Genomic DNA, 53,333 nt, shown 5'->3' on the forward strand with positions numbered 1-53,333 from the left:
CGGCACGTTATTTGTTAGAAAAGGGAAAACAATTACTTCCCTTTCACTTTTTTAGACTGAGTGAGATGAGGTGAATGTCTTACAATAATGTGTTTTTTTTATTTTTCCGATAATCTTTCAAGACAGTAAAATACCGCTTCAATCTTAAAATTGTCTATTGCAGATCTAGAAGTTGATTTAAGAGGGTGGTAAATTAGTATTAATAGCAAAATATATATATTTTAACTGTATTATATATTTATATATAGTAGCTACAAAATGGTATAGCTGACATCAATTTTTTTTAAGGAGATCTACATTTTTTTTTAATAAACTACACTCTCATATTTTTTATATTCAAAAGTACTTACGTGTTTTTAATTTTAAAATATAATTTCAGTAGAGTTAATTAGAAACCCCTTTCCTTACTAACTATGACGCCATAGTTACCTATATACAATTCAAGAATTCTTTATTCCTTGGTTTGGAAAGTTGAAAGTTTTGAAAATTTTCAGTTTTCATTTAGCTTCTTTCAAATGTTTTCTCTATATAAGTATAAACAAAAATTAATTTGTTGAAATATTAAACTTAAGTTGTTTATGAGCTCAGCTGCCTAGCCAATGAATATTTCAATATAATATAGCCATTTTCAATATAGTCATTAGTATAGGGCTGAGAATTTAATAATTTAAAAATGTTCGTAATTTTATTAAAATAATTTTAATTTTAAACACTAGCAAAAATGTTGAGACTATATGTCTTAGTATTTTATAATTACTATAAGAAAAAAGTGTGAGGAACTATGTTGTTTAAATTTTCAAATTTTTCTCTAGTTACAAAAATAAATTTAAAAAAATGCGGTTAAGTATTGTTATTTGTTGGTATCGAGTGGATCACTGCAATAGATTTGTTAGATTTGAGTTTTACGAAAAACAATATTCTAAATGGAGAATTTAATCAAGCAGTAATACAATTGGTTAAATTATATTTTGCCAAAAAACGGTGAAAACATTGCATTTAAAAATGTCATTGTATGTATAAAATATGATGATATACATAGAAGTTTTATGTTCTCAATAGAATATATTTTTTATAATTGTAAAAAATAATGAATGGTTATTCATAGTTTAAACATGTAATTTAGTCCAAATTTTAACTTAAAAGGTATATAAAAAAATAATATATATATACGCTTTAATTTTCAATATTAGAGACGATTTTTAGTTTTAGTTGGTACTTAAGGAAGTTAAAAGTATTATTAATACTTTAATAGTTTTTTTTTATATTCAAATTAAGTTTAAATTTCTAAAATATTTATTAAAACCATAAAAATTTACAAGCTACAACTATTTTTAGCAAACAATTTATAAAATATTCAATTCATTTTTTTATAGATTAAATTTTAATATGTAATACAATATTTATCATGAGTTTTTAAAATAGAACTTGATAGATTTTAATAGAAACAGTTTTTTTTTATAGGCATTTAAAATTAAAATTTGAACTAAATTATCCATTATATTGTTCATATTTAAACAATGAATAATGATTTTCATTATTTTATTAAAATTTAAAAATATTCATGGAGACTTAAAACTTTTACATAGGTAAATTATAAATTTTATTTTACGCCATGACTTTTCAAAACATGTAAATTAATTTCAAGTTAAATATTACTATTATTTATAAAATAAACATATTCACATTGTTTTACGGTAAAGCGTTATTGACTTAAAAGTTAAGTACAACAATATAATAATAATCTTTATGATTATTTATATTAATCAAATGTTTGATTTTGATATAAGCGTATAACTTGAAAACGGATAGACTGAGCTCATTTTTCTTTTTTAAATCTTCGTAATTGTTCGAACAAAGTTTTTATAGAAAGAAAAATGGAAAAAGTTATCCTGAAAATTGAATAATTCAGGAAAAGCTGAAAGTGCTTTTTTCGATGAGATTTTTATATGAATACGTTGACCGTATATGCATGTATGATGTTTGCCGATTCAGCTAATATGGTATAAATAATTATACTTATTATTTTTATATTAATTAAATATTTATAATGAAACAAATGCAATATTTTCGACAAAATCATATTTAATTCAATTAATAAGATTATTATGAAACAGTGTCTTTTCAAGCAGCCAATGAATAATATTCTCTCAAATTTTCTTAAGTTCATTTCTGTATATATTAATATAATAATTATTATGAACACAAATTCATAACCGTAGTATTAACAATGATACTTATAGTAATAAAAATTATCATATTGCCTGTGCTATAGATAATTTAAAGAACAACTACTGTGAAATTTAACGTAATAAAAGTCTTTGTTTTTGGTTTTAAATCAACGTGTCTATAATAATAATGACATTATCGCGTGGCTTTCAAAAGGGCCAAATCCGGAAGTTGATAATTAATATATATATATATATATAACTCAGTTAAATACAATGGTATACATATTGTGACACTTGATTTGAAAATTAGGTGAACAATTCTGTTGGAGAAGGTGATATTTTACAGTTATAAAAGATAAAACGATATTATAACAATGAAATGTATAAGATAATATTAAAATTAATCAACGTGCTTAAAATGTTTGGACTGTAAATAGTTCAAAAATTGTCGACACGTTTTGTTTGTACACTACACGTTCCAAGTTCAATGCACACAGCCGATCTTAAAAATATATTAAATAAAGTGCAAAAATGCTAACGGAACCGATACGGACGCACAAGCACTGCGTCTTTTTATTATTGTCAAAAATGCATTTAGGACTATACGAAATATGAATACTTAAGATGGGTGTAATTTTCTCTCCCGAAAACAATAAATTTTAGTTGTTTTTCGATAAATCTAAGCCCTTCTTTTTATTAAGAGCATTATAAATTATAATGTCATATTGCGTGTCCGGAGAACGCACTATGCCATATATATTATATATATGTATAGTTACGAGTCAATAGCTAGCTATATCACGTATAATACTGCTGTTATCGTTATCGCATTGCTTTTGAAAAGACGACATATTTGGAAAGCGTCACAAACACCTTGTCCGCGAGTATCAGAGTTGAGTTCATAAATCAGGGAGGTAGAGGGACAAAAAAATCAAATTTAATCGGATAACACACACTATTAGCCGCGGTATCAAAATCGGCGCTTGCGTCTTTTTGCCACGTGCAGATGTGTGCACAGAGGTATTAAAATGGTGTACAAAACATAATCCATATTATGTATTTAATATAATTGGTGTCAGTTTGTGCGAGTGTGTGTGTGTGTGTGTGTGTGTGTGTGTGTGTGTGTGTGTGTGACAACTTTGACAACGATACAGCTGTCGCGGCAACAAAAGTATTTTCCCCGTGAAATAGAAGCCGCAATGATGTTGTTTGTTTCTCCCTTATATACAGTGCACGAGTACACCACCGCCCCGCCACCGCTGGTAGATACGTTTGTATAAACTGAAAACAACACACGGCTTGGCCATGCAATACGAGACAAAAACATAGACATAAGTAATGTATTATGTATTGCAACAACTGCTGTGAAATAAATGCATGCAGTCCACCTGAGTCCTATGGGCGCGACCGTGAATTTAAACCGTTCTGGGTGTTAAAATCAGAAGGGCGATATCCACTTTAGTGGCGTAACTAGAATTTAAAAAATCGGTAGGCTTTTAATTTTTATGAATTTGTTATAAATATTATATTTTTATGTAGTAACAAAATATTCATTAGATTAAAAATAAATATATAAAATTTAAAATATTATAGGTATATAATTTATAAGATGTGTCATTAGCGTAGATAATGCCATTAAACATTACATTTGCATATGTTATAATATGAAATATTTTTAAAATTGATTTTTCTTAGCGTTTGTTTCCAAAAATTTATCAATCATTTACTCGAAAATTAATATTTTTAGTTGTGTCTTATTTGATTGAAAGTATAATACCAAACCATTAACTATTAAGTATCTATACACACTAGTTAATTTCAAAATTTTATCCATAGGCACTTACTAGCCTTTACTATTATAAAATGATTAGAATAGCGAAAATAACTAACTCGGGTTATTATAGATAATTACATAAAAGACAACAAAAATATAATCATGATATTAAAATAAAATGTAGTAATTATTCGTCAAAATAAAATAATTAAAAAAATTGCCGTTACATTTCAAATGTAATATGCTCCTTTGTTTACTCGTGGTCTTTTGACTACTTTGTTCCCTATATTGTTACGCCATTGGTGATTTCTATATATTTGCAGTATGATATTTATTATACTTTTTCGATTTATCGACACTCTCAATACGATTAAGCATGTGCGCGTATACCTAGCATCGTGTATCAGAATCTAGATTTTTTTTTTACTTATCAATTTGGATGTTAATTATAAAAGCATTATTCTCTGTAATGTAGAACATTATTATGGATTTATGATAATATATTGTAACAATAAAGTGATTTATACATTTTCTCTACCTTATGACTCATTTATTTATTTGTATATGCATAATATATTATGTATTGTATTTACACTAGATATTAAATGTTAAATTATGTGTGTACATCGTACATAATATTAATACAAAGTATTTCTAAAACAATAAATAATGGTTTGTGGTTCCTAATTAAAAACAATAAGCTCACATACTCTCACTCATCTATAATTCGTGGCGGATTGATGTATAGCAATTTAAACTACCTATACAAGAAAGTAGAATAGGTGTATAGTGTCCGTACGATGTAGACAATTAAAACACGACGAGCACCGAAGATAACAGGAAAATAAAGAAAATGTGCAAAACGTGCCTGGTGATGTTTTATTAAACATAAGTACCTAGGTGGTAAATAATTTGAGCAACGCGGACTTTCGTTCTTTTATAGAGGATATGAAGAAACGACCGAGTGGAGTGGACCACCAATTTTTGTGGCGGCGATGTGCGTAGAACATTGTCAAGAGTCTACGAACCGCGGCATTCGGGATTAAAACTTAAGAACGTCTAAAAATCTTAACAATATTTTTTGGAGTGCCCTCGTACAACACTCCAAGCCCCTCCCCCCCTCCCAATATAATACTTATAGTGCTGCCGCATGCTCGATTGTCGCGTCGTCTCGTGTTCCACACCGTCGTGGTACCTATACGTTTTAATAATAATAATAATGATAATATACGCTGCTATATTATACTCTGCAGCAAGTTATAGGCGTGTACAATATTATTATTACGACGACACGACGACCGGTCGGTCGAGAACGTTTTCGGGCGTGAGGCGCGCAGGAAGGCGGCCTGGAAACGTTTTTCCGGCGGAGCGGGGACGCGGTTTCCTCTTGAAATAATAATAGTACGAACGCGTACGATATTGCGGCACGGCGGCGGCGGCGGCGGTTCGGCGACATCGCCCCCACTAGAGCCTCGCACGCACGCACTCACGCACGCACGCACGCTCGCACGCCGCACGCACATAATGGAATAATACGCACAGCCGCTGCAGCTGGCGTCGCGGCTGTCGGTGCGCCGTGCATCCGCCGCCCGAGTTTGTTGAACTTCCGCGGGTGCGCGCGACCTCTTGCCGGGCGGCGCACGCACACGCGTAAAAACAACACTACACCAAACAGCCACCGCAGATACCTACGACGCGCGCGTACGTGTGTGTGTGGTGCAATAAAACCATAATCATTATTATTATTATTATTATTATTAATACTGTATTATTATATATTGTTGTTATTGTCGTTGCGTTGTATTGTACGCTGTTGTGGATGCGCGACCAATACGACATTGCCCATGATAATAATTACAACGATGATAATAATAATAATAATAATAATAATAATAATAATATAATATTAGGTATTGAAATAATAATAATATCTGTACGCATTAATGCATTATTATTATTATTATTATTATTATAACGCACTGGTTCTGCGGGACGTCCGGTTGTCTCGCGTGTTATGCCCTACTGTCACCTCCTGCACGACTCTGACGATTGTGCGACGGCGATAGTAATATTATATTATTGTAAAGTAAAAATATCATCTTGTTCGGTGATATTGAGTCGAGTCCAGCTGATCATCTCATGATGTCTTTGAATTGAATCCGTACAGAGAAAATGTCTTGATTACCTGAAGTAAAGCCGGTGACGACTTTGAACTTTGCACATCATACTATTATGATTTATGACTAATACGAAACGATAACGGATACTCGTCAACGGCCCGGTGGTAGGGCCGTATTAGCCATTACCCGGCACTATAGGCACTGTGCCTAGGGCCAACGAACATTTTTGACCCTACGAAAATGAAATGAGTGTTAGAGATAAATTCAAAATTCAAACATTTTATGTTATAATTGACAAATTTATTGTAAAAATGGAAAAACGAAAAAATGTTTATTTAAGATAAGACAAAAGATTTTAAGAGATTAAAAGATGATGAAATAAAAATAAGGGCTAATAATTTAGTTGGCACCTATAAAACCAATTTGGAATCTACATTTGTTGATGAGTTTTAATCTTTAAGAGCTTTCGAGAAACTAGAATGTTTGTCAATAAAATGCTAAAGAAACAAATAAATACCAAAATGGTAACAAGTTTTCCAAATTTAAACATTGTTTTTAGAATATATTTATCAATTTTCGGAACTTTGTGCAAAGTTAAAAGATCGTTTTCAATTTTAAAAAAAGGCTAAAAATTGGCAGCGATCGACAGTTGGGCAAAATAAATTGTCTTCGATATCAATTCTTGCAATTGAAAACAAATTGCTTCAAGAAATCTAAACGAAGAACATATTAAGTCATTTATAAACAAAAAATTTCGCAAAAAAGTTTAGTAACTATAAAAGTATAAAATTATATTTAGCACAAAATTGTAATTTTTTTTTTTTTGTCACAGTTATACAATCTTTTGTTTAATGTTTATACTTAAATACGAGTATCTAATAAAGAGATACGTAAAATTTTATAAAATAAGTTGTTTGTTTTTGAAAATTTGATTTTATATATTTTGGAACAAAATGAATTATTTTTATGATTCGTTAAAATTATTATGATATAAAAGTTTAAATTTGATTTTTATGTTAAAAATACTTTTGTTTTAAAAAGCTTAAAAATCTCTCAAAGAGAAGGTTTATTAACCATCTGTGCCTAGGGCCTACGATAATGTTATCCGGGCCTGCCCGGTGGTAGGTATATATATACTCGTTCAAAATCGACCAGTCGTGCCGAAAACTTCGTGAACATACCATTAGTTAATAGTTAATATTTACATAATTATCAAATTATTACAAGTAAAAAATAGAGTATATGTTTAGATATTCACCCATAAAATAATTATTTCTCCTCAAACAATTTTTAATGTATTGTTATATATAAATAATAAGACAAGTATGGATTTGAAATTTTCAAATTATTATTTTCAATAACTATATTATGATAATATTTTCAACATATTCTAACTCTTTTTGGATAATGTATTGGTATGACAAATTTTCAATTTTTTTTTAGTATTTTTTTTATAACTGTCGATAAAAAATATTCTCTAGGTAAAAATTACCTTTAATTATTATTATTTTTAATATTTTTTAATAAATTGACTCTTTATTCTTATTATTATAGTTAAAAAAAGAGGCTCGACTCGAATACCCTAAGAATATTGGTCGGACTCAACTCCGATAACCCAAAAGCGATTCAATACTTAGGACTCAATTCAATGTTATCCATATTGTTATCGTTACGACACGATGTCAGCGTGTACAATGATAATTATGTTACATAAACAGCGAAGACGTCGCTCGCTCGACGTTCAACAATGTGATATTATATCATTGTAAATCACGGTCGCACCGAGGGTAGGTACGGCCGAGGCGCAAACTCGGCATGGGTTTACCTCTCATATCGGTCGCCGGTCTGTGGTTTGCGCGGTGGGTTTACAAAACAGACCTTGGGATTGGTGGTAGGCCGCGGCGGCGGTCCGCGCGCTTAGGGTTCGACGAACCTCGAAACTTCGCTCGTCGTTCTTCTCGCGTGCACTTCTCTGCGCCTGATACAATAATAATATGGAATGGTATACGTGTGCTGTGCGCACATCATGTGTGTACGGTTTACATTGTGTATGTGTACAGCACAAGTATATACAATATACGCCAATGCGCGATACACGTGCACCGCACCGCACACGTGTCGCGGTTGCCGCCGCCGACGACGACGACGACGACTATGCCGCCCGTCCGCTGGCGCTGGGCCGGTATGAGGGTCAGCAGCAGCCCTTCATGCGGGCACACTAAAAGCACCGTGTGCAGGACCCTTTGCGCGGAGGGCGCGTACGCCCACGCATTTTTATACGAGTATATAATGATATCCACGCGAGTTTACGTTACCCGGCGGCCGGTGCGTGCGTGCGCTGCCGCTGCTTCCGCGATGATCACGGCGAGAGGCGAGCGAAGGCAGAGCTATGCCGGAACGACGGCGGCGATTGTGGGCGGTCGGGCGGCGGCGGGACGGGGCGCGGAGAGTGAAAGGGAGAGGTCACGACCTTCTTGGGGTCGCACTCGGCGCGCATGCGCCGCCCGTAAACAAACAGCGGGGTGGATTTTCGTTTTCACTTTTCACGTCGTCATCGCGCCACGTCGCGTTTTGTTTTACATGCTAATGATATGGATCCTCATTGCACGCACCGCGCACTATAATATGATTTTATTATATTATATTGTGTAATATCGTGCTGTTAATGTTATGTACAGGTATGCGATCGAGATGGGTACCCATATAAAATTCAAACTATATAGTATTGCCGCTCAACGATCGGCGATCGCTACTTCTCGAAAACGACAAAACGTACGTGAACTTGAAATTTCGAATAGTGGTTTTTACCGATGCTCTGCGTGTGCAATAAGAATGCGTTTTTAAAGGTCGTCCAACGGATATCGAATATTTTTTTGTTATTTCCCTGTTTGGATATCCATTGTGATTGGGTATTAATCAAGACCTATATTTTAAATTCGATCAAAATCAGCTAGATGAATGGAGTTCAAAATAAACGTAGTTTACATTCGACGGAGTTTAAGAAAGAGTAAATTTACTATAAGAAATCAAAGTACTTAAACGGACGACTCTTATATAGAAATCCACAGTTTTCGACTGATTTCCGTCAATATAGATTTAGCAAGAAGCATAGTGTCTAGTGTGCTTTATTATTCACTTTTTAATTTTCGAACCATAAATAATGGGAATAATTCACTCACGAAAAATTGTAATTTTTTATTTATATACATTATACCCATTATTTTTTCCGTAGCTACAGAAAATAAAATAATTTTAAATCCATATTTTATATGTATTTGATCAAAACAACCCAAATAACTGCGTGTTAATCATTTGTGTGTGATTTGCATTGAACGGAGTTTAAAACACAGGAAATCTACTGGCATTATTCAATTAGTCACGGACAACACCGTACGAGTTCTACTTATATTATGTTTATTATTGGTACAAGTTTATCGTTGTAATTCTAATAATTATGGAAATTTATTAAAAGATTGCCATTCTATTAATGTATAGGTATTCTATTTAGATCGGGGTTTAGCATGATTTCCGTTTCGGGTTAATAACCCTTTTACCGGTAATTATTTGAACGTTTATGTCCTTATAATAGGTTTCGTTTTCAAATTCAACAACACTATATAGTTACGACCATACAACATCAATCGCATAAGGTCGTCGAAAGACCGGACTGCATAGCAGTTGGCGCAGCTGCGTGGTCGGACTACAGGCGGTTTTCTATTTCATCTTATTACCTCCGTAGGTACGTAATATTATACCATGTATACCTATATCGTCGTATTGTGTGCCTACGCACGCTACGAAATAGCCGAGCCTCACTCGTTGTACACGTTACATAGTGCATGGATTATACTATTATATTAAGCATTTCGATGTATACAATGTGCGTAAATATATACATATGTATTATATATAAATATATGTTATATAAGTCGTAGGCTCGCCCGTATGCACGTAGGGTACGATATCATCTATGACCGCCGCCGTTAATAGCGCCGAAAGAAAGAAGAGAAAAAAACCAGATGTGATGTTTTACATTTTTTTACGTTCCCGAACGAGGTTTTTGACCTCGTCAGAATTATCGCCAAGAAGAGGTTATCTTTAGGCACACACACGCACACACATACATAACATACATTTCCCCAACATCCCGGCGCACTGTTTACGCCGCTGCGTGTTATTTACATAACACAGCACAGGTACCTAATACGTGTGTTATATAATAATAATAATAATAATAATATATAAATAGGTATATCGTATTATTATATTGTTATTTGTTTGTCATTCACACCAGTCGTGACGTGTATGCATACCGTCGTCACAATTATTCGTCAAAAACAGTTTTGAAAAAAAAAACCCATATTGAGATCGTTGTCCATAAATTGCATTTCCATATTGTTTTATAACCTATGACAACGTCGTAGTTTTTGAAACGCTCGAAATTCGCTCGAATCGCACACAATAGGTATATCCTTACCTGCGTAGGTACAATAGTGTAACACTATAACGTATATATATATATATATATACATATTACACGCGGACACTTAGCATTGTATACCACGACCCCGCCACTCATCTTTTTGCTTACATAAATATTTTTAAAATTATGTTTATCGTGATATATATATTTCTACACTCTATGTTTGTATTTTTTAGCTGAATAGTGTTGTATGACGCATTATATATATATATATATATATATATATACATGCCCGCAGACATTCGCCCTCGAACACCGCGTGTGAGAATAAAAATTTTAAGACAATAATTACATTACGTTTTTTTAAGCGTAACTGCGTAAGTACCTGCAGTGAAATTCTAACACTGGATTATGGGGCCTAGTAAATTTACCTATTATAAAATTAAAAAAAAAGAATTTTATATAGTGAGTTATGAGTATTTTAGTTTTAATATTTTACATAGCTATAACTCAGTTTAAAATTAAAATATCTATAAAAGCCTATGTAATGGCCTAGATTAAATTCTTACGTTTAAGTATGATAATAGGTAAATTTACTCTAATATTAAAGCTAACAACATAAAATGGATTTTGCTGAACGGAAATGCACTATATAGTATGTATATAAGACGGAAATAACACATGCGGGTGCAACATTCTCTTAAGGTGAAAAACTACAATTAATTCTGATTACCTATAGCCCACGCCTAATAGCATATTAGATAATCTATAACTCTATAAAACGTATTTATTGGATGGAGGCTTTCTGAAAACGTCGATCCTTTAGACTGAAACTTAACCGCCACTGGTTTGGTAAGTACGGTACATTTCTCGGCTTATTTTTCTCCGGCTGCCAATAATAAAATATATATATATATATATAAACTAATAAAATGCGTTGCGTTCACTTTCTTTCCGTAAAAACAACATTTACGCTTCCCTATAGTCGACCATTGTAGGGTTTTCGACTTATTGACTCAGGAATAGATGGTCTTATTGTTATTTTATTGTTACATGGGGGTAGTGACCTCGCGGGATTACCCTCTAAGCCATTTTCCTTGACTCACATCAAATATTCTCCACGCTGTTATTATATATGTAGTAAGTATTACATAACGATAAATTGTATTTTTGCTGCTGAGACAATAATTGCATTATATAATATTATTAATTATTGTATATTATATTTTCGAGACATTCGAAGCGAACATCGTATACATAATATATATATATATATATATATATATATATATGTATTTATTGTATTGAAGACAATTTACTATTTTTTTCGTCCGAAATTACTGGTGCATAAATTTTAATTTTGATCACAAATATATAATTTTAGGTGGCTGCGCATACACAGCAGCAAATATTAGAACATTTTGTTCACTTGAATTATCTGATCATCACATTGACTTCGGTAAAAACAAACGATATATTAAAAAGTTTAGTAGGAATAACAATTTTCTAATAATTATTTAATAGAAAAAAAAAACATTTATCGAATTCGGTATCAATAAATATAACCTAAATGAGTTTATAACATAGTAAACTCTTTATGAAAATTTAAAATTATTATTCACTGTTTGTCGTAACATTTACAAAATATATTGTCCTAGTTATTTGTGTTTATTTTCGTTTTTTTTTTTTTTTTACTTTGGTGACAGTGCCTATGGTGTCCTACCCAGTCAGTATCTACTGACAAGTAGACAAACGCGTACGGGTATGATATGGTATATAGCATCCATGTAAACACATAAATTTCGAGACGAAACACCGTTCGCTTTTATAAATATCGTTTTTATACCACTTCTTCGACTTCGCTGATTCCGAGAATAATTTATATTGTATTCGTGTAATAATGTATGCAATATGCAGGTTTCCTACATTCTTAACTATTTAAATACCAATACAACGCGTTTATCATGCATAACTATATAGTATTATATAGGAACTATATAAGCTTAGTCGCTTGGATGGTGGTTAATTTATTATGGTTATGAATTTAGCCGCTTAAATTGACAATGCTTCGTATTGCATAAGATTTATAAACTAAGGATGATTTATCAACAATGGCTTGTATTTAAGAGTAGTCACTGTTTAAATATCGATTTTAAAATGTTTAATATTATAACAGCTTAATGGATATAGTAACAACAACTCTCGTATGTTTTATAACCAATTTTAACTTGTAAGTATTGGCATACAAAGGAATGAAAATTCACAAAAAATTAAATATGTATACTTATATTTTACGATTATGGATAATATAATTTTCAACAATGTCTAAATAACTTAAACAAACTAAATTTCCAATATGTTATGTGTATTATTGTAGGTACCTATATTAAGTATAAGTAGGTAAATGCGTTATTGTTTAAACCTCTTGTACTCGTACTTTATAACAAAATTGAATATTTTTTTTTTTTTTACTGTTACATTTGATATATATTTTATGGAATACCTATATTATTATTGTACAGTAAAGCAATTGAGTTTTAAATGCTTCATAAGTTTATAAAATATTAACATACGTCTAAATCTGTGCAGTAGTACTATTAATTTACGAATTCATAATTGTATTACATTATACAGTAGGTAAAATAATACATGTAAGTCGAACAGTTAAACACGTTTAATGGCTCTCAAAAAACTGTCGAGCCCTCAAAATAAAACATATTTGGTGAATGTCGTGTTTTTTGTTTTCAAGTTTCATATAAATACATTGGAAAAATTATTACCTTAAAAAAGTCAATTATTTTAAGTTCCAACTCTTATATACATGTATAAAAATTTTTATATAATATTTTTAAACCATTCGACATTTTTAAAATATATTAGGTGTATCATTATAATTTATAAGTGAATATACAAATATTATTATACTTGATAAACGAAAAGTCATCAATTTATTATTCTACAGTACATATTATTTGACCCATTTTTTACTATAGCGTACAATCATTATTTTATAAGAAACTTGGAAATAAAAGATGATATAGATAATAGGTATTTAATTTATTATTAACATTTGTTTTAACAATTGACCCTTTATTAATACGTTTAACCACATATTACGTCATAATATCATTGAATTTGAACATAAATCCAACTTTAGGTTGATTTTATGAATGATTTTTTAAATTATAACAAACAATATACTGTTCTATCCCTTTTGAAATTCATTATAATTTATATGCAATATAGTGAAGTTAAAAAAATACCTACTTTACTTATATGTGTTATATTTACTTTTTTTTAATTACCTACAACATTTACATTAATGACTAACAATTCAAAAATCAATAAATTCGTATATCTGTAGGCTAATTATTCTTATATACTTTAGATAATAATAACAAACAGAATAATTTCATAATATACCTACTTACAATCGACCGTTTTTTTTTTAAACATTTTTCAAGATTTTTTTATTACTTAAATTTTAAGGAGTGTCTAATACAAACATTTTTTTTTTTCAAATAAGAATAATAAATGCATAAAAGAAACATAAGATTGTGCATACTTAGTAAATCATCTAGTTTATATATGCTTACTGTAGCGTAATACGATATTTTATTAATTTGCATTCTGAATAGAAGTATAATATTGAAGCAAGTTTTAGTAACTTAATTTTTTAAATTCTAACAATTTAATTACACTTTATTTATGTTTAATTTAATTAATATTATTACAGAGGATTACTTCTATAAACATAAGTGACCATAATAATAATATCCATCACTGAGAAGTTTCTGTTAAGTAGTAAATATTCCTAATAAAAAGATAATAATTATTATAATAATATATAATTTTTTATAAACACATATTGCACATTTTGCAATATAAACATATTTTTTTCTAATAAATAATTTTGTAGTTTTTAAAGAGCTGTAAGTAGGTATATAATTATTTTAAGTTTATCATGGCTTATCTACTCTTTTTAAGTGATTATTTTAATTTTAAATAAATGCTATTCATAGTCAGTAAATATTTTTACTTATAAGATTTCAGAATAATTTTATCTATTAGGAATATGTATAATGTATACCTTATGGCATCTATCACTTATTTTGTATTTAGACTCAAAAAAGTTAAACAAACAACAAACTATGTTAACATTGTTAACTATATGTTAACATCAAATACTAAATTTGCTTGTAAATAAATTAAATAAATATGTTTAATATAGTGTAACTGTTGTAAATATACAATTTGTACAAGTAACATAATAATTTGAGCAACAAGAAAGTACCTACATTAATTAGTCTATATACATAACTTACTATATACATAGGTATATCAATAAATTTCAATAATTTAACTTCCAACATAAATAACGATGTCAGAATTAATCATTGCGTAATTAATAAACCATTATAATTTTGTTTTGATTATATAGTGTACATAAAATGGTTGTAAGTCAATTATTATGATATGTTAACCTAAGAATAATTAAAACTAAAATGATGAGTACATCTTATTAATAATTAATAAATCAATACAATATATAAAAGAGATATTGAAGATCAAAATGATTCAATTATCATTGTAATAATTTTCGTTGTTCGATAATCACGGTTAAAAAATCTACAGTGTAAATTAAATAAAATCACATTGGTACAGACACAATTTTCTTACAAAATTGTAGTTGTATATAATTATAATATTATCTATCATTATTTAAATTAATTGGTTACTGTTTTTGGTATATATAATTACTAACTACTGTCTACTACCTATACTAAAGTTTAAGTACATACGATAAACCATAACTAAAATCATGAATAAGATTATTCTAAAGTAGGATTAGTTTGATTCAAATAGTTCTCCCTAATTTAAACCCTTCAATTGACAAAACATAATATACGAGTATCTTATAATGTGTTCTACTATAATATTTTTCGATATGCACGTATTTTATATACTTACTTACAATAGTTCGTGTCTTTGACTTAACATTTTTTTTCTATCTGATTACCGTCTAATAAGTATAAGTACTTAAAAGGAAAATATAATAGAAGGAAGCTTCAGCAATCAAATCTAATAGCAGTTATACCGAAATAATATTTTAAGCTCATCAATCATCATCGTATTCATTTCTTCCGTACGAATTACCTTTAATATACAATAATAAATAATAATTAACAAACAAACAAATAAAACTATACATTTATAAAAAACCTGGGTGTATATGCATTTTACTTTAGGCTCTTGAAAAAACTTATGTAAGGAATCTGCTACATTATTATTTACTAATATATTATTATTTTTATCAGCTAACTGCTGAAGGATATATGTTAAAGAGATAACTATAAGTAAATAACTAGGTACCATACTTTTTTTGCGATACGATACATATCAAATAATTTACTATAATATATTAAAGTGATAAAAGAAGTTCTGATCATTCTATTTTAGAAAATGTAATTCATATTCAGTTATTCATACACATAATGTACGTAGGTTTGAAGTTTGAACAGTTAACTTTTTATAAAATGTACAACGGAAGCATATCATTAATATTCATTCTTCATTTCTTCATTTAGGTTTTTAAATATTAAATCTATTTAAAAAGACAAAGAAAAATTAAACACACCTGGTATTTTTTTTATAAATACCTGGTATAAAATAAAATATCTCAAGAAGATTAATATTAGGTCAACACGAGTGGTTCTTTTCAAATGAATATTTCAGGATGTATATATTTATATTTTTAAAAATCTTCTTAACATGGTATTTAGAAACATTATTCATAAGTTATAGGTTTAATATTATATCTACATTTTATTTATTTATTAGAATTTGAAATAATTTCAACTTTTATTTTCTATTGCAAACCTGTAGCATAATTTGAAATTGAAAATTTCAAATAATTATCCAATTATCAATTGGAAAATGTTTATGCTTATATTATGTGTGTGTAGTTAACCTACTTACCCACTAAATTAAAATTACATATGACGAATTTTAAATTGTAGAGCTTAATTAATAAGTAATTTTATGTTGAATTTTGGAATTTCGTAAGTTCATCCATTTAAAACTATAGCTTAAATTAATTTAAGAGAATAACTTTAGATATGCGATATGCGTCATGTGTAACACTTATCAATATGATAATTATAATATGTAATTATGAGAAAAGATTAAACTTGTAAATTTTAATATAACCAATAAGCATGAAAATACGAAAATTTAACAAATAATTATTTACTAGTCTAAACTTGTTACAAACACATGCTATAATTTTTTACAGCAATCCAACTTTTTCAATTATGGTGGACCACCAGTTTTGTAAAAATAAAATTTAAGGCCCACTAACATATAGTAACAAATACAAACACATAAACACAAATATACGTATAACAAATATATTATATTACCTAAATGTATATATTTATATAATATGCTCATATGTCTATAATTAGAAAAATATACTGTACAAGGAAAATTAAAAATAATTCTTATAAAAAAAAAAATAAAAATAGTTTATAGTATTCAACTCAAAAACAATTTGTCAAAATGAAAAAATATTCAATGTGATTTCTGATATTGTTTCCCACAGGAAAATCAATATCAGAATTAAAACTGGAAAATGTTAACCTCCAATCACTCTTGACATTCAAATTATTTCTATAATTTTTTTTTGAAAAAAGCTTATTCAAATTGATAGATTTTTTAAAAGCCCTCATAAAGTGGCTCGGTAAAATTTTGGCAACTACTTTATAGTCTTATGAATATTTATTCAAAGCAGAACCTAATATACCCAATCTGATTAGAAATATAAACTTCATTAAAATCGTCATACGCAATACCTAATAATTTCATTTTATAGACACATAATAATACTAGGTAGATACTTATATGCCAAATATATTATTCTATTTCATTTATTATCAAATGGATACATATACGTAGTTGTAGGATAAACGTTAGTACAGGGGTCGACAATAGGTGGATCGCGGGCCAAATCTGACCCGTGAAAGGAAAATAATTGCAGGACAGCAAAAAATATTTTTTTAATGCTGATTTTTTGCATATAATAAACATTTGATCTATTTTATAAAGTATTTGGAAATTACGTTGGTGTTCGTCGTTTATCACAGTTTACAATAATAGTTAATAGATAATTCAACAACTATTACCTACCTAGTATTTAAGATTTTACTGACCCTAGAAAATGTTTTTTTCAATTGTTCTGGACTATCATAGAATTTAATTGCCAACCCCTGTTTTAGTCTATGTTTACTATAAAGCACAAACTGTATTTTTTTTATTGATATATATATATAAATAAAAACAAAAAAATAAATATATATATATATATATATATATAAATAATTCATGCTAATTGTTGCCAGTGGGCGGCTTTTAATCAATTTTTCATGTCCTATCTTCTCTTAACACATAAGCTTATTGTACATTACTTGTATAGACTGTTTATTTCTAATAAAAAAAATATATATATATTTATAAAATAAATTGTATATATTTAATATTCTAATTATATAAGAGTGCCGAATATAAAACAAGTTATGATACATTATACATAACAATATGTTGATCTTAAATTTATACAGTATGTTCGTTCATAGATAATAAAGGACTATTTGAAATCGCTAAAAAAATCAATAATAAGTTGTTAAAAATAAAGGACCTATAATTTTTTTTTTTTAAAGCCCATCTCTCTGATCAAAATTCTATTTCTAAGAATATTTACTATTATTTATTTAATTACTATTAGTAACAATGTTCTATTAAGAGCCAATAGATATATCTAATACCTTAAAATAATATTTGGCTAAAAATTATATGTAGGTTATCATTATATTATTCATAGCTCTGCTCAGAATTTAAAGTACATATCATTTTAAAACCAAACATTCATCGCTATGATCAAACTCTAAAATATATGTCTAACTATGTATAGTCTAACTGACTAGGTACTACCGTCTACCATTGATTATAGAATATATAATTTTATTATAAGTTATATAAGTTTATTCTTTAATAGACAATAGTAATTATGTTCTTGCTAATCTTGAAAATTGCTTTATTCAGTGCGTTTTATTTATCTATTTTTACTTTTTAATTCATAAATATTTAAATTTTATTTTTTTTTTTGTACAACATAGTAAATTTAGGCACTAAGTAAATAATAATCACGAACAAAAAAATTTAATTTTTATGTAGGTATTTTACCCAAAAATGAAATTTTAATTTTTTTATAGAAAATAATCAATAGTTTCTTGAAATGCATCAGAGCTACCTGTAAATAATTTTCAAATTCTTCCTTTAAACTGGATACCTATGAAATATAAAATTGTTTTACAAAAATAAATTAATTTTCCTAAAGATTTAATATAGGTTAACGATGTTTCATCAGCATCAGGTAATGAACAGTTTTATTTAAAAATAACAAATTTATTAATATTGAAATTGTAAGTTATTAGTTTTAAAAAACTTATGAATTCTACCTTCTTTAATTAATGCTAATAAGCAAATACTACAAGTAGTTCATTAACTTTTTTCCGATACAAATAAACATGTAATATCTAATATTAATTAATATAGCAATCACCGAATATTGGATCATGTCGTAGTCATGGTCAATATCCAAGACCAATTTTATGAAATGTTCTGCAACTCATAAAAAAATTAAATGTCTATTGAAGCCACTAAAATAAACATACCTATATATTATTAATCATTGATTCTAAATACTAGTATTAATATCCTATTAATGTATAAAATTGTTTTCTATGACCTCTGTAATCGTGAAATTTTTGCTCAGTCTATTTTGCTATCGGGTTATTTTTTCTGTGAATGTTTTTTTTTTTTTTTTAATTGCTATCGAATTCTGCGTATATTATTCAGATACACTTAAAGGTCTTTAAGTAATTCAATGTTATATTTTCAAACGTTTTAAGCATACTAGCGCCATCTATTCAATTACTTAAATGTAAATATTGTTTTATTTTATCACAGGACATAAAATGATTATTTTAATTCTATAAGTCTAAAGTCAGAGTATAGTTATGAACTAAATGAATTCAGTGCATTTAATTCAAATATCAAAGTAATACTTATCTTACCACTATTTATATTTATATTTATAAATCGTATTAATTTTTTACTTATCTTTGGTGATTATTTACGTACCATCTTAGTATAAGTAAATTACGTAAACTAATACTTAACGATTAACAGCTTTTTATAAGTGTTTTATTATTTATTGTTTTCCAGTTTTATACAAGCATTTTTTTAACGCATAATAATTATCAACATTAGGGACTTTAAAATCATCAAATCACTCACACTCGCACTAATGTAAATATGTAATTATATTTGAATATTTACTCACTAACATACAATAGATAAATAATATATAATATGACACAATATAGATTTATACCGTATCCTAATTAATAAATAATATAATATAAGCAATATCCAATTATTGTTATCATATATCATAATATAATATTATAATTATTAATCACTCGTAAGTTCATTACTAAAACTAAATACTAAATAAGTAGGGTACGATATTTTTGTAAATAACTATTTATAAACATATTTGTATCCAATGGTAGATTTACTGATGGTTGTGAGGGAGGGATATCCAATGTAGGTACCTAGTATTAAATCATTTCATTAAAACCAAAAAAAAAAAAGAGAGAGAGAGAAAAATTTACTAAATTCCAAATAACATTTTATTTTCAAAACTCAAAATTGATTAAAAAGGATTAACTTTTCAAGCGAATAGCATTATCATTATTCACTACCGTGTTAAAAAATTTAATTCATTGTTTAAAGGGAGAGCTTACACATCTCACTTGGTCATAGATACTTAGTTTTTCAATAATTGTGATAACAATAATTACTAATAAGTATGCAAAAAAAAATGTCTCTACCGAGTATTAACAATTGATTATACCACTTACTTACTAAAAGTGTAACGTGATAGGGGCTTAAGGGAAATTACCTCACTAAACAATTTTATAGCCTCCTCCTAAAAATTTGAAGTTTTTCAACAAATTTTGAATTTTTTTTAGAGAAAATAATACAATTCATTATATTGGTAATTTTTAAGTAGATTAGCCAATAGGTATAACATAACACTAATTCAATAAATATAAACATCAAATAATCTATAATGTTTTCTTTATAAGCTGTAATAAAGACATAGAGTAATAAAGACTAAAAAAGGTTAGGTTATAGCTAAGTAGCTTATCTATTTTTGTAATGAGTACAACTATAACAACTTTAAAATTGCTCAATACAAGGCCCTTGAGAAATTAGAAGAAAATAAAAAAGATTACGTCAAATGTCATGCTTATTTTCCTATATGGATTGTGCCGTTTAAAATATGAATAAACGATTTTTGTTTGAATGTTCAAAAATGGCAACTTCTATAGATGACTTTTTCAAACTAAATTTTGAACTAAGTATTTACTTCATTCATTATTATAAATTAAATATTATAATAATAATTCATAAGAACTATATATTATTAGTACTTAATTTCATATTTCTTTAAGATATGTTAAATATTTCTATTAATTTATGGAATGTTGGAATGACCATCACTGAAAATTGTATAATTTAAACACATGAAACTTGAAAACAATTAACAGCTAATAACGTAAAGCTTATTAGCTTACAAAAAAATGTTTACTCAAATTTATTTCATTTACATGAAAAAGCTTTAATACTAGCAATTAGTTTCTCCACATGTTAGAGAAGCTTCTCTGTTGTGCGCCAGTTAAAAGCATGGTAACCAACATCTATGCTACGAGATAGATTTAATCCACAGATATGTATATATATATATATATATATATATATATATGATAATTATGATATATATCTGTGATTTAGTCAAGTGTCTATCTTATACCACAGAACAATAATTGCATTGTGTCTTATACATAGAAAAATGCGTGACAAAAAATATTGATAAGATCATTTAAAAAAAATGTGCAAATGAGTATTTTAAATTAATTAATAAAAAGAAAATATCATTAATAAATAAATTAAAATTTGTATGATGCTATAAAATTAATAACTTTGAGGTATTAACATAAATATTTTACAATTATTGTAAAATATAGATAAATGTAGTGCGAGAATCGAAACCCTCCGCGGGGCTAGGATGTGTTTGTGGTTATAATTTTCGCCCCATCCTTCTTCTAATAAACTAAATTTACGCCTATACACGTGTGTAGTTATATTTGTATGAAGATAGTCATATTGTATTAGTATCCTACACTACGAGTATGCTTACTAGTTATTCCACATCGTTAGTAATTAATAATTATTAATTTATAATTACCCGGCTTCGCCCGTGCGTAGTTTATGCTTTCTCAAAATGACTATAATGACGAATAAAATTAAATTGTAAATAATAGATCACTCATAGGAGTATTTCGTACAACCTTGTGAAAAAAAAATTGGAAAAATGTTAAATAGTGTCGTCACAAAATTGAAACAATCAAAAAGGTCTGGATAAAAATTGGACAATTCAATACCAATCAACTTTTTTATCGGACTCAAATTTGATGTATTGTCGCGGACTACTGGATGGAATTTAGCCATAAAATAATTTCAAATTAAGAATTGAATTATTGAATTGTACGTCTTCCCGAAAATAATATGCTAAAGCGTGTCACAGGAGTTAAGTGCAATAATTATTATCAAAATATTCTATAAACAACCATTTGTATAACGTACAGCCTAATCGTCTCTTACGTCCGTCGACTGAATTGAACAAAAAAAAAAGAAAAAAATGTATATAATTAATATAAATGACACGTCTTCTCCTAAAATTGGACAGACTAACGGAAACATATTTAATTGTTTTACAATCTGCAGACATCGTCATGAACGATAGCAAATTTCTCTCCTCTGCTTCATACCGCAATGAATAATAATTAATAACGATGCGTGCGCATAGTCAAGTACCCCTTAAATGTCGGTCGCGCCGCACACATTCTACTGCACGTTTTGTTGTCTACACGGCCGACAGACGCGGTTGTAGGCAGTTCTTGCGCACAGCCGATGTCGACTGATAGTGCTATCAGTCGTTGCCAACATCATACGGTCCACTAACAGATCGGCATTACCGTGCCGGCGGCGTGAGCTCAATAAATAATAATAATTACAGTCACGATGGATAATATCAATACAGTTTGTTCGTAAAAATCCATTTAAATCATAGCTCTGAAGCAATAACGATTGAACATTAATACACCATTAGGACAATACGCCGACCCACAGTCTCATAGATAATAAATGGATTATTATCTATGTCTATAGCGACTCGGCTGTTGCTGTTATCATTTATCGTTCGCGCAGACCAGTGACTCGACCATTGATTGTATGTGTCATGCACTCTTACATTAATTGTTATCAGTTTCGTCGCTTTGTCGGAACGCCCGCCACACCTCACGTCCAAGCACCGGACGAAAATGCTCGATGAGTTTTGACAATAATAATTGTTGTGCGGACAATTTTTCGGCGCCGTCTTTGGAACGATTTAATCGCGACTGTCGTGTAGGTGTTCGATCAAATCGCCGTTAACAGCTACACTTGCGACCGACTGCCCAGACGATCGGCGTCATCTCCGGACCGGGCACGAGCACACGCACGCACGCGCGCACTACTGCATTCGAAAGAAGACAGTCCAGATCGGCCGAGACCTTGATAACCGCTCGAAATGTTCGAATGAAATACCGTCGTTGCTTGTTGTTAAATAAACGATAAAGTTTGCACGTCAGACGGAATACATCTCATCGGCGGTTTTTTGTTTTCTTTTCAAAGACCATAACGCTCTCACTGCCGCAATGGACAGTCGCGGCCGGAAAGTCATCGTCTGTGATAACGGGACTGGGGTAAGTGTTTCTATTATCCCACATCGACGATGGTTCTTAATCGTGTATATTCTAGTGCTTATTGATACGATATTGTTATTTTTGCCTCTATATTTTGACGGTTACTAACGAGTAACTACGTAATATCAGACATTTGCGGTCATAATGCTGTCTGGTAGTCGCTTGAACTGCCGACACTGATTAAATTAAATCCCATTCACAGCACAGCCGTTGTAATTAAATTATAATAACAGACAACTCTGCTGAATATTAAATTAGTATTAGAAGGATTATACCCATTTACAGATATAACTATTATATAAGTAGGTTACTTAAACATTTTGTAACCTACTTCACATTTTTTTTTTTTTTTTACTCGAGTATATTTTATTGAATGTTTATTTATTATAATCGGAGCCAGTGTTAGGGATTAGCAACCTAAGATTACGTCCAGGGCGCTTGTTGAAAGAGGGACGCCTCAATGATATTATGTTAAAACTGAAAAAGTTATACTCTATCCATTCTATTGATTACTCAATTGATTACTATTTATTATGGTAGTTATATAATAATTTAGACAATTTAGTTACTATTTATTTAAATTTAGATATTAATAACATCTGATAACGACCGATGCAACAAGATTCATTTTGATTAGATCAAAATAGTTCAAAGAATGGATTTATCAGAAATTATTAGAATTTTTATAAAATTAAAAACAAAAAAAGTCCTTATCGAGATTTAGAATCTTCTTTTTTAAGTTAAAATTTATATAAATAAATAACTAATTAATAATTATAATATGTTATGAATTTTTTGTTTGTTTTTTTAAAGAAAATATTACAATCTATATATATGTAGTACAATAAGCATAAGGGATGTTATTAGATATGATGTGTTGGCATTGATTAAGAAACTTTTAAATGATGGCACTTAATTATTTAATTTAAATAAAACTTCTACTATTTATGTTGGGAGGGGGCATAATTTTTATTTTCCCAGGACGACAATGACTACCTCTGACACTGATATAATATATGTTTAAATTTACTGTTATAATAGAGTATTTTTATGTTTTAGTTTGTGAAATGCGGCTATGCTGGCACTAATTTTCCTGCTCATATATTTCCATCAATGGTTGGTCGACCGATCATTCGTGCACACAACAAAATTGGTGATATAGAAGTTAAAGTAAGTTAAAAATATTATTGATACTTTTGAAGCTTTATTAATTAAAATTTTTAATTGGGTTAATTAATGTTTATTGTATCCTTTTTGTGTTTAAATTCATGTTTCAATTCTTCAATTTTAGTCTAAAATGTATAAAATGTTCTTAATTGTTTTTTATGTATCTTTATCATAGTTATCAGAATTTCAAATAATAATTAGGCAATTATAAAATAGGATATATTATTGGTCTGTTAGTCTTTACTTAGGGTTGTAATTGAGATTGATACTGATAGTTGTTAAGATGACAAAAAAGTGCTCAAAAATAATAAATACATAGTTTTATAGAAAAATAAATTGTATTTTTAACATAAACAAAAAATAAAATATTATTAACACATTTATAAAATAATTTTGCAAATCAGCAATAGGTTCAAATGTTACTTTCTTAAAATAAACTGAAAAGATAAATTCCTATAAACTGTTTATATATTATCTTTCCTATATTGAACTATTATCTAATCCAATAATCCATGATATAATTATGGGTTGTAACTAGATAGAATTATATTTTTCAATTAGGAGAATTTTTATTGTATACTATAATTTGTTAATGGGTACTTTTCTATTATCCCTACTACCTCGCCGATGCCGCGACTACCGGACTACAGTTTGCTCAATTAACTGTTATCGTTGTTGCCAACAGTTGTATTATTTTAAAATAATCCGTCGTTGTATTTATTAATTTTAAAATAATTATGAATCTGTGGAATTTACCAATAATTTTGATGACTTTGTTTTATATTATAATAACTTTTAGACTTTTGCAACTGTAACTGTGATCATTTATGTGATTACTGATAATAAACATTAAACTAATATACATTGAAATATAAATGACAATTCATCACGTGTATTATGTATTAAAATACAGAATATCTGGATAGTTCTATAGTAGTCAAGATAACAGAATTGAGTAGTTGCGGCATAGGGTTAACAGAAAAGTACCTGTTAATGCATATTTAACTTGTAATTAATCAAAATAATATATATAATTTTAAAAGATATATGTTTGTTATTAGTTTCGCTCTCTGACCTATAAGCAATATACCAAATTTATGTTTAATGAAACCAATTTTGTTAACTTGAATTTTTTCTAATATTACCTTATATTTTTGGTTTACTGTTGTATCTATTATGCACATATCTTCTGTCAATTAAATTAATTTGTATATCTTTGTAAAAAGGGCTCAGCTTGTAAAATATATTATAAATAAATAAATAACATAGTTATTATTGGTAGAATTTATAGAATTAATATTGCATTTTAATGTTTAATTCTATCTATTAAAAGCTTGTTTTAATTTTAATTATTTGAGTGTTTTTATTTTATTGAAAATGATAAAAAGTTCAGTATTATTCCTAGTGTTAAAGTAATGTTTATTTTGTTAAATCATTTTTTATCAAGTACCTTGATCCAAGTTAAATTTAATTTACCTAAGTTTCATCACTCTTTGGTACTTATATTAATTTATAATTGTTTTGGTATATATTAACTAAGTCAGGTTATCAACTAACATAATGTGATATTTCTTATTATCATACCAATTATAAATTTTAATCCAGGCTGCAGGTTGCCGACTCCTGATACAAGGTATAACTCAGCCAGTTATTACAATTATAATAAGAAGTTATAACTAATTCTTATTTTTTAGTAAAAAAAAAAAAAAATTATATGGTTACGTGTGACCCTGATGACAATAATAACAGTTCTTAGTAAAAATAAATCATTTATAGTTGAATAAATATTTAATATGACTTGGCCGTTTAAAATAAATTTGCAGTCAATATTTGGCATAGTATAATTTAATATGTAGAAAAGGCAACAATGTGCGATTGTTTATTGTTGTTTTATTAACATAAGTATACATTAATTTGCTTAAAATCTTTTAATATGTACAATTACATACATTTAGTACAATATGTAACATAAATGTTAGTATTTCAAATGTATGCATTGTGAAATGGATTTGTATCAAATTTGATTTTTAACATGCGACTTTTTAAGCAATATGCAAATGTATAAAGTTCTGTGCCCTAATTATCAGTTTACAAATATAATAATAAGAATACTTTATTCACAGCATACTAACTAATTTATGCATTATATTATACTGTTCTCATGGATAAGGCTTATTTTATCTAAATTATAAAATTTACATTAACCGATTTTGGACCTTATCCATTTATGAATAAAACAAAATTATTTACTTAAAATATTTATATAAACTGATATTATAACTATATTCATTAGTTAAATTACCTTTGACTTAATAGTTATTATTTTTTAGGATTTGATGATTGGTGATGAAGCTAGTCAATTACGATCCATGTTAGATGTCACATATCCAATGGAAAATGGAATTGTGAGGTTGGTATTTTTAAAATTTTATGTTTAACTAATAATTGTTCAATAATTATTTGATTAATACTTATTAAAATTATTCATAGGAATTGGGATGATATGTGTCATGTATGGGATTATACTTTTGGACCAAAAAAAATGAACATTGATCCAAAAGAATGTAAAATCATGTTAACAGAACCTCCGATGAATCCAATAAAAAATAGAGAAAAAATGATAGAAGTAAATATAAATAAGTAAATAAGTGTGTTAAAATGTAAATTAAAAATGTTTTGTGAAATAGGTGATGTTTGAAAAGTATGAATTTAATGCTGTTTATGTAGCTGTTCAAGCTATTCTAACATTATATGCTCAAGGTTTGCTAAGTGGAGTGGTTGTTGATTCTGGCGATGGTGTTACTCATATATGCCCTGTATATGAAGAGTATGTTTTACCACATTTAACTCGGAGACTAGATATTGCCGGTCGCGATGTCACCCGTTATTTAATAAAGGTAGTTATTTTTAAACGTTCATATTTTATAAAATTAATGTAACTTAATTATTTATTTTAGTTGTTACTATTAAGAGGATATGCTTTCAATCATTCAGCTGATTTTGAAACTGTAAGAATGATGAAAGAAAAGTTATGTTATGTTGCATACAACATTGAGACTGAACAAAAATTAGCTTTGGAAACTACTGTTCTTGTACAGTCATACACAGTAAGTTATATTTTTTAAATTATTTAATATAATCTACAGCTCTAAAATTATTTTTCTTCACACATTTACTACTTAATTTACTACTTAACAAACTTTTAATGTTAACTCCTATTATATTTTTTAGTTACCAGATGGCCGTGTTATCAAAGTTGGTGGTGAAAGGTTTGAAGCACCCGAAGTATTATTCCAGCCACATTTAATAAATGTAGAAGGCCAAGGTTTGCATATTAGTTTTATTTTTTTAAACTTAAATTGAATCGATGATTGCAAAAATGACACGAGTCACATTTTTTGTGAAACGTCATGAGTCAGAAAACTTTGAAAGTCAATAATATAAAAACATCATATTATTTATATACACAAATTATGTATAATCAGTGCATAATATATTTCTACAAGTATTCATTTTTAAATAAGAATTTTTTTCAGAATTATTTAAATTATACACTTTTATCAATTATCCAAAAGTTTTAAAAAATTGACTCATGTCATTTTTGCAATCATAAATTCAATTATAGATTGTGTTAAGTTATTTCAAGATGAATTTTATTTTGTTAATATTTACATAAGAAAATATGTTATTTTAATTTATATATTGTATGCACTATACTATGAATTTAGTGGTGTAGTGGAGCGTGTATGCTGGTATATGGCGTAGACCTACTTCTCTGTTTTTCTTTAAGTATGTATATTTATAGAATAACATATGAAACGCGGGTATACGCGATGGGATTGCATTTATTTTATAAACCAATTTGATAAATAACTTTTAATTAATAAATAAAATATCGATAAAACCTTATCGATTTGACGATATATATGCAAATTCATTTTGCACTTTTGTTCTTTAGTAGTGGAACAAAAGCGCAAAAATAAATACTATACTCTTTACACTATGAGTTTCATTTTAAAATTATTAATTATTAAATTTAATTATTCATTTTAATTAAGTATATACATTTTTATAATTCAAAAATACATCAACAGTGATCGAGTTCAGTTAAAGTTTTGTATTATTGTAACAAATTACAGTAAAGGTTGATAATTATTTAAGATATCTACATAATATACACAATATAAACTTATACTCAACTTATAAAATACACTTTATTTTTGTAAAATTTATTTACGTTTTCGCTCTTACGAACTACAGCCTAGTATTTTTTAGTATAATATACGACAGTACAATACTGTAATTAGACATTAGTATCTATTGCACAGCGTAGGTATACTGGCCATAGAGTTATTTAGATACATTGTGGAAAAACATATTATGTGTAACCGATAAAATGTTAAGAGATCTCGAAAAGTTGTCCAGATAAAATTAAATGAAGAAAAAGCTAGCCTGTGGAAAATTTTAAAATTTATTTATTTTTTTATAATGTTTATATGCCTTTTTAATTTTTTGTAGCTTGTTATTTTATAAACTAAGCATGTTAGGTGCCTAAATATATTCCAAATTTAACAGTACCTCAACATACCTAGTGATTTCAAAGAGTATAAGATATATTTTATTTTGTATTTTAATGTTTTCCTCTAATTCTGTTTTTGCTTTTATTAACTATTAATATGTATAATTAAAACTTAAAAATCTATTATTTGATTAAAACTATTTTTTAGTTAATTGTTTGTGTTGACTTGCTGCTTTAAATATTTGTTCATTGCTATTCATATTTACAATTTATAAAATTTAACATTTATTATCCATACAAGTTGAATATTTTATTATAATTTTTCTTTTTTTTGTACATATTACATTATGTTCTTGATTAATCATCTCTATAATATTTAGTACATTAACTATTTGAAAATGTTGATTTTTGTTGTTAAAATATTAATTTTGGATAGAGAATATTAAGTTTTCTGTAGGCTTAAAATAGGTATCAGTATCATATTTTTTTGTGATTCTAAGACTTATTTTTAATAATTAAATTATATTATTATAGTTATTCATTGTATAAAAAAAATAATAAGTATAAATTTAAAATTGGTAATCACTTTATTGTTTCTCGCTGAGGTTTATTTTAGTCTTTTATTTTATATTTTGTCAATAAAAATTACCGTGTGATCCACCAGGTATTGCAGAACTAGTGTTTAATACAATCCAAACAGCTGATATTGATATGAGAACTGAACTATACAAACATATTGTGCTCTCTGGTGGTTCAACAATGTATCCTGGACTACCATCAAGACTGGAACGTGAAATTAAACAACTTTATGTGGAACGAGTCTTGAAAAATGATACAACTACCTTATCAGTATTTAATTTACAATTATACCTTTTAAGTCCATTTTTTAAACATTTTTTATTAATTTATTGTTTTTCAGAAACTTAAAATCCGTATTGAAGATCCACCACTGCGTAAAGACATGGTATTTATCGGTGGAGCTGTATTAGGTGAAGTAACCAAGGATAGAGAATCATTTTGGTTATCACGTGAAGAGTACCTAGACAGAGGAATATCTATTTTGGATAAGCTTGGGCCAAGAGCTGGATAAACTTTTATCTCAATATAACTGAATATAAAATATAAGCAATACATTTTTTTTTTAAACTAAGCCCATATTTATTATCTATAAAAACAATAAACAATGCGCTCGTTAAATTGAATATTAACTCGAAATTGATACGCTTTATAAAAATTAAAATTACATTGATAATCTATTTCATAGATTTATAAATAAAAACAAAGAACCTAAACATCTATCCTACGAAATATCTATTTGCAATTTAAAATATGCCTCGTTTATTAAGAAAAGTATAGTAATAAGAATTTTTATTCTTTTATTTAGATGAGTTATTTTATTTTTACATGGGCGCATTATAATATATTATTGTTATATTGTTTATATTTTTTAATTAATATTATTTTTACATACCTGCAAAGCCACTTTATGTTTAAGTTAAATGTTAACAGAAATAGAATATCTATTTATACTAATTTATACTTTATATTTCAATATAATTGGAACACCAAATACCAATATACATTTTTTTCTACAATACATGTTATTTATTCGCATTTTTTTAAAAATAACATATTTTTTATATTTTAACTTTTAATTAATTGTGTCAACTATTGTAAGCATTTCATTTTGTTATGTTATTTTATGAGACATTTATATTTTTCAACTAGGAAAATATAATATAGGCAATAATGAGTTTAAATTGTTGTAGTAAAAATTACATTAAGATTAATTTAAAAGTAAAAAAGATGAATCAAATTTCTTTAAAACTGTACAGTGGAAAATTTTTGTAGAAAGTAATATCTTGAGTAAATTTTTAAAATATTGTATCTTATTTAGTAGGGTTTGTTACATTTGTAATTTCCATAAGTTATATAACAATAAAATAACGTCAACTTGAAACTGGAACTATTAAATTGAGTTCTAAACTTTACTTTTTTAACCATATTTTATTTGTTTATGTTATTTTATTATATTAACACTAAATTAGTGAAGGATATAGAATATATAAATTATTCTTAGCTTTGATTTTAATATGGTGGAAAATAGTATTTTTAAATTATTTCGATGTGGTAAAATTGTATTTTTGGTTTATTTTTACGTCGTTAATTTTTATAGTTTTTGTTTAATCTGTATTAGCTTGTAAAAGTTAACACAATAATTATTTTTCATAATAATCAAGAAATCAGATGTTCAATTCAAACTTTTTTCATCACAAATTAAAATTAGACTACAGTAATATTTAAGTGTAATTATTTATCTAATAGGCTTATTAAGTCTGTTATCAAATATTAAAAGCACACATTTTCAAGAAATAAAAATACTAGGTAGTAAGTAACTCATTTAAAAAAAAAAATGAAAAAAGCCTCAAAAATGTTTTTTTATATAATTTCATACATTTTGTACTGAAAAAAAATAACATGATTAAAATGTCGTACCTCAACAGTAATTAAAACTAAATGTATTAAAGTCAATACCTTCTTATATTTTATTACTTTATTTAAAATATTAATGTGTTAATATTTATTTATTGTCTTTTTTTTAAATTTTCGTTGTATCTACGTGCTTTATATTGGTACATAAGAACGAATTTCAATACTTATAGACTAAGAAATCGTTAACATTTTAATTATACTTAACTTTTCTAAGCAATGCAAAATATGGTATGTTTAAAAGAAAAATAATATACCAGGAGACCTGTCTTTTAACGAGACTAGATATATCACATATATTACATAATATTAAAAAAAAAACGTACAAGATATATAGTAGTATAATATACATATAACATTTTCACGCTGGAACCGTACTTGTATACAACATATTTTTAACAATTAATAAATTAAATAAATATTCTTAAATTGCATTGAAATCTTAAACAAATAGACAATTATAATATTTCTGATCCATGACTCCATATTTTACTAATATTTTTAAATTTTAACTCATCTTTTAAATTAAATGACGCTATTATACATTAATAAATTGTTCTACTAAACAAATTTATGTATTTAATGTTTTATTTAAAAAAAATAATGAAATAAAATTATATAATGTGTAAATTAAAAAAAATACTATTTTATACTGATAATTGATATTATTTGTATATTTTATGCAAAGAACTAATAACTTTCGAATAACATAAATTTTTAAAACTAGAATTTGGAGAGCTTATGACAATGTTTGCTCAAATACGTTTTTTTTAAATTCAAAAATATGATAAACAACTATTTGATCTAAAATAAATAATATAGTTCCAATGTTATATAGGTATTGAGCAAATAAACACATTTTTTTATAATTATTTATCAATATAAACATTTGTTTTTGATTGCTTTTTTTTTCATCATAACATTCATAACTAATAGTTTTACTTTTAAATTTAATACATAAATTAGAATTTACTTGCATTCAAAAATGTTGATTATCTCATGTACCTATATAATTTTATCAATATGTCTTATTGGTATTTATCGTCGAGGGAACAATTCTTCATTATATTGTGCAATTATTGCAATTAGTTATTCTACAACACCACAATAAACCATTTACATCTACACACAAATTAATAAATAATAACTAATTCTATTAGATTACATATTTATTTTATTATATTAGCAACATTAAACAATATCGAATGTTTATTAATGGCAACATGTCAAATAGTTCATATTAGAAAACCTTGATTAATTTAATATAGGTAAAAAAATAATTCTCTAGCTTATATTACAAAATATCATGCTCTCAGAACCAGTGGTAGTTTTCCTGAGGAGTGAAGGGGCAAGGGAACCACCGCCTACCATGAAAAGTTGAAAAGAAAAATGAAAAATATTATTTACCATGCGCCTCCAAAGACTAGTTAAATTATTTTCAATGATATAACATAAAAAGATCGTGTTTTTTTAGAAATGTAGAGGCTGAAGATGGCGATTGATTCAATCGCCTACCGTGGTTTCAAAGCGTACTCGAAGTCTCGAAATTACATGCACGGACGTCGCACACATCTACAATCATTCAAACTTCACCGTACTTACTTACAAAACCGCGTGCGACATCCTTATCATAAAACTGATTATTATCAATTATTATCAAAATTTATCACGTGAAAATTAATAATATTATAAAAATTTAAAGTTACCACTTACCTGTTGCAAGGCCTGATAAAGGTCTTGTTGGGCCTTTGGGCCTAGAGCTTAAATTTCACGAGGACTCTTTTAACACAACATGCTTAAATGCTTTACAAAGCCGCTCGCAGGAAAATACATTTTTCTAGCTATTTCGCAAATTAACATATACCTATTGTACAATTATTATTATATATTATGTAATTTATAGATTATATATTATCTATACAATTTTAAAGTACTAATCAGAGGCGATCTGATCCCGGTGGCTCGTTACAATTAGATACAAATTAAATAGCCCAATAGTATTCTAGGAAGTAGGAAGTAAAAATATAATATATGCTATAACATAAGATTATATACATCAACACCTACGTATAAAATATAAAATGGATAAATAAGTGTATAGATTATTTGCTTGTGTGATTTAATAAGTATAATAATAATCGATAATTTAATTGTACTATGAAGTGATCAAGTGTATTCTCGATAAGTTATTTTATATTTTGTACAACCGTTCAGGCAATTTATACGGTGTATGATATATACATGCAGATATATATTGGCGAATAGCCTATATAAGGATTTATCTATAAACTAAAATTAGTAAAATTATTATTTTTATACTCGTTTTAGGTAACTAATAACAACGGCGCTGCACACAGATGCTGATGCTCACTCGCACTTATCGCAAACAACACAAACAATATTGTAATATAATGTAGATCGTTAACTCATAGTCGTAGAGTGATCACATTTTTTAGGAGGCTGTAGCCGACATGTACCGACTCGTGGAGGGCTTCGTTTGCATTTTGAGGGAGCTCCCCCAAGCTCCCCTAACTACGCATATAGTTCCATGTTTCATTTTATTTGTTTGCGTTAAATAAAACTAAAGTATTCTAGGAAAAATCGGAGAAACTAGTGATGTTAGGAAAAAAAACTGAATAATTATTAAAAAAAAAAAAAATGTAATAGGTTACTAAGTTAATTTTAATATAAATAATACATTAAGATGTGTACATTTAAACACGTGTTATATACTAATAATATGTGTAAAGTGTATATTTATATCTGTATTAAATGTTAAACATATTTTTTTCAATAATAAAGGTTTTTCCATCATTATTATATTTTTCACATATTTATGAGTAGAGACCGGAATTATATTCACTAATAATGAGGCAAATATGCAAATCAAAAGGGTCAAAATATGCATTAATATGCACAAATAATTGAAAAATATGCTCAAATATGCCGTTACACTTATTATTTAACGAGCAACGATAATATTATAGATACATCTAAAAATAGTAAATATTAATCGGGCTACAACTCACATAGAATCAGCCCCTAAAATTGTGTGTTGTATGAAATTTAAAAGTGCGCCTAAAACAATATTTATTTTGTTAAAATATAACAACATTATTTGAAATCATTGTTTTGTTTGTACAAATAAACTAAAAGCTTGTAATATAATATACAATACAATATGTTATATTTAATATAAGCCCACAAGCTTTAGCTTTAGTTTTCAGAGTATTGATTATTTAGTTAGATTTAGCCGATTCGGGACTATTTCATAATGTTTGTGTAGTAGGAAAACTTCGATATTTTAGGGGCTTGCGTAGAATGTATTTCTAACGTTAATGTACAATAAAAATAATATATTGTGAAGGTATCTATTGTGATAGGAGTTAAATGTTTAACATGAAGATAACTAATTATTATACGAGTTTTGTCATATTAATTTTTAACAGATAAATAACTAGTAAGTATTAATTATTGGAAAAGCACTAGAAAATTTTCATTTTTGATAAATATTTAATAAATCATTTAAATATTTATGACATATGTATATAATCTTATTAATGCTTAAATAACAGAGGAAAACGTTAAAAATTTTATTTTTATTTTCAAATTACGTATACTTACGTAGAATCAAAAACAACAATTTTATTTTAGATCTGTGATGTAGTACTTACCATTTACCTTAGATCTTAGGAAAGGTCAATCGACTATGATAAGTATTTTTTTGTAACATAAATACATTAATATATTTATTGAAACATTACAAATTATTTAATCAGTAATTTATAACACTATAATATCTTTTGTTTAATACTGATTTATAATCATTATCGTAATGAAATGATTATTTAATATTTTATAAGTATCATTTATATGACAATGTGTAATAATAAAATACTGAAATTTGTAAAAAATATACTTTTTTTTTTAAATTTAATAGCTATAATTAAAAAAAAAATGTTTATATATTATGTATTTGAAAACAAATACGATTTATTTCCACATACTATTATATAAAGAAATACAGATCTTTAATATAATACTATTTACTGCAGTTATAAACTGGTATATAGATATATAGATGCCATTAAGTGTGAGCCTATTAAGCCTATACCATTAAATAAAGTATTACATAAAACCCATAATAATTTAAGACTGCATATCACAATATGATTACATTATATTGATTTGTATAACTTTATATATATATATATAGATAATAAATATCATAGTTGTATAAAGTAGATAGTAGGGTATATCTGTTTTTGTTCTTTAAAAACATCTGCAAGAGCTCTACATGTATTTCAATAGTGACCCAAAGATTCAATTGTAGTATCATAAAACAACGTAGATGTCCAACAAATAAATATCATAACAATAACATTATGGGTGCTTTAAAACAAATCGTAAGTGGCTAGTTGTTGAATCCTCGAAATGTAAATAATGTATACGAAAAATATTTTTGTACACCATTTTTTTAGTTAAAGTAATTTTAAAATGGTATCGTACACTATAAGTATATAAGTTATAATAGGTACTGACGGTGTTCAGATCGTTGCATGTTTAGAAATGTGGATAATATTTGAATAAGAAATATGATAATATAATACAAAGATTGGGTAATTAGCACATCAAATTTGGCAAATCGGTTAGACTGAGCAAGCTTGTGTCTATTTTAAAATTATAGACAGTTCTTGGAAGTTTTTCTTTTAATTCGATGAAGTCGTTGGAAAACAATAGGTTCGTAACACTCGATTTAAATCTACTTGCTAGGTGTGTGCAGAATGAAACTTTTTTAGCACTCATTCGATTCGAATACATTTTCTCGAACGAGGTGATAAATAAATATTTAAAGAAAAACATTAGGTTAGAAAAAATATTAAATATACGAGCAAAATCTAAAAATCAATTAGGTATGTATTATTAATAATAATATAATATAATATAATAATTTATTATAAACTAAACCATCAGAATTATGCAAAATAAAATTATGGATTAATATATTACTGTTGTTCTAGTCAACATTTAGGTATTAAAACTTGTGTTCCGCAGACAATAGGTACCTATACAACGACAGTCGTAGGTAATAAAATAATACAACTATATTATCTAAATAATACAACCACATTCCTGTTTATTCTAATATATTAGAATAAATGGTTGTCATTTAACAATAAATTATAATATTATTATTATCAATACCGATTTGGTTAACATAGAGATCAATAATTGTACTACATGTAACACCAAACACACATCACGCCATATTTTATATTCAAATCCTATTTATTATAATAATTTATAATATATGATAATAATAAGTTGTAATATAATATTATTTCACACAATGATATTACATCTATAATAAATTTAAAGATCAATATTGACAACTATAATATACCGCAGAATTGAATAGACTGAAAGGTGTTATAACTTATAAGTGTTAAAAAATTGGTAAAACTCATAACGTGTGTTAACAAAATGGACACTGTAATATATGATCATATATTATATATTAAAAATAAAATCGCATCAAAAAAATAAATACATTCAATGTCCTAAACTACTAACCTCACCGTAACATATTTATAAAAATAATAAATTTAAATAACAGTTGAATATAGATAAGAAAATGAAATTTTTTAGACTTCGAGCAATTTTATTCTAGGTATTTTTATAGCTGCTGAAATATTTTTTATTGCATCGCAGGCGCTAATCGTCTTTTTTCATTACTATTATTGTATTTGAATCTAGTATAATTATCAGAATTATTTATTTATTTACACATGTGTATTATTCACCACTATTTGTTGTTATATTCTATATTTTTACATTAGGACCACGAATAATCATGTCTTACAATACACTGTGTACGGAAATCGCTCTTATTATTAATATACCAATTTTTAAATTATTTTTTTACCTTTGTTTATTTTAAATTGTTGAAATTTATTCAAATTAGGTATCAACTGGCCATAATAGATGGAAAATAATAATTTAAATTTTAGCAGAATATTTCAAATTTCCACATTGATATTTTTTAAATTACTATAAAACAACAAAATATTGTTTGAATTGAAATTGTTACATATTTTTTGTTAGTATACAATTTCATTATATTTCTACCTTCATCGATCTATAAACAATAAATGTAACTTTGTTTTTTAATTTCATTAAGAAAAACTTATAAACTTAAATTTTCAAGCTTTATAGGTAGGTATTAAAATTATAATTTATAAGTGTATTATATTTTTAACCACAAAGATTATAATTTATACACTACCTCGACGATTGCAAAAACGACTACATCGATCCTTGTATTTAATTTAACTTTAGATATCGTTTGAATGTAAATTAATTTTTCAATCTAATTTTATAAAAGATTTAAAGTCGTTAGGTACTCGTTAGTAACGTTTAAATACATTAAATACGTTAATACGTTTAATAAACAAATATTTTAAACGTGAGTACAAAATTCTGGAAATTGTTATTATCTGAATCACAGAATATCAAACATAAATATGGTTTTCATTCACTTTATATATTATAATTATATTTGATAACACATGAATTATCTCGTTACTGTGACCTTTAACCCATTCATCGAATTAATTTCAAAACGATAATAAATATTTTAAAAAAACAAGTCTGTTGCATCATATTGCACTCTTAAAACATACACTCCATGTATATCTACATATTAATATATTATACATAATCGTACTAATAACTATATATCTTTATAATATGATAGGTTTGTTTTTTGATTTTATTCCAATTAACAAATAAATGATTATAAATTGAATGGAAAATTGATAGTGTATATAATACACATCCGGTATACATTTAATGACTAATCTATTCTATATATATATAATATATGGCTTGAAATAAAACGATCTACATTTTTATTCACATGAAGAATAAATATACTAGTAAGAAAAATATCTGGTAATATTCAATCGAGCCCATGCTACTTTTATGAATTTGAATTGAATCCAGTTTATTATCTTATACATATATAGAATTGAGACCATATAGATAATATGCTAAAGAATTTCAACATATTATTAACAATTATGCTTAAGAGACTCAACACAATCTAACAATAATATTGGTCGGATTCATCTCCGACAAGGCGGACAACCCAAAAGTATTTGTGAAACTCAATTCAATGTCTTCTTAAATGTCAACCTTATGACCGGACGCAGATACTTACATAGTACATACACATATAAACATATGGTTCGCATTATTATATTGTGTGTTTAAGAATCGACTGTCACGGCAGGATATCAGATCAATTCTGTATAGGTACTACCTAGCTACATTATGGGTCACGTTATTGTTGCTAAATCTGCAGTGGCGTCGTGAAGACGGGGTTTTTGTTAATATTCTGTGTAGGCACAATGGATGTATTATTATTATTATATCTTTTGATGTATTTTCCTGGGTACAAAACATAATACGTATATATTTTATTGTCCCCGTATCTCAATGATACATCTATCGCTTGTAAACCTTCTAAATGCAGACGGTTATTATAATACATATATAGACAGACATTGTATACGTTTAAATGTCATTTTGAGCTAAGCACTTAGGGGATATGGTGTTCTTAAATCACATGCCCTTAAATGGTAAAAACTGAAATATACATCAAATATTTTATATTACAAAGTGCTAACATTTAGAAAATTTCTATACAGCTATTATTTACAAGTAATCTTTTAGGTACCATTTTTATATCCATTATACCAAAAGTGAAATGTAAATTGAAGTATTAAATACAATAATGTATAAAATCCAGACGGTTATTATAATAGACATTGTAAACGTTTAAATGTCATTTTGAACAAAGCACCTAATGATTGTGGCGTCCTTAAATCACATGTCCTTAAATGGTAAAAACTGAAATATACATTAAATATTTTATATTATAAAGCGCTAACATTTAGAAAATGTATTATGTGCTATTATTTACAAGTAATCTTTTAGGTACCATTCATTATAATTAATTGCTATAATTGCTATAATATTTATTGTAGTAAAAATTAAATTTAAACTGAAATATTGAATACAATATAATATAATTGAGCTGAAAACGAAGCATAAATAAAGGTATTAACTTCCAATTTTAAGGATGGTGGATGTAATACACGCATAATATTATCAGTTTTATTTTTATAATCTATATGTATAGACTTTTTTCAACCAGTAGGTAGTTGTTGCTAAAATAATATGACAATGATACACGCTAGAATTCTATATTTACGAATAATATTTTACATCCATTTCTGTGTCAGGTAAAACGTGAGTGAATATATTTTTATATAAATTTACGATTTTGTAATGTTTCTACGCATAGCTGATTACACCTAATGTTACAATATAAGAATTTGTTAAGCGATTTAACTGTAAAAGATAGAATATAAGAAAATACATTAAGCATAATTCTACGATTAGCATTATAAACGATGAAAAATGTGACATTGTAATTCCAAAAATACGCACGGTTTTCAGTTTTCTTGAACTGAAATTAAATTTGTGTTAGAGGGAAAACGATTTCGTTTATATGCTAAGTCGCAAGTGAAATCAGTAATACGCTAAATCGCGTGATTACCAAAAAAATCGGAAATCACTTATGACTTATGAGTTGAACACGGATTTTTATGCATTAAAAAGTATTAAAATATGCAGTAAAAATAATAAAAATATGCAACAAATATGCAAGAATTTTTTTTTTTTTATATAAAATGTATAAATTAAATAACTTATAAAAGTTAATTACTTAAATATAGAAATATAAGAAATATGAGAAATTTTCGCTTTAAAATGCTATTCGAATTTTGTAAAAATATGCAGAAAAATATAAATATAATATAAAATTATTTGATTAAAATTATTATAATTCATGAAGATAACTGACAAAAATCCAAAAAGTAAAAATATGCGATTCCATAGAAATCCGCGTTCTACTTATGAGTATAAAGTATATAGAATAATACATCCACGGCCAATGTAATTATAGCTCAACTGTATACTGTGTACTGTTCTCATCGTATTCAATCACACAAAATATATCCAATTATTTGAATAACGTTCTGTCAATTTAATTATTATTTATTACACATGATTTATATTATATTATCTATAACTGAAACACGTAGACTTGTGAACCTTTTCACAATCCGAAACATAATTATACTAGGTTAGATGCCAATTGCAATATTCGTAGTCGTAATAATGTATTAACATTAAATACACAACGACAGAACGATGTAAAATATGCATTATTTATAAAACATACTTATTGGCATCGGTGTTGTTTAAAAATTATAAATATTAAAATGAAATGTTTTCGCATTGTATCCATACAAATTATATGAGGCGTATAGCTGCGGTCTACGGGTATAACGGAACTCAAAGTATGATGGTGACAATAAACGTGCACGCAGCAATATAATAAAATATATATCACGTAATATAAATGCTATTATATCACACCCTCGTAATTTTTCCCCCCAAAAATAACAAAAGTAATGGAATCGTTCACTTTATTATAACACTTGCGTCAGTGTGCCGTTAAAATCTATTCGCCTATTCGTGACATTTTGATTATTCGTTGTCAAAACTAAAGTTAACTTCCAATAAAGGAAAACATATTATACAAAATTTTCTAGCTACTCCAAATATATTACATAACGTTGTGTTATTAAATTGTGGACTATGGTCATTATATCTCGCAGGTGTATAGGTACTTAATATTATTATTACGCGGCGTTAAAAATATTAATTACAGCTACTCATTCCGCTAAAAAAGCATGTGTAATTAATAATATAAAAGGCGTGTAAAGTGCGTCTCCTACAGGATACGGCGCACAATTAATTTCGTGCAACAGCTGGAGGGGATTTCTCGCAAAGGTTTCATCCGCCGATCGATATCCTTTTAACTTTGGGGTGGCGAGTCCGTCTTACACACAATATTCTTATTAACTTATTTATTTATTTGATTTTTTTTTGATTTTTCAGCTACCAAATGTTACATATAATATATAAATATATAAGAATTGAAGTATTTTTGAAGGTCTTTGTACTCATCCATAGCATTATTTTAATTATTAAAAGTAATTAACGTTACAGATAAATATTTTTTGCTCTGAACTAGAGTGGTTGAAAAAATATTGGAGCAGTAAAATAATATAATATAAAATTTAAACGAATAGATTAACACGTATTATAAGTTATCTAAAATGTTAATAATATAACACTCCGCTCATCCAAACTAAAAATTTCTTTATGAAATTAACAGCAAATAAAAATAATAGTAAAATTTTATAAGTATAAAAAAAAAAAATTAATTTATAAAACAAAAACTGTTTTACCAAATAAATATATTAACGTTGAATTTTTTAGGATACAGATGGTCATACGAACAGCTAGCTTTTATATCAGCATCAATTAGTCACTAAAGATAAATTATCCATTGACTTCTATAGTAGATATATTAAATCATAACATTTTTGTACGACAACAACGAAATAACAGCACAATAATGTACACTTTTTCAATCCTAACATTTTATTTGCATAAATATAGTGAAACAAAACTATTATTTTTTTTCCAATAGATTTACAAAATTAAAAAAAAAAAAACTTTTTTCTTATACTTATTTCTTATTGTTCCAACTTTGAGGTATATGAATCATACTAGTATAAATTATAACTACTATTATGGACTAACGGGTTTCTATGATATAATATTATAGTATTATTTATTTATTCCATAGAGTAAAGAATTAAATATAATATAATACATAATATTATATATATTATGTGTACAATTCACTGGATATAGTTTTATTTATGCGATATGAAAAGTGGTAAAATAAATTATATTTTAATCAATAATTAATATTGACACACTGTAAACTAAGATAGGTATATTACTATAAAAGGTAATAGACATATATAAAATTTTATGTGTTTATATTCTTACTCCGTGGATTTACGGGTGTGATAGTAAATATTGCGTATATGAAATAAGTGGGTGAAACACGATTGCGGACGATCACGCTATAATATGAAAAATTGACACAAGATATTATTTTGTACCCAAAAAATGACACGATTCAGGACGAACTTAGTGAAACGTTACCAAATTGTGCGACGCAGTTTACGGAACACAACGATTATCAATTTGATGATAGTCTTGTCGTTCGGATGTTTAGTGAGCATCAATTACAACACGGTTTAAGATTTATATATAATTACGTAAAGTTCACCTATATATTCTTAAATCGTGGACACAATATTAATAATAATAATAATATAAAATATAAATGATGATAAGTGATATTGACGTCGTATTTCTATAATTACTCGTAATTTATAATAAATCGTCCGTGATACATTTAAACATTTCATCAAGACAAAGAAACGATAATCTAAAATATGTTCAAGTAGATATTTACTTGTGTCGTTATTAATTGTAAGTTCATAATTTAGGCTAATTTATAGTAACTTCAATACCTTTACTATAATCAAAATTAAAAACTTGGTTTTAAAATAAGTAACACACGTAGAGTAGTTAACCGTAAACACTGTACTGCGACAATAATTGTGTTTGTCAACATAACATAACACACAAGAAAATTATCAAAGTTCAAACGCAATCGTTTATACCAAATTTCAATAATACTAAAATAATTGATAATAACCAATAAGTTCGCTTTTAAACATTTTATATATCACATGCAATTGGTGCACTATTTAGAAATGCTAAAAAAAAACCCAGAACGCAATTATTATTAATAGACAGTAGTATTACACTATTACACATTTACATCTTTTTACTAACTCGAGATCGAAATGAATATTTCATGAATTTGATTCTATGTAATATAAATCGAACTTATAGCTTATACATAGTTTCGTTTTAAAGCAATAGAAAAAAATAAATGCCTTCAAAATTCATACTCTAATCTTTAGTTATATCATACAAGTCGAGTACTGAAAAAAATAAACAAAAATTATAATAGTATATATTGTACTATTTTTATAAAAGATTTATAATATTTGAGTTGATTTATATATAAATATACTAAACGTAATAATATGTTAAATTTCTGAAAAATCAATGCAAATTATTTATTATTTTAGTTAGCTAGGTAACGTGTACGTTTATTTCGTATCACTTTCTAAGTACTATTTTTTTTTTTTGTATTCAAATGTTGTGAAATAGTATAAATAATATTGAAAATAGTTTATTATTATGGCAGACGAGCAAGTGGAATTAGCGTCAAAAGATGTTTTTGTTTTATTGGGAGTCTCTGTTCCTGAAAATTTAGAAATTGGAACTAAACGGCAAGAACAAGGTGATACAAAGGACGTTGAAAACGAGTCAGTATTTACACTCGATGAAGATGACAAAGTGTATTTTATGGTAATGAGTGACGTATAGTTAGGTACAATTATTTAGTTAGTGTGACGGTAAAAACATGTTTATGGTTTTTTCTAGGAAATAATTGGGTGAAAGATTCACTAAGTAGTATATATTATTGTGTATGAAATTATTATAAACTTGCATTGTTATAAATGTATAATAACTACCAAAACATCTGAGAATATGCATTCGAATAAAATTATTAGTTTAGTGCCTAAAAATATTTGTTAAATAATTAAGTTACCTACTACTTTGGTGTTTTCAAATGTCGTAATATTTTTGTCGATTTCAAGAATGTTGTCGAACCACTTGTGGTCGATGTCACACCACCGGATGATTTGGACAACAGTTCTACTGACAGTTTCACTCAAACTGAAATCGAAGAACAACGATGGTATAATCCAACATTGAACACAGGACTAGAAAAATCTGATTTTGAAACCTTAAAAAGACTGTTAGCAGAAATTAAGGTGAACAAATTTTAACTGATGATAAGTAATCTAGACAATTGGAAAGTAGATAACTAATGTGATATACAAATATATTTTTGATCATTAATACATATTTAATTTTATACCAAGGTTGTGTGCGATCATATTATTAGTTATTATAGTTTCAATTACTATTCTTAAGATAACATTATTAATTATTATACACACCTAAATTAGCCCACCTTCAAAAATAAGTATACATAGATAATAATAATTATATATTATTTACTTGACTCCATAGGCACTGCAAATATTGAAGTCTTATACCATATACTAACATAACATTAAAAGTGTGTGCGATATTACCTTTTATTGTACTTGTATTGTTTTTTCATTTATTTTACATATATTTTTGTTTTAAGGCATAGCTCTACAAAACGTTTTATTTATAAATCTACGACTAGTGTATTATCTATGAAAGTTGTGCTGAACTGTAGATATACAACGAAATAATGTAATTAATTTTAACTTGTACTTGTAATAATTATTCATGGAGAATAAAATTGGTATGATTACAACTTTTTGTTACGTAATATCGGTGAAAATAGAGGTGTTTTCCACCCATTTTTGATTAGCAGTTTATATTATATGATTATATTGTATATTATTGTATGTATTAAAATATAAGTCAATCAAAAGATTTGGAATTCTATTACCCTCTTATGCACGTAATTGAACGAAATAAAGTTTGTTGTGGTCATACCTTTTTATTAGTAATTTAATCATTTTTTTTTTTTTTTTTTTGTATTGTTTCTATTGTACTTAATCATTATTAAATATGTTATTAGAACTAAAAACACCGATAGATTTTCGAAAAACCATTAAATATAGGTTTTTAACTAACTCTTCGTCAAAACTGATTTTTACGTTGGAACTAGTTTTAAATTTTTTTTGAAACTAGTGTGCTTGAAATTTATTGGTGAAAATTAAAAATAACCAGTAAAAATTGATTTTTGAGTCATTTCTGTATCATTGAAATGGGAGTAAGTACACATAATACGATAAGGAGTGATGAACTTTCATTGCTTTCATTTTTTCATTTAAGTATTTTAAGTGTTAGTCATAGATTATACCTCGTCGTTCTTTCATTGTTTTTATTTTGGTTTCGTAATTTTTATTTATTCCTATATGTAGTCAACCACAGTTGGTTGTTAATTGATCGTTCGATAAGATATAATTAGCGCAACAGTTCTGTTCCCTTCTCATATATGTTTTTTTCCCAAATTTTGGTAAATCTTTTTTTTCAAATTTTGGTAAATTAAACGTGATCCTTAAAAATTTTAAATCGTCATCGTGCTAATCCAGGTTATAAACTGAAAAATAAGCATTCTAACTACGACTGATATAAACGACATGATATTCATAGCTATTAAATAAATATTATATTATTGTTATTATTAGGTATGTACAGTATTGAAGTGAACTAAATTATGTTGAATTTTTATAGCCAAGTGATCGAAATAATCTTAATTAACTTCATAGCCGGGCTGTATATTACAATCACCTATAGTAGCGGATGTTTTAAAATTTATTTTAAGTTATACTTCAGTTAAATTCATTTTTTTAGTTAGGTATATAATTTGAAGTTAAAACTTTTTTTGACAAATTTTTGATTTTAACTGTAATATCGTAGTATTTATTAATATATATTTTTAATTAACTTTCAAACTTTAGAATACTGACCCGACAAAAACTTTAGCTGCATTGATCAAACTTAAAATGGAAAAAATATTAGAGGGACCATATCAAAACATGTTTATTGCTTTAAACGGCTTCAAAGTGCTGATTAATATACTGGAATGTAACAACGAAGATTGCATGGTATACAGAAAACTATCTCATTGTTATAGGTTTTTTACTTATTATTTTAATCATAAATGCAACAATGATACTTCAGGAAAACGCTTTGATCATTGTACACGAAATGTCCCAACATTATGGAATCCAATGTTCGTTATGTAAATTGGATGCAGTAAAACCATTAATTAATATTTTGTTATTTATAAACAACTACAACGTCAAATATTTAGCTTCGGAAACGTTACAGAATATTGCCAAGCTAAGGAAAGGCAGAAAGCTTATCCGCCTAAGTGGCGGGATTAAGATTATAGTAAAGTATTTTCTACGGTTATCGATCACGTATTAAACTTAAGCATTTATCTATTGGTTTTTGATCAAATATTACAATAAAAATAACGATCGACGTTTAAGGTGCAAATGATGAACGTATCAAAATACGTATTACCCATGCATTTAAATAATATGAATGAAACAAATCGAGCCACAGTGGGTTTGATGAACTGTTGTTCCGGTATCCTTAGACAACTGTGCCGGTCTTTAAAAAGTCAAGAAGAGTTGTGGTAAAGCTTATGAACACTTTATTACTACGGTGCATTATGCCTTAAACTAAATATACGTTTTCATAGGGAAACTGGGTTCGTGCAATTGCTATCTCAACTTTTGAATTCGGTACATAGCGAAACTCAAATATCCATAATGAGTTTAGTCGCGGAATGTTGCCGTACGCGACCAGAAGTCGTTCAACAAAAGACAAATATAAACATTAGAGTATTACTAAAAGAGCTGAACATTTTGCAGCAAATCATACAGTTTTTGGTTAGTGATATTACGCAACTTGCGGAAAAAGCAGCCGAAACGATACTGTGCATGTTTGACGACAGTCTTGCAATATACGACATACTGCTGAAATACAGGGGGATGGAAACTATATTCAAAGCTATGCAAAAATTCCAGTAAAAACAAATATAAACATTATACATATAATTATATTATAGTATAATAGTATGTGCAATATGTACAATATGTGCATGTCAATATGTCATTAATAAGCTTAGAATGAAATCTTTGGCCAGTTGCTCAAATATTTTCCTAGGTAGCAACTAGCAATATTAATTTCAATAAACCAGATACCAATGATTTTTTGATGTTATATAATTCACTGCCTGTATAATATTTTCATTATTATATACTTTTTCTTTTTAAAAGAATTCGAATTTTAATTTAAGTCTAAAATCGAAAAATTATATATTTCACTGATTTCATTTATTATTAAATTAAAGACAATACATAAAAACTGTAAGTATAAAAATATTTGGTTAAACTCTGCAGTGACTGCGGAAATAATTAACTAGATTTCAATATTAATTAATACTAAAATAATGCTTTTTTACGGATAATATTCTAAGAATAAGATAAGGTAGGTACAAGGTTCATCGGCGATCACTTAATGGAGTATTTAAAATTTATCACTGTAAGATTTTTATTGTAATAAAGATTCTTAAAATAAACCCTTTGCCTTTAAAAATTTTAAATGTGAATATAAATATTCTTAAAATTGATATAATAGTCAATTCTTTTTACTTAACTAAGTCCATAGCAGAAAGTTTATAAATTATAAGTTAATATGTATGAAATTTGTGAGTCCGCAACAATATTAATAGTTAATTAATAACGTTAAAAATAACGTTGTTAATATTATTTTGTTCTTTTGTATGTTTCCTAAGCGCAGAACAATATTAATACCATTTTTTTGCTAAACCTAATCATTTTATTTTGTGTAACCAATGTAAACAAAAAAACAATCAATCGTTTTTCGTGAATCAATTAATCCCGCTGTAAGCCCTTCTACAAAATTTAAATTTGTAAAATTGTTTCTTAGTACGTAATAAGTACATTTTCTCAAAATTTCATATGAATCAATCGGTAGTTTTGGGTATACTCTGATCAGTTAGTCAGTCATGACACGTTCAAATGTATACATAAAATATAAATAATGTACTCGAAAGGTTTTGATTTTGTTTTTAAAAATGTTTGTCATATTAAAACTTATTCTAACCTCCATACATATTGTTTTTTTTAAATATGCCGTTGCAAGCACCTATTACCTATTGATGGTATACAACCGTCTTAATATAAAAACTATATTAATTAGTCATAATATTTTGTCTTGTAGGAATGAGGATCACGTTATGGTGTTAGTTATCACTCTGTTGTGGAAGAGTTCGTTGCATACAAAATGCAGACAAGTTATCGAGAAAGATCCCATTGTAGATTTTCTACTGGGATTATTAACATACAAATTCGATGACCGAGTGATCGGCTACGCTGTCGCCACCCTGTCCGAACTGTGGAAATCTGAATCGTTGCGGGGCAAGCTTAGACGATTAGCCGTGCCCCAGTATCTGGAACTACTAAATACTAGCCTGCACAGCTTAGTGTTGGCGCACGTATGCACCGCTCTGGGCCGAGCATCTAGTGACCCACAAAGTATGGAAATAATCGATGAAGCCAAAGGATTTCGATTGATTTTCGTGCTATTGCCGTCCCTGGACGTGGACGAGTTCGATAAATACGAGGACTTTTACGAACCGCAAACGATCATCGCCGTTGCCGAATGTCTGGCCATGATAGTTGAAAACACAAAAGTAAATGTACTTTTTATAATATCTACTATTTACGGTATTTTATGTGTTTAGTGAGCAATATTAAATTACACTATTATAGAAATACTAGTTTTTTTTATTATTGTTTTACATTATTGGTTTGTTTAGTTCAACCTGAACCCTCTAAAAGGAATGTATGAGGCTGTCTGCGATTTGGTAGATTTACTAACACATAAGAATTTGGACTTCTTAGCGGCGGTTTGTCATTTGATTGACGTGATCGCTACATTCGAAGAGAATTTAAAAATAATGGTTGATGCAGGAATCGTTGAACATTTATCAAATCTTGTATATACGGTAAGTTTAAATGTTCATACCCAATAAACTTGAATGGTTATTATAATAATATATCTGTAATAATACGATATATTAAATATCTATTATATTATATATATCATTATTTGTTACAGGAGCATACAAATTTGAGAGCCAATCTTTGCAAAGCTTTGGGTAAATGCTGCAAAATTGGTGTTACAGCGCGTAGATTCAGCTGCCAAAATATTATTGATGAATTAATTAAGTACACGCAATCAGAACACACAGTAATTAGAGAAAACGTTCCTCTTGCGCTTAGTGGGCTATCGGAAGATCCATTAAATTGTGTAAGGATTGAGGCTCTCGGGTTTCTACCGGTATGTTTACATTTCTTTTAATGAAAAATGTGGTACCATTTATTTAAAAATGTTAATGAAATTGTCTAGTTTTTGAAAGAATGTATACATTCGGATAATCCTAAAACGGCCATGGCTGCTGTTAACTGTTTGAGCAACGTAAGGAAAGCAAGTGCAGCTATAGGCCAGTTTCAAGAATGTTCAAAGAAACGTTGAAAATTATGTATTATATATATAATATATACAAAAAAATATATTATAATATATTGCTTATGCATAATAAATAAATATTTTAAAAACTAATTAGTTAAATATAACATTTGTATTATGATTCGTATTAAAATTTTATTTAATCTAATAAACGCCCTACTCTGAGTATAGTTAATATCATAAGCGAAACTAGACACTTATTAGAGCAGGCCCAGTGAAAAATATAAAAAAAAAACTTCTATTAATAACTTTATATAATAATTTTGTTTAATGTATGTATGTATAATGTATATGTATATATACAATGAATATTTCTTTAAAATTTAAATATTTAATAATAAACAAAAATTTTAATAACTATTAATATATTTATAATTTTACTATTTAAATTATTATTATTAAAATGTCCATGGTTATGTAATGTTAAAAAAAATACATACATATATAAAATTTTTTTAATGAAAGATTGTATTTTTATAGGTAGTTTTAAAATTATTCCGAATTGTTTTCATAAAATTGTTGACAATTTACACATAGGTACTGCTTGTTTTGTGTCGAATATAAAATAAAAATGACGAAAATATTGAATTTTATAATGAAATTATATGAACAAACAAACGATAAAATTGACAGACTATAACTATCCATAACAAGAAACGATTATGGTGGTTTTTTTTTGTATCTAAAAAAATAATCACTAACGAAAATAATATTGAACAAAATTAATTTCGAGTTCAGTCACATACAGTGACTTTAAAAACACCTATAAATTAAAAAAAAAACTATCGTTAATTGTTTTAAATAGCATTAAATGATAGCTTGACTTGGATATTAAGGTATTTAAGTATACGAAATAATGTAAATTACTTATAATGAGTACCTAATTTGAAAAATTATAAATGCCCGGTCTTTTATACAGCGATGCGACTAACTGGGATTAATAATAAATAAATAATTTGGTGATGTACTAATGTGTATAATAATAATATGGTATTATATTTTAAATTATTATAAATATATTTGACTTTATTTATAAAACAAAATATTCTACCTCTCGGCTCTCCATGATTTTGTTATGTTCAACATAAGAATCTTGTGAACAATCGCTGTCGCCGGTCAATGATAAAAATATGAATTTATAATAAAAGAAATAATATGAAAATACTATTTCTTATAATCGACAATAATTTTCTACGGGTATTGATATACAAACATTACCAACTGGTGACTTGTTATATAAAATTAACTATTACCTACGTATACCTATAATATAAAAATATACTTAAAATGTTTAAATTAAACATTGTAAAATAATTAATAAAATCGATTATTCGAGTACATAGAATAGATTACACGACTCCATAATTCCATAATCAATGTTAAAAATAAATTTTATTATTATGTTTTTTGTTTAGCGTGTACCTACAATATAATTTAAGAAATCATATCAAGTCCACATATTCGTACATTTCTAATAGGTACGAAAATAAAATGGTATATAATCGTGCAGAAGGTATGTAACATTTAAACGGACATTTTTACAAATTTTAGATACGAAAAATAAAGTTTTTAATTTTAAATGAATATATTATTAGGCATTAAAAAAAAAACGTTTTATTACCTATATTATATTATAGACATTATAGCCCTCATTTGTACCTATATACTTTATTATATTATAGTTTTATAGTATTATGCAAAACGTACAAATGTATTCGTTTACATGTATAAATATATTATTTATAAATTTATAATGTCTAAATAAGTATTAAAATACGAGTATATAATATGTACAAATTTTTAGCCAGTATTAGGTCAGGCCATAACCGGACGCAACCTTCTATCAAGTCTACATGTCTTTTGTTTTCTTTTTAAGCCCTTCATAATTTGCTTATTGTATAATAATGTATACAGATTGTAAATATTCTTTAAATAAATAAATAAAAAAAAAAAGAAGTAAATGAAACTAACATATTCAAATAAGAGTAAGTAATTGAGATTACCTATACGGCACATACTAAAAAAAGCTTAAAATAAGCAAAAATGAGTTTAAATACACAACATTAACATAATATTTGTAAAAATAATTAAAAAAACAATTTAGGGCTGTACTGAAAATAATAGTAAAAAATGTTCGGGTCGTGTACGCGTGTAAAATTAATCACCCCCCCCCCCCCAACAAGGTGTCCCAGATACGTGTCTTAATATTACCCTGAACATCTTGTAAAGCTGATAGGTCATTTTCAATTTTTAAAAAAAATCAAAAATATTTTGGAGACTCAACATAGAAGACAATAGACTAAATAGATTAGCAGCCCTGAAAAATATTCACCGTGAAATTAAAATTGACAGAGCTAGATGACGTCACGAGAGAGTTAACGTAGAGAAAAAAGCGATTAGATTTTGTAATTTAAAATTTGTATTATTTTATTATGTTCTACTAATGTGTGCAATAATTTTGTAAAATACTTTCACGTAGAATTTGACATCTATCACAATAATTATATATGATTTTTATCTAAACATAATACATTGAGTATAAGTTTATTAGCTCATCGAATGCCGGACGCAAGTCCTGTAATCGGAAATTATTACAGCAATGGGTTTGAATAAGACAAAATAATAAACTTTAAGAGGACGCCGCACCCGCATGTGTTATCTCCTGTCTTACATACATACAACATAGCAAATTTTCGTTTAGCAGAATCCATTTTATGTAGTTAGCTTTAACATTAGAGTAAATTTACCTATTATCAAACTGAAATTTAAGAATTTTATCTAGGCAATGACATAGGCTTTTGTTAATATTATAATTTTAAAGTGAGTTATGAGCATTCTAAAGTTTCAATATCTTATATGGCTATAACTCAGCTTACAATTAAAATATCAATAAAACCCTACGTCATTGTCTAGATGAAATTCTCGTCTTTAAGTTCGATAATAGGTAAATTTACTCTAATGTTAAAGCTAACAGCATAAAATGGATTCTACTGAACGAAAATTTGCCATGTGTGTGTATGTAAGACAGAGACAACACATGAGGGTACGGCGTCCTCTTAAATAACATTCATCCGAAATAGGGGTAACTACACTACTCTGTACGCGCTGCTGTCGGACATCACCCCTCGAAAAACATTCCGGTCGCGTCGCAGCCGACTAACCACTGTGTTTTGTTTATAATAATATCACAAAATATTAAGATTTATTTCCCCGTCCGCCCCTACTTTTGATAACCAATAAAAATTGTCGTGTTGACTGAAGCGTTAGATTTTTATTATTTCATAACGATATAATATATTATATATGCGTATAATACTCCGTAATCCAAAGTCGTATTCGTGTATTTGTACGTACGTAAATATGTGTGTGCGTGTGTGTGTGTGTGCGCACGGCGCGCGAGTACGCAGGTGCGTAGTGTGTACAAGGCCGCGCGTGTGTGTGTGATGGCGTGTGTGTACGTGGCCGCGTGTGTGTGCGCGGGTATGTGCGATGGCGTTGCGAGTGCGTGCGCGTGA

General features: G+C 27.3%; 2 protein-coding genes across 2 annotated transcripts; both read left to right on the forward strand.

The window, feature by feature from the left end:
* Nucleotides 1-22,890: 22,890 nt before the first annotated feature.
* LOC112598359 (actin-related protein 2) lies at nucleotides 22,891-30,290 on the forward strand. Its single transcript, XM_025344789.1, has 9 exons — nucleotides 22,891-23,420; nucleotides 24,480-24,590; nucleotides 26,918-26,997; nucleotides 27,078-27,213; nucleotides 27,275-27,484; nucleotides 27,545-27,694; nucleotides 27,819-27,912; nucleotides 29,771-29,955; nucleotides 30,026-30,290. The coding sequence occupies exons 1-9, from the start codon at nucleotides 23,373-23,375 to the stop codon at nucleotides 30,194-30,196; spliced, it is 1,185 nt and encodes a 394-aa protein (XP_025200574.1). The 5' UTR covers nucleotides 22,891-23,372; the 3' UTR covers nucleotides 30,197-30,290.
* Nucleotides 30,291-43,872: 13,582 nt separating this feature from the next.
* Nucleotides 43,873-49,824, forward strand: LOC112598324 (armadillo repeat-containing protein gudu-like). Its single transcript, XM_025344733.1, has 10 exons — nucleotides 43,873-44,043; nucleotides 44,337-44,513; nucleotides 46,209-46,355; nucleotides 46,432-46,644; nucleotides 46,746-46,894; nucleotides 46,961-47,287; nucleotides 48,508-48,979; nucleotides 49,106-49,294; nucleotides 49,408-49,629; nucleotides 49,699-49,824. The coding sequence occupies exons 1-10, from the start codon at nucleotides 43,873-43,875 to the stop codon at nucleotides 49,822-49,824; spliced, it is 2,193 nt and encodes a 730-aa protein (XP_025200518.1).
* Nucleotides 49,825-53,333: the final 3,509 nt, after the last annotated feature.

The sequence above is a fragment of the Melanaphis sacchari genome, unplaced genomic scaffold, assembly GCF_002803265.2.
Source record: "Melanaphis sacchari strain LSU unplaced genomic scaffold, SCAv2.0 Contig47_pilon_pilon, whole genome shotgun sequence".
In the NCBI taxonomy this organism is placed as follows: Eukaryota; Metazoa; Arthropoda; class Insecta; order Hemiptera; family Aphididae; genus Melanaphis; species Melanaphis sacchari.

What these genes read in the sequence shown, in the direction of transcription:
- LOC112598359 (XM_025344789.1), top strand. Translation starts at nt 23,373, where the DNA reads ATGGACAGTCGCGGCCGGAAAGTCATCGTCTGTGATAACGGGACTGGG. An exon ending in TCTGTGATAACGGGACTGGG is followed by an intron (nt 23,421 to 24,479) that starts GTAAGTGTTTCT and finishes TTTATGTTTTAG; the next exon opens with TTTGTGAAATGCGGCTATGC. An exon ending in TTCTTGTACAGTCATACACA is followed by an intron (nt 27,695 to 27,818) that starts GTAAGTTATATT and finishes TATATTTTTTAG; the next exon opens with TTACCAGATGGCCGTGTTAT.
- LOC112598324 (XM_025344733.1), top strand. Translation starts at nt 43,873, where the DNA reads ATGGCAGACGAGCAAGTGGAATTAGCGTCAAAAGATGTTTTTGTTTTA. An exon ending in GTGGCGGGATTAAGATTATA is followed by an intron (nt 46,645 to 46,745) that starts GTAAAGTATTTT and finishes TCGACGTTTAAG; the next exon opens with GTGCAAATGATGAACGTATC. An exon ending in AAAGCTATGCAAAAATTCCA is followed by an intron (nt 47,288 to 48,507) that starts GTAAAAACAAAT and finishes TTTGTCTTGTAG; the next exon opens with GAATGAGGATCACGTTATGG.